This window comes from Malus domestica, chromosome 03 (assembly GCF_042453785.1).
Source record: "Malus domestica chromosome 03, GDT2T_hap1".
In the NCBI taxonomy this organism is placed as follows: domain Eukaryota; kingdom Viridiplantae; phylum Streptophyta; class Magnoliopsida; order Rosales; family Rosaceae; genus Malus; species Malus domestica.
This window is the reverse complement of record NC_091663.1, coordinates 13,010,314-13,076,946: the sequence shown is the minus strand read 5'-3', so window position 1 is coordinate 13,076,946 and position 66,633 is coordinate 13,010,314. Positions and strand designations below refer to the sequence as shown.

The following is a 66,633-nucleotide window of genomic DNA, read 5'->3' as shown; positions in this document are numbered from 1 at the left end:
ATTTATTGGGTTTGAGCTTGAATTTGAGTAGAACGAAACCCATGGGTTCCGTGGGTGCCATGGCGAAATCCGACGATTATGAAGGTAGCTCAGTAAATTACCACTACCAAAACACTCCCCTAGAACCCAGGAACAAAGCCCAAACAAGTTTTGGAGCGTTGAGTTCGATTGGAGGACGATTTGGAGAACACCCAATTTAAGGGTTTTCGTACGGTTTGAGCTAAATTGGGGCTTTTCTCGGCCAAATTGGCCTTAGTCACATGTATAAATTTTGCTCTACTCTTTGAGATCTTCATTTCTGTAATTTTTGGTAATTTTTAAAAATAGTTGAATTTTCCGGCGAGTCGGGACGGCTGACTGCCACCCACGGTGGCGCGTGGCTAGGGGACCGTCAATGTCATTCTTAGGCTAATTAGATGCCTTGAGTTCAGTTTTGGTAATTGTATGACGTAGGTTGATTGTTAGAATCTAAATTCTCTATGTTACGTTAATACGTCATTGTATGAATCGACATCCGACAGTTGGATCATCACCAAACTTTAATACGTTATAGTACGTAATATTTGAGGATCATAGGAACTTACGGATCAGGAATCTGATATACGGATCTTCCCAAATTGGATTTGTAAGTTCATAAAATAAAAGGTTAACCGCCACTTGGTTTTGGCAATTGGCGGAGATCCGACCGTTGGATTGTAATAAGACTTTAGGATGTTGTTCTAGAAGTATAATGTGGAACTTTGGAGGCAACGGATCGGAAATCCGTGATGTAGATTTTCTAAATTGAATTACGTAAGGATGTGTTTTATATAAATTATGTATTTTATCGGTCAGAACTCTAAGATGTGATTTGATAATTGGTCATAGGCGACGATGGTTCGTGATGTCTCGATATGCTTGCTAGGGAGTCGTAGCACAGACCTCGGGTCAGTGGGTCTTTTCTTTTCTATCGTATATTATATATATATATATATATATATATATATATATATATATATGATTGACAATTCCACAAACGTTTATAAATTGTTTATTGCATATAACTATTGTGAATGCTTTGAAGTACTAATGTGAACTACGAATGGCTTGATCCCTGTTTAGGGTACGTAGGTAGTCTAATGAGACGTTAGATGCAGCCATACAAGTGAAACTAAATAATTGAGGCAATAGTCTTGTTTAGGGAATTGAGTAATGTGAGGGACATTGGTGGAAAATGTGAGAGTTAACCTTATGACTTGGTGATTAATTGTTGGTCATAAATCAATGTGTGAAGAATCAAGAATTTGAAGTAAGGAAACATAAGTAATGATAGTTAATTTAATTAGTGTCTAGTTCGGCTTATCACCGATAATTATTTCCGAAAATAAATAGTTCGAGAGTAGTGCGTTACAGCTTATGCATTTTTAAGCCATATTATATATATATATATATATGTGTGTGTGTGTGTGTGTGTGTGTGTGTGTGTGTAATTGATAATGCTATGTCATGGTTGAGTATTAGATTGCATCATGGTATATCCATATGTATGTTACCTACTCATAATTATTGTGAACGTTTTGAAGTGCAAAGGTGATCACAGGACACCCAGGTAAGTTCAGATGAGTTTATAGTATTATTTGAAATGATGGAGTTATGGCATGACTACATGTATGTTTTAGGCAACTCCGACCTTGTCGTACATGTTGCAACGATAGGCAACTCCGACACTGTCATACAGGTTGCCCATGAGTCGTACATATTATAATAGATGCAATTAAAGCTCATAAACCTACACTCCGGTGTTAGTGCTCCCGCCCATGGCCAAGGCACAGTCCTTCACGTGATGTTCACCTCCCGTACTTTACGCTCACCTTGGATCCAAGGTAGGTGCACAGTCATGTTGTACAAAAAACTAGAGGTGGTTTCGACTCGTAGGTGACCCACGTTTATTCGCACAGTCTTCACGTGATCGTAGCACTTGAGCGTACTTATTTACACCCAGTCCTGTTGTACAAACCACTATAGGTGGTTCCGACTCGTGTGCAGGGATATGTGATGAGTTATGGGTTCAGCCGTACAGGCCACAAGAGATGGATCCGGCTGACATATTACTGAGATATTGATTGATGAGATATGGATAAATCGTACAGGTCACTATAGGTGACTCCGACTTATATGCTAGTGTTGATTAATGAGATATGAATAAGTCGTACAGGTCACTATAAGTGACTCCGACTTATATGCTAGCGTTGATTGATGAGATATGGATAAGTCGTACATGTCACTATAGGTGACTCTGGCTTATGTACTAGCGTTGATTGATGAGATATGGGTGCTGTCGGTGACTCTGACTTGCATGCTAGTATGGGTTATTAATCACATGATTATTGATATTGCTGATGAGATTCTGTGTTGTTGTATTTTATGATTTTATTGTTGATATATTTTTTATTTCACATTGATATGTGGTATGATTTTTCTGGAAACTATACAGGTGTTGTAGCAAAGGGTTATAATGTTTTATATGGTTCTATTAAAATTTTATTTCTAGGGCCACTTACCTTTGTTTTGTTTTCACCCTCCAAGTTTTATTAATTGAGCTTTCTTATCTTCGAAGATTCGTGGCGATTCTTAGTATTAGAGATTATTTCAAGGGTACGATTCTCAATTTACTCTACTGTACTTACTTATGCTCTAACGTCAAGTGTAAAGTGGGTTCATTCCTGCTCACCAGCGCACTCTGGTTTTTAGGCACTCTTAGGTTTAAATTTATTCACATTCTTCCACATCATCATACTTTATGGCTTCGTCACCTTCCAGGTGTCGGCTAGCACAGCTCGATTTGGAGTCCTAGTGGACATCTCAGGTCGGGGTGTGTCAAAGTATCATACAGTTTAGATCCAATGGGAGCAAAACTTTTTTATTTTTTATGTTGATATTTAATGGGAAGAAAATAGCACCACCAGTAACTAGTAGCACACAATAAGCAGATATTTTTCAGTGTTTCAGGCACACAACTTAGTACACCAATTGTAATAATACAACTGATTGAAAACTTAAAAAGAAATTTCAACTAATTGTATTATGTGTATCGTGCCATGTTCTCGGCTCACTGAAAAATTTATCCATGATAAGATGACTAAAAGCATTATTAGTGCCTAATAATTAACAGGCTTCCAACAATAGTTTACCAAGATTGGTTTCACTTAGTACTATAGTCTAGTAGTATTCATTTCTTTTTGTAAGTGGGAGGTCATAGGTTCGACTCATGTTGATGGTGAGTTTGATATCAAATTATAATAATTAGTTTATTGTGTGCGGCTTAACTCAATCTCTCATGTCTTGCTATAAATATATCATTGTATTAAAAAAATAGTTGAACACAAACCCAAAAATTCCATTTCGTTCAATTTTAAGAACCGAACTGCCAAACGAAGGTTTAATGGTTGGTTAAAATGAGACAAACTTTTTAAATTCCTTCAATTTGTTGTAGATTGGGCTTGACAACATCTATGAAAGTCTAGCTGTATTTAATTAAGATTTTAAATGAGTTTTAACATTCCAGATGTATTCAATTAGAAATTGATTTTTAAGGATTTTAAAAAGTTAGTGAATTTAAGGGAATTGGGATATTTCACTGCTGATTCAAGTGTAGGGTATGGTACAAAAGGTCTTTGGACTTCTAGACGGTTTTGTGTATTTTAAGCATTTCAAATCTCACCGCTCCCCTTGAGAATTTGAGGAATCGACTCAAAATTTTACATAGAATCTCTAGAAATCAATTAAACTCCATCAAAATCCATACATCTATAAATCCTTTAACATCCCTCAAAATCCAAATTGAATACACCCCCTTAAATAATCAGACAAGTTCCTTGTTGCCTAATAGAGTTTGTACCAAGCACAAAAATGGTATGACATAGAAGATACATCTAGAAACTCTCAAATAATATAAAATTTGTTAAATCTTCGACGAGAAGGAGTCGGACATCATAGATCTGCTTATTTCCTTGATGCTAAACACAGATCGAGCCTAACAAAATAAAAATAAAAAAACTAAAACTAAAAAAGAAAAAGAAAATCAAACATTGACATTAAAATAGATCTTCTAAACACAAATAACAAAACAACAAGGATAAATAAAACATGCAATTAAATTCAACCAATAAAATAAATGTATATTATTAACATACCTTCTAATCAACGATGAATGAAACTGCATTTGAAATTTTAATGCAGATACTAATCAAATAGTAGAATGACTTTAAGATCTCAAGGGAACATATGGTTAGGGTTTACAAGACAAAGAAGAGTTGGTGGAAGAGATATTGGTAGGGGCTTCTTGGGAAGAGAACAGTTTTGGCTTGGTAAGTATTTAAACTAGCAAATCAAGGGTAATTGGGGAATAACAGGGATTGTGAAGATAAGGTTGATACTTTGTTCTTCAAAATTATGGAGAGCGGGAAAAATGTGGTTGGTGGGGTTAATGAGGGATGTATGTACATGGGTTGCGGTAGCGCAATTCTTAACAATTCAGGAATCTTTTAATATTAAAATTTTATTACGCTTTCGCTTTTAATTTTAATTATTTCCATTTCTAATACTATTAATTAGTAATAAAAAATAAATAAATTCAGGGTATATAATTAAACGTATGTTGTAAATATAGGGTAAATAACATTTTACCTCCTTAGGTTTGGATGCAATTGCAAAACATTTCTATCTCATACATTTACTTATATTTCATTTCAATATCATACATCCATTAAGTTTTTTGTCAATTTAGTTGTTAAATTATAGCGTGGCAACTGCAAGTCCCATTTTTTGTTGATATGACTGTCAAATTTCTGCCACTTGGACACAGCTAATAAAAAAATTCTAATTAATCGTTTATTGGACGAATAATGAAAAGGGTCCACCTTATCTCGAGCAACCTTGCCATCTTCTTCTCCAACTCGATGATAGAATGGGCTACTCCGGTGGTTGGATAGAAGCTCAACGATGGGTTTGGAAGAAGGGGTTGGTGGTAGAAGTTGTTGGGCAGGTAATTAAGTTACCAGGATAGGCAAATAGCAGGGAATTTCAGATGCGATTATGAATGAAGGTGTGGCTGGGAATATAACGGTGTGGGTGTGGCTAGTGGGGTAGCCTTTGATCGACTCCTTGTTTGATCAGGCACAAGCTTGTGCTAAGGCTGGGCACGGTAGGATACGGTTCAGGATGGGATATGGTATGTGTGCTTTCTATTTTTTCTCGATTCGTAAGACTTTGGCAATTTCTAAGTTTAGTTAAACAAATTGTATCTTAAAGTGTCTTTGTTTTTACTAATTCATTTCGTTTGATGGAGTGAAATTTTGGTATATAATATAAACTAGAAGAATGTCTATCAAGATTGCAACATTAAAAGACTTCTTCTATGAGAATTTTCTTTTTTCATTTGATTAAGCATTTCTCTCTAATGTTTTTGGGAGCGTTAGATTGCTAGAATGAAAGACGAATTAGATTTTTGGTTTCTTCATTGTACTACTTTCAACTTGCTACTGTTCATTTTAGGTTGATTTCGGCTTTGCCGCCTACAACTTCAAACACCGTATCCACTGTGCAGAGGAGAGATAAGGTATGGAAACACTTTAGAGAAAGGCAAATACAAGATGTAAGTTGATGCCACCCAACTAATCTCTACCGCTTAATGCAACCCACGCACCCAATCCACCGACTCAACATATGCCACCTTTTCATCGTTCGAATAGCCTTCCACCCTAAACACCCATAGTGGCGATCGCTACACCTCCACCACGAGTTACAAGCTCTTCTCTTTCACCTCCCTCTCCAACCTTAAAGACACCCTCCCCGTCCCCAAAAATCCGATCTTCTACAAATTTTCCAAACTTTGTGCTACCACCAACAACTTCCTCTCTAAATGCCTCGTCGCCACCTCTTCACCATCTAGTGTTGCACTTTCCATGGAAAAACGTTGTCCTTTTCCAGCATAAGTTTCGAGTTAATCTCTGCGTCGATCTGACTTAGAATCAAATTTTTTATTCGTAATGTCCATGTGGCACAAATTTGATAACCACATCAACAACAAATGGGACCCGATGTCGCCATGTCATCATTTAATGGCTAAATTGATAGAAAACTTAACAAATGTATGACATTGAAATGAAATATAAGTAAACATATGAGATTGAAATTGTTAAAGAAGTTGTATGAGATTGCAGTTGCATCCAAACCTGAGGGGGTAAATTGTAATTTACCCTTTTATATAATAATATGATTGTGTAAATCTGTAATAGATTTTGTATAGAATCATATGAGATCTAGAAGATCTTTTCTTGTACAAGTTGTATTACTTCGTGACTAGAGCCAAAACTTCAAATGATGGAAAAATTATTTTGTGACTATTTGAATTGTTGACCTACTACTTGAACAGTTTCATTTTTTTTTTTTTTTTGTTTTCTTGTTTAACCTATAATTGCAACTATATTGCACTAGCATAAGTGTCTCTACCATAAAAATATCAAGTTTTTACCACTTTAGGAATTAAGGATTAGAACTTAGTTAGAATTTATGACTTACAAACATTCAATATTAATCTTATGTGATAAATGAAAAAAAAGGCTTCTATTGGAACCCGACAAATGCTCATACATACCCGGAAATTCTTTCACAAGTATGGAAGTTGTTGTAGTTCTAAACTAATTAGGAATGTGATTGTATAAATCTTAGTATATTATGTATAGGATTCTATAATATCTTTTGGATAGTTTTCTAGTTGTAGTATTAATTGAAAGACAAAGATTCTCTCTTCCTTAGTACTATAAATAAAGGCACAATTGAGTGAAAAAATACTAACAAAATATCACCAAATTATACTTTTGATTCCAGTCTTACCCTTTCATAAATTATAATTTAATATTTTATTATTTTTCCTTGAACAGTTGACACCCTTTCGTAGTCCCCAAACTACTCAACTGGGTCCCCGAAGCAACCCTAATTCTCAACACTAGTTGTATATTGTATTTTGTGTTCTTGCACGTACCTATTTTTTGAACCTGAAGTTTAACTAAAATTGAACATGTAGTTTCAAATTCAATGCTTTTAAACTTGAAGTTTTCATACAAAACATACACTCATGAAACCTGAAGTTTTCATGAAAATTAAACCAAACCATGTCAATAGAACTCAAAATGTTCTACTTTATGTCTATAGATCTTTATTTCTTCCCTCCATTGTAGCGTCATGTCAAACCTAAATAAACTCGACTTTACCGCCCTTGAAGTCTCTAAAAATCTACCTAAAATGGGTCCTAGATGTGAAGCTCCATCTCACCACCAAAATCCTCAGAGTTACTATTGCAAAGGCTGTGGATGAACCGGTTGATGAAACTGTCAAAGCCACAACCATGATCTTCATCTGAACGTATATGCACGACACATTACAAACCGAATACCTTACCAAAAGGATTTACACAATATTTGGCTTGTTTGGCAGAGTGCTCTGATCGCCAGAAAGATATCTTTTTGCCTAAAGTAAGACAAGACTGGCGGCATTTACGCTTCCAAGACTTCAAGTTTATGAATGAGTATAACTTTGAAGTTTGTCGAATTCAACCACTTCTAAAGTTCTGTAATGCGGATTTGACTGAATAAAATATTCTGGAGAAAACCTATTCAACTTTTTATCCACTAATTTTTTCATGCAGTAACACTATAAGGCAAAGAAATTCACTATGTTTTCACATTTGATCTCTAACTTACTACTTACTAAAAAGGAAAACTAAATTTTGATGAAGAATCATCATGAAGGAAAAATTTTGTCCTAGCTAAGAACAAGTAAGAACATTTGAATACATATGCAAACTATTAACATATTAAAGTAGGCATGCATTCAAAAACAATTCATAAAACCCATGACTTTCAAAGCCTAGTATATGGTGAACCATTAAACTCTTTAACAACATTAAAGAGAAGGAAAGATTTAGAGTTTCTTTACCCTTGAAGCTCATCCTTGATTACACAAGAGATTCACCCAAGTGGAGGGCCTTCAAGTCACCTCCTTGCTTCTTGGATCTTCCTTGTGATTTTCCTCCTTTTAGTACTCCTTTGCTTCTTTGAGGATTTGAGGATTTGTTCTCCAAAACATCAAAAGCTTGATGTCTCTAAGTCTCTTCACCAAGGATGTGATGTGAAGATGAAATGGATGACTTAGGGAAGAAGAGATTGCTAGCTATTCCTTCCCTAGGTGGCCGGCCTCTTTTGAGAAAATGAGAGAAAATGTTTCACCTCATTTCACCAAGAAAAACCCTAAATGAAAATAAAGCTATAAAGTTGAATTTATACTTCATCACATGTGAGTGGCAAACTTGTAATTAATCCAAGTTTGACACTTCTCACCCTAATGGCCGGCCATATCAAATTGATTGGGCTAATAGCCCATTTTGTTTTAGTTGTCATACAACTTAAACATAATGGGCCTTGTGGACCAAAACGCTTTTGGGCCCCGAAACCCAAAACCAACATATAAGCCCAATACAAACATTTCGTATAATTAATTAACTAATTAATTAACCTTGACCATTCTTCAATTAAACCTTTAATTGCTTATCCATTTCATTTAATTTCTTCACCAACATCCTTACTCGGTGTACGATCCATTAGGTTCCATTTAGCGAGGTAGTGGGCGATTGTTACTCTTAACGATCAATTGTGAATTGAAACCACATTTCAATTCTCCCTTAAAATTAGTGTTTGCTAATCTTTAGGGTTTCCACAAACCATGAGTGACACCTAGCAGCATATCATGGTTACCCAAGCTAAGTAGAAGTGGTTGGAGAACCTATCCAGTTATAACTACAATGCAATACGGTACTTCTCTAATACAATACTCTTAATCACATTGTTTCAGGTGATAGTTTGTTTCATGTCTACTATCCAATGTGATACTTATCTATATGATTCAATTGAATATGATTTGGAACAAACTTCCTAAGTCATATTCATATGCTTTGGCCAAAGACTCTCGAATCATATCTTAGAGTATTCTCCTTCCACCATGGAAGGTTAGAGATTCCTTGTTGTGCATTCATATGCCTACATGACTAGGTAGCTTGACCATAACAATGTCGTGGACACTCCAATGGAATGCCTTTGACATGATCAAAGATCAAGGACCTAACCATTAGACATCAATGATGCCTCAAGTCAAAGGACTACTTTGCATATTGCAACTTTCGAGTTCTTACATGACATGTATGTTCGAACTCTCTTTTGATCGTTGTTCAGTGTACTCGATCACTCTTTCGAACACCTATGTGTTTGCCTTAGTGTCCAACACTAAATGACATGAGACTAGTCATACTCACGCTTGAGTCGACATAACACATACTAACCTTAGCGGATTGTCAATGCCCAATTGGCAATCCTATGGCTAGGAACGTTTTAGGAATGAACATAAGAGAAAGGTCTCGATAATCTAACTTACTTAAATCACTTATCTCTTAGATCAAATACATTCCTTGGATTCCCTTATTGCTTAAACACATGATACAATAAATAGTGATTAACAATAAGCTTTGCCCTTCATTAAACATATAAAAGTTTAATACAATAAGTATTCCAAAAGCTATTACATCAAATGAGTGGCTTTGTGGGCATACTTCCAACACATCAAGCTAGACCTACTGGCTTCAACGTTGGGCCTAAAAAGCATGCCACCACTTCTCAAGGCCATAAGGGATGCAAGAAGCGTTATGGCTGTGGAAAAAAAAAGTCGAACCTTTAACCAGGCCCAAGGTCAACAAAGCAAAGTCCTACTAAAAGATGCCTAACCTTCCAAATACAAGAATAAGGCAAAATTCAAACCTATCAACCTTTTACTGATATTGATATATGTTACCGGTGTGGTTGCAAAGAACTTTGATCCTGCGTTTGTCAAGTTTCCCCTCAAGCTATTGCTAAGTATCATTTATATCGTTACAAGATTGAGACAAACTTTCCACAAGTGGATAATCTCGTAGACCATCGTAGAGGATTTTGATTTTCATGAGACATCTGCTATGATGGAAGATTAGGTTAGTTTTTTTAGATATGTTGGATGAGGTTCCCCTAGTGGCTGAACCCACTAATGGTCAGACCCCTTATTTTTCAAGGTTTAGTTTTTTCGAACAATTTTCTATAGATTTGGATTAATTTTTTTTATTAGTGTTTTGTTTTAAACATTTGGATAATTAATTGATTGGATGGACTTTGAATTTTTCCTTAAAAATGTGACCTATTCAATTAATTTATTTTTTGGTATATCTTGCAAATAAGATAGTTGTCTAGAAGATGGTGAAACCACGCACACCATCTTGCGTGGCCGCCACTATTTTATTAACTTCATACATAAAAAAATCACCTTTGACAATATTTTTAGGTCCATTCAACCCAATTGAGGGGTATAGCACTGCCTATATCCTGTTGTCGATTAGTATTGAATTAACCATTAAAAAGGCACTTTCTCACTCTGTTTTGGAAGAATGTTGTTGAACTTTTAAGGATATTTGAGAGAATAACTATCATGTTAAAATCACTGAAAAGAATGGGTCGGGATACATTTGTATCACTTCATATAAATATAACTATAAATGTATTCCTGAGAAGATGGAATGCATCCCAAATGGATTGTATATCACAAACATACGAGTTGTGGAGGCCCACCATGTGGTTGGCCAAGAGTCTGGGTTCCGGAGTACTTGCTTGCTTTGGCATAATCATTTGGGGCATATAGGAAGATATATGACACGTCATATCCTCAAAACATCTCACAGACAACCTCAACCAAAAGTTTGAAACTCATTCTTGAGAATATGCCATGTAAAGCTTGCTATTTGAGAAAATTGTTAACTCAATCCTCAAATACAAAGATTACCCATGACCCCCCTCCAGAGTTACTTCAGGGGATGCAAGTGGATATTTGCAAACAATTTAAATATTTTATGGTGTTGGTTGATGCAATAACATGTTGTTCACATGTTTGCTTATTGTCCACACTCAATGCTGCATGAAACTCCTAGCATAAATTATAAAGCTTAGGTGTCACCACCCTTATTATCTGGTTAAGTCAATTTGACTGGATAATGATAGGGAGTTTATGTTGCAAACCTTCGACAATTATTGTATGTCAATTGGGATTAAAGTTGAACATCATATACCTCGTTTTCAAACCCAAAATGGCCTAGCAGAAGTGTTTATAAAGCACCTTCAATTGATCTTTCGGACTGAGTCATGCACATAAGCTTCTAGTCTCTGCTTGGAGCTATGCGATTATACACACAGCCATGTTGATCAATCCAAGGCTCACCGCTACCTAAAGCTTTTTCATCGTTACAGTTGGTTACTGGGTACGAGCCTGAAATCTCGCACTTACGTGTATTTAAGTGCACCATTTATGTGCCCACAATGCTGCCACTATGTATCAAAATGAGTCATCAGATAATAATGAGAATCTATGTTGATTATGATTCACCATCAATTATTCGCTATATAAAACCCTTGACAAGGGATTTCTTTACCGCACATTTTGCAAATTGTCAGTTCGATGAGACAATCTTCTTGTCGTTAGGGGTAGATAAGAATGTTAACGTTTCTGAAGAACGCCATGAATTATCGTGGATTTACCTTACTATTTCTCATATAGATCCACACACTACACAATCTGAAACTGAAGAGTGACGTATTTTAATCTACAAATCGTTGCTGAAAACATGCCGGATGCTTTTACTAACCTAGAAAAAGTGATGAGATCACATATACCTGCTGCAACTTGGCTACAAGAAAACATCTCGCATGAAGGACGAGCCACCCCTGAACAACAGTTAGTTGCACCTGCTACTAGCCCAGTACGTTGGTGGCTAACCCATCATCTACTCCTACCCTAAAGCATGGCAAACCCATTAGTTTAAAGGATTCACAACTCGAAAGAGGATGCCCACGACACAACCTAATGAAACTAGTTTGAATCTGACCATAGCCTACTCAACTGCTTCAATGCATGAGGTTATTCTAGATTATGGAAGCATCCTTGAAGAGACAAATCCACTTCCCTAGAATTGTGAGACTTCAGTCCATTATGCTAGTTTAAAATCAGAATGAGATCATAGTCGATGATGCTTTGCATACATAGTTCATATCAACATATATATATATATATATATATATAACTATTATCTTCTTAAAATTATGAGAGTTCAGTATTTGTTCTAGTCATTCTTAAATTCATTGTTACACAAATATTCTTATAGGAGACAAATATATGAATAACAATATTCAATTATATAGTCCTTGAAGAAAAGAAAAAGTATCATATTATTTTTCTTTAGGTGCATTCATACAGGTACCATGATTTAGGTGCATTTATATAGGTACCATGATTTAGGTGCATTCATATAAGTACCATGGTTAAGGTGCATTTGACTTGGTACTATGATTTATGTGCATTCGACTAGGTTATATGATTTAAGCACATTAGGACATGGTTTAAGTGTATTCGATTATGTAAAATATATGATTTGGCTATTTATATTTCCTCTATGCTTTGAATGGTGATAATGAATAATTTGAATTAGGTATTTGTTAATTCTTGTAACGTATCACTAATATTTTTTTGAATTATGTTTATCATTTTAGAAAGTCAAACAATAATCAATGCCAAAAAATATGGAGCAAATTAAAATCAAATATTTAATAGGGGCATTATAGGAACCCAAAAAACGCATTAAATATTTCAAAACAAGAAAATATAAATTTTAATATTTATACTGACATGGAAATTTAGTCAAAGGACTATAATGAATATATAATCTAACATAAGGTTTTAATTGAATTTCAATCTTTATCAAGGATTAAAATGGAGAAACCCCTTTTTATTTTATGAAGATTAGTATGTCTATTTTGATCAGTATAAATTTGGTAGCAATCAAGCTTATAAATTAATTATGATTAATTCTAAAGTAAGTGTAACTCGTTGCTGAAAATTCTGTTTGACAACTTTATGTTGATTGTAATGTCTATTTTATTATGTCTAAAATATAAGGCAATTTTATTTAGGTACATACTTGAAAGAGTGTTTGCCCAAGTGGGATAATTAGTGAACAAAAATTGGGCTTCACACTCGTTTATAAACTTTGAAAACTTAGTGGGAGTTGTTCTAAAATTTTGAGCATTAAGTGGACTTGCATGAATCTATTAAAGCGTTATTCTATCTTCCATGAATTTGTGTTACTCGAATGTCTATAATATGTTTAAATTGCATGAATGGATACTTAGTATATGCGTACATTTTTCTGTTACTTGCAATCATTTAGATTTCTTGGTTGATCATTTGTTTTGAGGCTCATAAGGACTTAGCATAAATGTGGACTTATTAATACATATAAGATGGTTGTTGGATGCATGTAACAGCAGTGATTGCTTCCATGCTTAGTTGTACCTTTCATTGAGTTAATATGCATTCATTGACCAAGCAAGGCTATTCCCAAAGGCATATTTTCAAAAATATGATTTAAGTATTGACTTGCAAATTAAGTAATGATGTTGTAGATTAGTGGGAGCTTGAGTTTTGTGTTAGTAATGTCTTACATTTGCGAATGACCTATAAGGTATGTACAAAATCCATGTATTCAATTTAATCTTCAGTTGGATTCATTAAGTCACATTTTTGTGTGCTAGTCATTTATCTAATGAAACATATGTCGGATATCAAGTTGTTATCAAACTGCATACTAAATGGCATGGCATGGTCTATGCATCAATTGTGAGGATTTCCATCTGCCCGCAGGTGTTGGAAATCACCATTAAAGTAACTGGTAAAGTGCATAGATTAGTGTCAAAAAAATTTTAATTCATCTGCTTATAAGTGTTGGATTAGTTTGTTTTACGAAGCTTCTGGGTATTTTACTTGGACATATGCCTATTTGGTACTTTCAGTTGTGTCTGTTGGCTTCAAACATTGTCTGTGTGCTTGTTATTGGTCTAATGAAAGTGATGCGTGATTGTTTTGAGATGTATTCACGCCTGCAAGTTATGGTGGTTTCATTAGATGAAGGATATCTGCATTGGCAGATTTAAGGTTTCAAAGAAGCATAAAAGTGTAACTTATGTGTTACAATAAGGTGAACCTGAAATGATATAAAGTAAGACATTTTGGTTAACTTAAAGTTTATTTAAAGTTTCATCTCTTGATCATAATTTGTGTTTCATGTGAATAAGGATCTTAGCATGTGTGATTATGAAGGTTCTGGATTATGTCAACCCTACAACCTTGTTAGTTCCATGTTGAGAAATGCATTTGACAGAAACTGCATTAAGGACGAGGTGTAATCATTGTTACATGGCCACTAAAGAGACATAGTCTCCAATTTCAAGTATAAACATGAATATATCATTGTATTAAAAATAGAGTTGAACACAACTCCAAACATTCCATTTTGTTCGGTTTTAAGAACCGAATTGCCAAACAAAGTTTAATGGTTGGTTAAAAGGAGACAAACTTTTTAAATTCCTTCAATTTGTTGTAGACTGGGCTTGACACAAAATGGTAGCCTAACATTTAAAGAAAAAAACACTCACTTGAGTATACATCTCCAAAAGTCTAATTGTACTCAATTAAGATTTTAAAGGAGTTTATTTAATTAGAAATTGATTTTTAAGGATTTTAAAAAGTTAGTGAATTTAAGGGAATTGGAGATATTTCACTACGGATTCGGGGGTAGGGTATGGTACTAAAGGTCCTCAGACTTCCAGGCAGTTTTGTGTAGTTTAGGCATTTCAAATCTCACCGCTCCCCTTGAGAATTTCAGGAATTGACTCAAAATTTTACATAAAATCTCTAGAAATCAATAAAACTCCATCAAAATCCATAAATCCCTCAAAATCCAAATTGAATACACCCCCTTAAGTAATCGAACAAGTTCCTCGTTGCCTAATAGAGTTTGTACTAGGCACAAATATGGTATGACATAGAAGATACATCTAGAAACTCTCATATAATATAAAAATTTGTTAAATATTCGAATAGAAGGAGTCGGACATCATAGATCTGCTTATTTCCTTGATGCTAACACAGATCGAGCCTAACAAAATAAAAAAATACTAAAAAACGAAAAAGAAAATCAAACATTGACACTAGAATAGATCTTCTAAACACAAATAACAAAACAACAAAACAACAAAACAACAAAACAACAAAACAACAAAGATAAATAGAACATGCAATTAAATTCAACCAACAAAATAAATTTATATTATTAACATACCTTCTAACTAACGATGAAAGAAACTGCATTTGAAATTTTAATGCAGATACTAAGCAAATAATAGAATGACCTTAAGATCTCAAGGGAACATATGGTTAGGGTTTACAAGAGAAAGAAAAGTTGGTGGAAGAGAGATTGGTAGGGGTTTCTTGGGAAGTGAGAACAATGTTTGGCTCGGTAAGTATTTAAACTAGTGAATCAAGGGTATTTGAGGAATAACGGGGATTGTGAAGATAAGGTTGATACTTTGTTCTTCAAAATTATCGAGAGCAGGAAAATGGCGGTTGCTGGGGTTGGTGGGGTTAATGAAGGATGTATGTACATGGGTTGCAGTAGAGCAATTCTTAACAATTCAGGAATCTTTTAGGGAATTGTTATTAGCACTTCAAAAATCTTATTTGGCACTCCAAACTTTCTATAATTAGAAAGAATAATACACATGTGAGGAGTGTAGAATGAGATTTTTTGAGTGCTAATAACAATTCTCATCTTTTAATATTAAAATTTTATTACACTTTCGCTTTTAATTTTAATTATTTCCATTTCTAATACTATTAATTAGTAATAAAATAAAATAAATTCAAGGTATATAATTAAACGTCTGTTGTAAATATAAGGTAAATAACATTTTACCTCCTTAGGTTTGGGTGCAATTGCAAAACATTTCTTTCTCATATATTTACTTATATGTCATTTCAATATCATACATCCATTAAGTTTTCGGTCAATTTAGCTGTTAAATGATAGCGTGGCAACTCCAAGTCCCACTTTTTGTTGATATGGCTGTCAAATTTGTGCCACATGGACACAGCTAATAAAAAAAATTCTAATTAACCGTTTATTAGATGAATAATGAAAAGGGTCCAGCCTACTTATCAAGCAACCTCGCCATCTTTTTCTCTAACTCGACGATAGAATGGGCTGCTCCGGTGGTCGAAAAGAAGCTCGACAATGAAGTTTGGCCGGTTTGGAAGAAAGGGTTAACAATAAAAGTTGTTGAGCAGGTAATTAGGTCGCCATGATAGGCAAACAGCGCGGAATTTCATATGCGATTGTGAATAAAGGTGTGGCTGGGAATATAACGGTGTGGGTGTGGCTGGTAGGGTGGCCTTCGACGACTCCTCGTTCAATCAGGCACAAGTTTATGCTAAGACTTGGCATGTTATGATACAATTTAGGATGGATATGGTATGTGTGCTTTCTATTTTTTTTCTCGATTCGGCAGACTTTGGCAATTTCTGAGTTTAGTAACAAATTGTATCTTATAGGTTGTTGGTACCATACTCGACCAATCCCGAAACTACCGAGCACCGGTCAACGTTATACTGTCAAGGACCCAGAAGAGTTTCCCTCCAACCAGGAGGCCAATCACAACCCGACACGTATCGACATCAGAAGCCAATCATAACACGACATGTGTCGACATCGGAAGCCAATCACAACACGGCACGTGTCAATGTCAGAACAAGGCTAGAAACTCTCTTCAATAAAAGGAGATCATTCTTCCACAATATTTACTAATGTCATTTGTACTAAATCATTCACTAGTACTCACAAAAGGAGAGCTTGAACCTATGTACTTGTGTAAACCCTTCATAATTAATGAGAACTCATCTACTCCGTGGACGTAGCCAATCTGGGTGAACCATATACATCTTGTGTTTGCTTCCCTATCTCTATCCATTTACATACTTATCCACACTAGTGACCGAAGCAATCTAGCGAAGGTCACAAACTTAACACTTTCTGTTGTACCAAAGTCCTCACTGATTTTGTGCATCAACATTTGGCGCCGTCTGTGGGAACGACACTTATTCCCACTCTCTTCAGCTTTGTTAAGGTGGTTTCCACCATTCGTACTCTCTTTTGAACAGGCATCCCTCTCCAACATGGGGAACGAATGAAGCCACAACATGCAGAATGACACCCATCTTGCACTTGGTGCGAGGCAACGAAAGAATGAATGAAAGAGGGTTACTCTTCAAGCTAAAGTCGATAAGCTAGAAGCTCAGAACAACAAGATAGCAATGAAGAATGAGGTCCTCCAGAAGCAGTATGAGAAGCTCTTTGAGACGCTCCACGAAACTAGGCGTACTCAAACACGTGAGCTCGTTACCCCTGTGGACATCAACCATCATCTGGGTGCCCCTCAACACGGAGGGTCACCTTCCTTCGACATGGGTATCCCTAATGAGGAGCGAGCTAATCATCAGAACATTGATCAACATGAGACTTCTCTCAACCCAGCTACTTTAACCCGAAGCAGAAGAAGTGGAGGAAGACACCTCTTTACAGAAGGAGTGGAAGGATCGAAAGTCGTCTTTCACGACTGTCGAGATTTCCTAAAGCAATGTCGAGACAATCTCATCCATGTAAGCTCGAAGATCAATGATCCAAGGGTCTCTGAAAGATTCGGTCTCCTTCCATGTCCCAGGCTGGCTACCAATTTAAGGAAGGGGCAACAAGTCCTAGAGAAACACGAAGGTGTAGAGAACTCAGAGATGTTCCGACAGACATACCTTGGAAGTCAGTACGGCAAGTCCAAGGAAAAATTACATGCTCTTGATCAAACCTTTATACTTCTAAGAGGAGATGGAGATTTACGAAAGAAAGCTCCAGTGGTACATGACTCCATTCAGGACCCTCTTGTCCTACAATTTCTTAAGGAAGTAAATAAGTTGAAGGCCGAACGACAAGCTGAGATATCTGATTGGAACCAACCTAGGCATGGCCCTCTTACAAAGAGGATCCTCGACACCCGCCTCCAAGCAAAGACAAAACAAAAGCTTGGCTTGCAACTCTATACTGGAAAGGAGGACCCGATTGAACACCTTAACCTTTTTTAGTCTACCATGGCATACCGGATGCACACCGACGAAGAGCGATGTCTTCCCTTCCCTTCTACCCTCTCTGGTGGAGCTTTAAACTGGTATTGCCGTCTTCCACCTGAGACGGTAGACTCATTTAAGGAATTAAGGAAACCGTTTATTTCTCAACACATTTTCCAGACATATCGCTTACACTCTGTAGATGACTTGTACACTATTTGCCAGAAGCCAGACGAGTCATTACGTATGTATGCTGGCCGCTTCAGCCATGAGTATTCCCGTTGTGCCGAGGTAGACGACAAGACTGCCTTCAAAGCCTTCACGGCAGGCTTACGTGACTGTTTCTTTAAGTACATGATCAATGCCAACACTTGGAAGACTTACTCTGAGGTGATGGCCCAGACTTATAACCATGCATCCGCCGAGGCAAGGACATATCAAGGGAAACCCCCCACAACCACCCCTTATCAGCAAGTAGAGAATGGAAGCCAGATCCAACAAAATGAGAAGTAAGGGACACTATCACGATAACCAAGGGTATCGCCATGATAATGCCCGCCCTCAGGCAGTCAACACAGTGGTCCAAACACGTGTTAGGACAAGCCCTAACCCGAGGTATGAGACATACACACCTTTGAACGCCACATGCATGGCTATTTACCCCAGCATAGCACACCTGATACCGAAGCCAATGCCGAGGTAGTTGTGTTACAAGCCCACGAAGAACACGGGCACGTTTTGCTGCTACCATGAGCATAACGGCCATGACGGCGAGAAGTGTATCACCCTTCGTGATCATATTGAAGCTTTGGCATATGAATGAAAAATTGATCAATTCCTCCTTCACCCTCCAAGGGGTAACCATAACCAACACCAGGTGAATGTGATATATTCCATAAGCGGTGGTACACCCATATCTGAATCTTCCAATAGGGCCATGAAAAACAGCGAACGAGCTTTAAGGCCTGGCCACCAAGTGTTTCATGTGGAAGACATCAGGGGAGGTAAGTATCAAAAGCCTAACTGGGATCCAATATGTTTCTACCCTGAGGAAGAAAAAGGTATCATCTACCCTCACAACGACCCACTGATCGTGGAGGCTCACATGGCCAACTTTGAAGTAAGACGAATCCTGGTAGACACGGGGGCTTCGGTCAATATCATGTTTGCTGAAGCTTTCAGGGCACTTAATGTAGTTGAACAGTTGCTCGATCGCTCAATTTCTCCTCTGATAAGCTTCTTCGGTGATATCATGCAACATATAGAGAGCATACACTTACTTTTCACCATTGGTACAGACCCTTACACAGCTACCATTACCACTAACTTCCTGGTGGTTGATTGCTCAATGGCATACAATGTCATCTTTGGACGCACATGCATCAATGATCTCAAGGCCATAGTATCCACACATATGTTGTTGATGAAATTTCCAACCCCCTATGGCATTGGTTACATCAGAGGAGATCAACTTAGTGCACGGTCATGTTACAAAACTTCGATCAAGCAACAACACCTACCTATGCCCAAGGAAACCTTTTCTATACATGACCAAGTCATAAAGATGACTCTTTCACCCAGCAAGCATAACCCGCCGACGATCCTTGAGATGACTCTTTCACCCAGCAAGCATAACCCGCTGAAGAGCTGGAGAAGGTTTCTATCTCAAAAGATTATCCAGATCGCATGGTGAAGATTGTCACCACCTATTCGGTTGGCATGGATCTCTTTTTTACAAGAGAACACTGAGGTCTTCGCCTGGTCATACGAGGACATGCCAGGCTTCTCGCCAGATATCATCTGTCATCGCTTAAGTATTGACCCCAACACCAAGCCAGTGAGACAGAAGTGAAGATCTTATGACGCTAAACGGTACGGGACAATGAAGGCAGAAGTTGAAAAACTCAAAGGCATAGGTTTCGTCCGCGAAGTTAATTATCCAACGTGGGAAGCAAATGTTGTCCTTGTTAAGAAGAATCCGACCAAGGAAAGTCTCCTGCTCCAAAAGGTCTTGTGGAGAATGTGTGTCGATTACACCGACCTAAATAAAGGATGCCCGAAGGATAGCTTTCCTATTCCTCTCATAGACAGACCTATAGACTTTACGGCAGGATGTGAACTCCTTAGCTTCATGGATGCTTACTCAGGATACAACCAAATCCTCATGAACCCTCCGGACCAAGAACACACAACCTTCACAACTAATAGGGGACTATATTGCTAGGGCCTAAAGAATATAGGAGCAACTTATCAGAGACTGGTCAATTCAATGTTCACCGAACGGATTGGGAAGAGCATGGAAGTTTACGTTGATGATATGCTAGTCAAGAGCAAACATGAGGCTGAATCCCAACAAATGTGCCTTCGGCGTAGGCTCTTGCAAATTCTTAGGCTTCATGATAAGCCAACGAGGCTTGAGGCTAATCCTGAAAAGATCAAAGCAATCCTTGACATGAAGGAACCGGTAACTTCAAAAGACATCCAAAGCCTTACTGGCAAGGTGGCAGCCTTAACTAGGTTCATCTCTAAGGCCACAGACAGATGTGCTCATTTCTTCAAAGCACTTAAGGGAAGTAAGAAGTATATTACATGGACTGATGAATGTGCCGAGGCATTCAAGAACCTCAAAGACTACATGAGTAAAGCCCATCTGCTCTCCAAACCTGAGGTTGGTGACACTCTCATTATCTATCTGTCGGTATCAGCTTCAGCAGTAAGTTTCGTTCTCATTCGAAAGAATGGTAATGTCGAACGGCATGTCTACTACGCTAACAAGGCCTTACAAGATGCAGAGACACGATACTCCAACATTGATAAATTGGCTTTAGCATTGGTCATGTTTGCTCGAAAACTTTACCCTTACTTCCAAGCACAATCCATCATCGTGCTTACCAATCATCATTTTTGAAAGATACTTCAAAGTCCTGACACTTCGGGGTGAATGATAAAATGGGCGATAGCATTAGGTGAGTTTGACATCTTCTACCAACCAAAGCCATCTGGGAAGGGCCAAGCAGTGGCAGACTTCATCGTCGATTTCACATATCCAGTTGACATTGTTTCTAAGCCTAAAAAAGTGGTTTCATTACCCTCGAAAGCTCAGAAAATAGAACCAATAGCCCCAGCATGGAGTCTATATAGTGATGGCTCGTCCAACCAACAGGGTTGTGGAGCAGGACTAGTCCTTATGACCCCTGACAAAGTGGCGATAGAGTATGCTCTTCATTTCAAATTCAAGGCGTCAAACAATGAGGCCAAATATGAAGCCCTCTTAGCAGGCTTACGTTTGGCTAAACACCTTGGGGTTAAACAAATTGATATCTACAGTGACTCCCAATTGGTGGTTAACCAGGTCACCAACAACTTTGACGCTAAGGATAGCTTCATGGCAGCATATTTGGCACAAATACAATTGTTGCTTAAGCACTTCCACTACCAGATCACCCAAATTCCTTGTGCGGCAAACAGTCATGCAGATGCTTTGGCTCGCCTTGCCTCAGCGGTGGAAGACAAGATTAGGAGAAAAATTCAAGTCAAATTGTTGGCAACACCAAACACCATGGCTGCGGAAGTGTGCAACTTACAACAGGGGGATAGTTGGTTACCCCGATTTATAGATTCCTTGCTTATGGCACCCTTCCAAATGACAAAGTCCAAGCTAAGCAGATTCGATACAAAGCTACCCGTTACTTGATCATTAATGACTAACTCTACAAGCGGGGTTTTAACCTACCATACCTAAGATGCCTTACCCCAGCAGAGGCGAAAACTGTCCTTTAGGAAATACATGAAGGAGTCTACGAAGATGCCATCAGATTATCCTGCTCATGTGATAAGTGGCAACGCTATGCAACTATTCCTCACTCCCCTCCCGAGCCGCTCACTCCTATGATCAGCCATTGGCCCTCCGCCCAATGAGGACTTGATTTGATTGGCCTAATGCTTGCAGGGAAAGGCAAGGTTTGCTATGCAATCATTGCAGTTGACTACTTCACAAAGTGGCCCGAAGTAGAACCCTTGGCAACCATTACTAAGGCAAAAATAGAAAACTTCATATGGAAGAACATCCTTTTGCAGATTCAGCATTCCCAATGCGATAGTCACTGACAACGGGCGACAGTTCGACAATAATAAGTTCAAGATGTTCTGCTCTAAGTTCAACATCAACTTATATTTTGCCTCCCTAGCTCATCCCCAGTCTAATGGACAAGTTGAAGCCATCAACAAAATAATCAATCGAACTTTGAAAACCAGCTTGGACAAGGCTAAAGGTTGTTGGCCAAAATTTGTACCCCAAGTTCTTTGGTCATACCGCACTTCGTATCGGACATCAACAGGAAAAACCCCATCCTCACTTGCCTTTGGTACAAAGGCAGTTATCTCAGTTGAGCTTAAGCAAGCAACGTTCCGAGTCCAGAACTATGTGCAAAGCGAAAATGACAACCAACTTACCCTCAACTTAGATCTAGTCGAGGAACACAAAAACCAGGCTCACTTAAGGAATGTCGCCTACAAGCAACGCATCTCCAACTACTATGACTCAAGGGTTAAACCTCGTTCTTTCAAAGTGGGGGACTGGGTATTGAAGAAAAGATTACTCTGCGACAGAGTCTCGAGTGAAGGAACACTTAGTCCAAACTAGGATGGACCGTTTGAAGTTGTTGTCATCAGTCGCCTTGGCTCCTACAAGCTTAGAAGCTCTGATGGCAAGACCCTTGGCCATCCATGGAACGCTAATCACTTGAAGTACTATTACAAGTAAACTCACATTGTACAAGTGTTAAGCTTCAGCCGTTCGGCATCCTATGTAACGAAGACTATTTGGCATGAATTCAATAAAGAGGTGATTTAGACAACTTAGTCATAATCCTCTTACATTCTTAGCAATGAAACACTCGGGTTCAAAGCTTCAACATGAATGCTTCCAACATGAATCAAAGTCTAAGTATATGTCAACAAGACTATACAAATAAACGAACAGCTTCACAGTATATTCGTTCAATCATACATTCTAACACATTCATATATAAGCCAACTGTGCTTCGAAAGGGTTCAACATACTTTGTGTCATTCGACACTTGCTACAATATCCCTTGACACCTTGCCTTTATTCTCACCAACCAGGTGATGAAATGTATGACCCGTACTCCAATATCATTTGGCAACTTGCCACTCACGCCACCAACCAGGTGAAGAAGGAACTCATCTTCATGCCACCAACCAAGTGATGAAATGTACAACCCATACTCTCCTTCATGCCACCAACCAGGTGAAGAAAGAACTCATCTTCATGCCACCAACCAGGTGATGAAATGTACAACCCGTACTCTCATTTATGCCACCAACCAGGTGATAAAATGTGATGAAAGGTGATGAAGGAACTCACATTCGTACCACTAACCAAGTGAGGAAAGTAACTCACCATTCATTCCACCTACCAGAAGATGAGTGGTACAACTTGTACATGTGAATTCTTAACATTCACAAATAATTAAAAACCTTCAAGCTTGACAACTCAACTAGGGGAGCACTTATGCCCAACAAAAGTTATAGTCACCAACAAAGTCTTTTTGCAAGCCAACAAAAACTTCAGTGTATGGCATATGAAGATCAAGTTATTCAACCCTCTTACATCTACTTCAGACATTTCTCCTCTGTAACAATGCAAACACTACAACTCGTAGAAAGCTTCACACACTCTTGATCAAGACAGTATGAAGCAAAACCAATTTATGGTGCCAACAAGAGCTTCATCAATAGAGTTCAACCACAATTCTCAAAAGCTTCACACGCTCTTGATCAAGACAGTGTGAAGCAAAACCAATTTATGGTGCCAACAAGAGCTTCATCAATGAAGGGCAACCACAATTCTCAAAAGCTTTACACACTCTTGATCAAGACAGTGTGAAACAAAACCAATTTATGGTGCCAACTAGAGCTTCATCAATGGAGGGCAACCACAATTCTCAAAAGCTTCACACACTCTTGATCAAGACAATGTGAAGCAAAACCAATTTATGTTGCCAACAAGAGCTTCATCAATAGAGGGCAACCACAATTCTCAAAAGCTTCACACACTCTTGATCAAGACAATGTGAAGCAAAACCAATTTATGGTGCCAACAAGAGCTTCATCAAAGGAGTTCAACCACAATTCTCAAAAGCTTCACACACTATTGATCAAGACAGTGTGAAGCAAAACCAATTTATGGTGCCAACAAAAGCCTCATCAAAGGAGTTCAACCACAATTCTCAAAAGCTTCATAGACTTTTGATTAAGACAATGTGAAGCAAAACCAATTTATAATGCCAACAAAAGCTTCATCAATGAAGGGCAAGCTTCACACACCCTTGATCAAGACTGTTCGAAGCAAATTCAATTTATATGGTTCATCCAAACCTTCGACCACTAAAAGGTGTGGCTTGTATCACAATCTCTTACTCAACAGTGTGGAAGCAAAATTTGTATATGTTGTCTCTTCCACATTTTCAAATTTCTAATTTTCCCAAAAAAAATTGGGGGGGGGGGGGGAATTGGGAAATTCAACAAATTTCTAGTTTTCCAAAAAAAAAAAAAAGGAAATTGGGAAATTCAACAAAGCTTTATCAATAGAGGACAACTACAAATTCTCAAAAGCTTCACACTATCTTGATCAAGATAGTGTGAAGCAAAATCAATTCATGGTACCCAACAAAAGCTTCAACTCCAAAGCTTCACTTACAAAGCTTCAACACAAAAGCTTCACCTACAAAGCTTCAACTTCAAAGTTTCACCACAAAAGCTTCACCAACAAAAGCTTCACACTATCTTGATCAAGATAGTGTGAAGCAAAATCAATTCATGGTACCCAACAAAAGCTTCAACTCCAAAGTTTCACCTACAAAAACTTCAACACAAAAGCTTCACCTACAAAGTTTCAACACAAAGGCTTCACCTACAAAGCTTTAACTCCAAAGCTTCACCTACAAAGCTCCAACACAAAAGCTTCACCCACAAAAGCTTCAACACAAAAGCTTCACCTACAAAAGCTTCACCCACAATAGCTTCACCCATAGAAGCTTCACCAACGAAAGCTTCACCCATCACAAAAGTTTCACCCATAAAAGCTTCACCAACAAAAGCTTCACCCACCACAAAAGCATCACCTACAAAAGCTTCACCCATAAAAGCTTCACCAACAAAAACTTCACCTACAAAAGCTTCACCCACCACAAAAGCTTCACCAACAAAAGCTTCACCAACCACAAAAGCTTCACTCACAAAAGCTTCGCCTACAAAGCTTCAACACAAAAGCTTCACACTATCTTGATCAAGATAGTGTGAAGCAAAATCAATTCATGGTACCCAACAAAGCTTCAACCTCAAAGCTTCACCTATAAAGCTTATATATATATATTTAGAAATTCAAATATTCGAAAATTCAAAAATTCAAAAAAAAAATTAGAAAAAAAAAATTGCCTAGGCCTCCTCTTCTTTGGGCCTAACAACTTTCATAACAAATATATATGAATGAGGAGTTTTGGGGTATCACGTAGAAAGGAAATGTCTCATTCGTCAACTCCCTCGACCGAAGACTTGGGGGACTCCTACCATATGCTACTGCACCTTGATACTTGGAAGTCTCACGACCACTTAGTGACTTGGATTTTTCAAGTCTCCAACCAAGAAGTTTTCCTCACTCGGGAAATTAAGGGAGCACTACCTCAACATACATGCTTCACTCACAAAGCTTCAACATACAAGCTTCAACAAAAGAAAATATTCAAAGAACTTAGTGAAGAAAGCCTTGGTGTATTTAACACAATACGTTGAAATGAAGCAAAGCTTGTTTATTGATATCTCTGATAAGTTACAAATATGTACATATACATGAATCAAAATAAACAAACAAGAGGGAGCCTTCACAAAGGTTGATCAGAAGAAGTCTCAGCAGTCAGCAGAGCCTTAAAAAGATAAGGCACTTGAGGGTGATTATTCGGAGCCTCAGTACTAGGCAGAACCCCAGAAGGAGGAGGCACCGAAGGTTGATCATTTGGAGCTTCATTACGCGGTATATCCCCAGAAGACGAAGGCAATAAATGCCCTTGAAACAAACCCACAAACCTCTGATGATCAAGTAAAATTTGACCATCAGATTCCTGCAACTGGTCGAGCTTCCTCTTCATGTCTGTAGCATAGTCATGTGCAAGCCTGTGCAACTGATTATTCTCATGCTTGAGCCATCTGATCTCCTGTTTGAGACTTATCACTTCATCCGCCAATGATTCAACTTGGCGGGTTCGAGTAAATAGGCGTTGGGCCATATTAGACACAGAACCTGCACACTAAACATTGAGAGCCAGAGAATCCTTAACAGCCAACTCATCAGACCGTTTGGAAAGTAGTATGTTATCTTTAGGAGTGAGAAGGTTCCTGGCCACCACCGCAGCGGTCATATCATTCTTCATCACAAAGACCCCAACAGTAAGAGGACCAGTAGGGGATAAGACGAATGGGCGCCATATGTTGTCTTGAGAAGGCATGGCTGCCTCTTCACCAAAGTTCAAGTCAAAACGATAGTCGAATGGGCCAGACATTCTCAAAACTGATGAAGGAGAAATGAGGTGCAATAAATCTCTGAAGTACAAAAATAAGGGGAAAATTCCTGCAAGCAATAACTCTCTGAACGTACTTCTTGCACACAATTGGTGCCCCTATAAAAGAAATGGCAACGGGGCCATTGATTCAAAAATCGAAAAAACACCATTCTCCGGATTTCGAGAAGCAGATTTTCCTAAGTAAAATATGTCGACAATCCCCACACGCAACATCAGCTCCTCGGGTACCATAGATAACTTTGCCAAAGATCTCTAACAAAGTTTAAACACATAAATTTTGAGGGTCCAGCTACCCTACCATTACCCACAAGGGTAAAGGAATAACACCACTGCTTGATAACTAGAAAGTCCTTGTGTGTGTCAACCTCCGTGCTCCATGGCAAGGCAGACTGGCAAAAATGCCTAACCTTTACTCACATTCGAGAAAACACTCCCAACAAGATTGCTTGCTCAAAAATCAAAGAGGCACTGCTCTCCGAATCTCGAGAGCCAGACTCCCAACAGGATTACTTGCTCAAAAATCGAAGAGGCCGCCCTCCAAATCTCGAGAGCCAGACTCCCAACAAGATTACTTTCTCAAAAATCGAAAAGGCACCACTCTCCGAATCTCAAGAGCCAGACTCCCAACAGGATTACTTTCATAAAAATCGAAGAGGTGCCGCTCTCCGAATCTCAAGAGCCAGACTCCCAACAAGATTGCTTTCTCAAAAATTGAAGAGGCACTGTTCTCCGAATCTCAAGAGCTAAATCTCCGACAGGATTGCTTGTTCGAAAACTGAAGAGGTACTGCTCTCCAAACTTCGAGAGCCAGATTTCCTTGGATAAAGCTTGTCTGCAATCTTCACATGCAACATCAGCTTTCCAGATACCACAGACCACTTTTTGAAAGTGCTCTGACAAAGTTAAAACACGTGAATCTTGCAGCTCCCACTACATTACTATGACCGAAAAGGGTAAAAGAACAGCGTTATTTCTCGCTATTAGGACAATTCCTATATATGTCGACCTTCATCCTCCACAGCCAGGCATAAAAATGCTCAACTTTTATTCACATCCGAAAGGGCACTCCCAGCAAAGTCTCTCGAAATACTCAACTTCTTCCCCCCCCCCCCCCCCGATAATACTTATGCAAAGAAGCCACACCAAAGCAAGAGTATCTCATATCATCAGGGTTAAAAGCAAGAGTATCCTATATCATGTTTTTTCCCTGTCTTTTCCTTTGCCCTTGCTCTTACCTACAGGACAAGGAGAAAAAACGCAATCAGTCGAAACCTGAAATCAAACTTTCGATCTGGAACTGATTGCTCAGAATCTTTGCATGGTTGTTTACCTAACATTGCTCTCAAGTATTCATCCTCAACTATTGTCAAGGTCATGAAGTCCTTCGGCAAATACCTCAGAACAGTTGATATGATATTGATGCTTTACACTGAAGCTGCCACGCATGGATGAGTCGCTGAGAAATAGTTCTCTGAATGACCATTTAAATGCAAATGTTGCATTCCACTCCTGCATTGGGGACAAATCCTGTAAGAGATTGAAGCAGAAGATCAATGGTGAGCTGGAACAGATCACTACAGCACGATGCCCTTCCTATAGAACCACACAACCCAGACAAATGAGTCTAAATCAAATCTAAACCCAGCATCGTTGCCCTATCTAAAGAACTCGAAAAGCTTCAACAACCTTTTGCTGACACCATCGCCAAAGAGCAAAGCTTTGCCATACCACACCCACTACTTTGTCAACAGCAAAAGTATCCCATATCATTAGGGTCAAATGTACTCTAGATTTGATGGACTTGTTTTGACCTTCAAATTCTTGAGTCGGCCTTATACTCTGGAGGAAACCAGAAAACCCTCCAACCCAATTCAAGAATAAGCCTGTGGAAAGTTACTTCTTCAAAAGCAAAAGTATCTCATATCATCTTTTTTCCATTTGCTTCTCCTTATCCTTGTTGTTGTTTACGACACAAGGAAAAGGAGAACAATCAACCGGAAGCCAAAGTCGAACCTCCGATCCAGGTTGCTTGCTTGGAAGTCTGCTTGCTTACCTTGTCTGTTACCTCCTTCGGCAAATCTCCTAACTCAGCGACTTGGGGGACTCCTACTACATGGTTTGTATCGCTCTTAACCAAGCCTGAAACTACAATTAAGCTTCAAGTGAATTTGATACATTACCTTGTGCATCTCTACCAGTTAAAGATACCACCCATGGATGGATGAAGAGTACTTCTAGAGAAGATGTCACATCTACCTATGAGACAAATAAGGCAAGTGAAGACAATACCACACTTCGATACTTAGAAGTTTTGTGATTACTCAGCAGCTTGGATCTTGCAAGTCCCCAACCAAGGAGCTTCCCTTACTCGGGAACTTAGAAGAGCACTGTTGGTACCGTACTCAACCAATCCTGAAACTACCGAGCACCGGTCAACATTATACCGTCAAGGACCCAGAAAAGTTTCCCTCCAACCAGGAGGCCAATCACAACACAACACGTGTTGACATCAAAAGCCAATCATAAAGTGACACGTGTCGACATCGGAAGTCAATCACAACACGACACGTGTCAATGTCAGAACAAAGCTAGAAACTCTCTTCTATAAAAGGAGATCATTCTCCCACAATATTTCATAGTGTCATTTGTACTAAATCATTCACTAGTACTCACAAAAGGAGAGCTTGAACCTATGTACTTGTGTAAACCCTTCACAATTAATGAGAACTCTTCTACTCCGTGGACGTAGCCAATCTGGGTGAACCACATACATCTTGTGTTTGCTTCCCTGTCTCTATCCATTTACATAATGACCGGAGCAATCTAGCGAATGTCACAAACTTAACAATTTCTGTTGTACCAAAGTCCTCACTGATTTTGTGCATCAACATAAGTGTCTTTGTTTTTAATAATTCATTTCATTTAATGGAACGGGATTTTGGTATATACTAGGAACTAGAAGAATGTCTATCAAGATTGCAAGATTAAAAGACTTCTTCTATGAGATTTTTTTTTTTTTTTTTTTTTTATCATTTGATTAAGCTTTCACTCTAATGTTTTTAGGAGTGTCAGATTGCTAGAATGAAAGATGAATTGGATTTTGGGTTACTTCATTGTACTACTTTCAACTTCCTACCGTTCATTTTTGCCGCCTACAATTTCAAACACTGCATCCACTATGTAGATGAGAGATAAGGTATGGCAACCCTTCAGAGAGAGGTAAATACAATGTAAGTCGATTCCATCCAACCAATCTCTACCCCTTGATGCAACCCACACACCCAGTCCATTCAATCCACCCATTCAAACATATGCCGCCTCTTCATCCTTCGAATAGCCATCCACCTCAAGCACCCATAGTGGCGCTCACTACACATCCACCACAAGCTACAAGCTCTTCTCCTTCACCTCTCTCTCCAACCTCAAAGACTCCCTCCCCGTCCCCAAAAACCCGATCTTCTACGAATTTTCTAAACTTTGTGCTACCACCAACAACTTCCTCTCCAAATGCCTCTTCGCCACCTCTTCACCATCTGGCGTTGCACTTTCCATGGAAAAATGTTGTCATTTTCCAGTGTAAATTCTGAGTTAAGCTCTGCGTCGATCTGACTCAAAATCAATTTTTTTATTGGTAGTGTCCACGTGGCACAAATTTGATAACCACATCAACAAAAAGGGGGAACTGATGTCGTCATGTCATCATTTAATACCTAAATTGACATAAAACTTAACAGATGCATGACATTGAAATGAAATATAAGTAAATGTATGAGATTGAAATTTTTAAAGAAGTTGTATGAGATTGTAGTTGCATCCAAACCTAATAGAGCAAACTGTAATTTACCCTTTTACATAATATGATTGTGTAAATCTGTAATAGATTTTGTATAGAATCATATGAGATCTAGAAGATCTTTCCTTATACAAGTTATATTACTTCGAAAGCAAGTTTCTCTATCCTTATCTTTTACTATAAGTAAAGGCACATGATGTGAGGAATAGCACACAAAATTGCTCAAGCCAATTTACATCTCTCCCTTTCTCTCTTTGCCACACCCCTTTATTAAAATAGGCCACAACAACTTCGCTTTATTTTATTTTTTTAAGTTTTTGCCAAATAAAAATGAGACATTTCTAGTCTAGAGCCAAAAGTTCAAATGATGCAAAAAATTATTTTGTGACTATTTGAATTGTTGACCTTCCACTCGAACAATTTCAAAAAAAAATTGTTTTCTTGTTTAACCTATAATTGCAACTATATTTGCACTCGCATAAGTGTCTCTACCACAAAAATATCAAGTTTTTCCGGCTTTAGGGATTAAGGATTAAAACGTAGAATTTATGATTTACAAACATTCAATATTAATCTTATGTGATAAATGAAAGAAGGCATCTATTGGAACCTGACATATGTCCATACATACCCGAAAATTCTTTCACAAGTATGGAAGTTGTTGCAGTTCTAAACTCTTCAGGAATGTGATTGTGTAAATCCTAGTATAAGGGCACAATTGAGAGAGAAAATACCACCAAAAAATCACCAAATTCCACTTTTTCTTCTAGTCTTACACTTTTATAAAGTACAATTCAATATTTTATTATTTTTCCTTGAACCGTTGACATCCTTTCGTAGTCCCAAAACTACTCAATTGGGTCCTCGAAGGAACCCTAATTCACAACACTAGTTGTATATTGTATCTTGTGTTCTAGCACGTACCTATTTTTTGAACCTGAAGTTTAACTAAAATTGAACATGTAGTTTCGAATTCAATGCTTTTAAACTCAAAGTTTTCATGAAAATTAAACCAAACCATGTCTATAGAACTCAAAATGTTCTACTTTGTGTCTGTAGATCTTTATTTCTTTCGTCCATTGCAGCATCATGTCAAACCTAAACAAACTCGACTTTACCGCCCTTGAAGTCTCTAAAAAACTATCAGAAGTGGGTCCAAGATGTGAAGCTCCATCTCACCGCCAAAATCCTCAAAGTTACTATTGCAGAGGCTATAGATGAACAGGTTGATAAAACTGACAAAGCCACAACCACGATCTTCATCTGAACGTATATGCACGACGCATTACAAACTGAATACCTTGCCAAAGAGGATCTACACACTATTTGGCTTGTTTGGCACTGCACTCTGATCACCAGAAAGATATCTTTTTGCCCAAAGTAAGACAAGACTGGCAGCATTTACGCTTCTAAGACTTCAAGTTTATGGATGAGTATAACTTTGAAATTTGTCGAATTCAACCACTTCTGAAGTTCTGTAATGAGGATTTGACAGAACAAAATATTATGGAGAAAACCTATTCAACTTTTTATGCCACGAATAAAACTATAAGCATATTCCTAAGAATATGGAATGCCTCCCAGATGGATTGTATATCAAAACCATACGAGTTATGGAAGCAAACCATGTGGCTGGCCAAGTCCGGGTTCCTAAGTACTTGCTTGCTTTGGCACAATCATTTGGGACATCTAGGAAGACATATGACACATCGTATCCTCAAAACATCTCACGGACAAGCTCTACCAAAAGTGTGAAACTCATTCCTGAGAATATGCCATGTAAAGCTTGCTCTTTGAGAAAACTGTTAACTCAATCCTCAAATACAAAGATTACTCATGTCCTCCCTCTGAAGCTTCAGAGGATGCAAGGGGATATTTGCAGACAATTTAAACATTTTATGGTGTTAGTTGATGCAATAACATGTTGTTCACATGTTTGCTTACTGTCCACACGCAATGCTGCTTTTATGAAACTCCTAGCATAAATTGTAAAGCTTAGGTGTCACTTTGACTGGATAATGATAAAGAGTTTATGTTGCAGACCTTCGACAATTATCGCATGTCAATTGAGATTGAAGTTGAACATCATGCATCCTGTTTTCACACCCAAAATGGCTTAGCAGAAGTGTTTATAAAGCACCTTCAATTGATCTCTCAAATCTTAGTCATGCACACAAGCTTCTAGTCTCTGCTTAGGGCTATGCAATTCTGCACGCAGCTATGTTGATTAATCTAAGGCCCACTGTTACCTAATCTTTTTCATCAGTTACAATTGGTTACTAGGTACAAGCCTGAAATCTTGCACTTACGTGTGTTTGAGTGCACCATCTATGTGCCCATAATGTCGCCACTACGTTATCAAAATGAGTCATCAGATAATAATGAGAATATATGTCGGTTATGATTCACCATCAATTATTTGCTATATAGAGCCCTTGACAAGGGATCTCTTTATAGCACGTTTTGCAAATTGTTACTTCGATGAGACAATCTTCTTGTTGTTAGAGGGAGATAAGAATGTTAACGTTCCTGAAGAACGCCATGAATTGTCGTGGATTAACCTTACTATTTCTCATCTAGATCCACACATTACACAGTCTGAAACTGAAGCGCAACGTATTTTAATCTACAGATCGTTGCTGAAAACATGCTGGATGCTTTTAGTGACCTAGGAAAAGTGACGAGGTCATATATACCTACTACAACTTGGCTGCAAGAATATATGTACCACACGTCCGTCAAAACATCTTGCATGAAGGACGAGCCACCCCTGAACAACAGTTAGTTGCACCTGCTACAGGTCCAATACATTGGTGGCTAACCAATCATCTACTCCTATCCTAAAGCATGGCAAACATGTTGGTTTAAAGGATTAACAACTCGGAAGAGGAAGCCCACGACACAACCTAATGAAACTAGTTTGAATCTGACCATAGCCTACTTAACTGCTTCAATGCATGAGGTTATTCTAGATTACGGAAGCGTCCTTGAAGAGACAAATCCACTTTCCTAGAATTGTGAGACTTCAGTCCATTTTGCTAGTTTAAAATTAGAACTAGATCATAGTCGATGATGCTTTGCACACATAGTAGTTACTAATATCATGTTGAGTGATAACATTGAACTGCTTTTCGTTGAAGAATGTTAACATAGAATTGATTTGTCAAACTGAAAACAAACAATTTAGTTCGAACTTGATTCACTTGCGAAAACGTAAGGTGTTTGGGCCCGTAGTTCGAACACCTCCACATATAAAGCCCTTTGGCTGCAAGTGAGTTTTGTTAAGGAATCATAATGAGAAGAATGAGATAGTGTGATATAAGCCATACATCGTGCCACAAGACTTCTCGAGACCCTAGGATTGAGTACAAAGAGACGTATTCCCCCGTAATGGACGTTATACGCTCTGGTACTTTATCTATGAGAATCTTGATACAGAAATCTATACGAAAGCTCCCAAAGGACTTACATTGACTAAATCAAATATTTCTAAACTACGTAATGTCCTCTCAATTAGATTGAGGACTTCACTCAACGGTTGAAATAATCCAAGTTGTAGTGTAACTATTTGAGTGAGTATTTGATTAGTTAGGGATATGTCAATAATACCTTATGCCCATGCGTTTTTTGCTAAAAATTGAAGTACTAAATAAACTTGAAAATAAAGCGAAGAACAATAAACAATTAAAAAGATAAATTCTAACTACTGTAGAATGGAAAGCTAGCTAGATCGATAGAATGCAAAAGTGTGGTTGATGCTTGACGTTTAACAAATGACCTAGAGGGTCCTATTCATACTATTCAAAAATACAATCAACACCGGTTACAATTTCTCCGCTTTGATTGCCTCCATTAGCCTTTGATACAATCTCTATATTTCACTCTGAAGATTTGAACTTGGAAAATTTGTTCCAAAACTCAAAAATAGGCCCAAAACATTAAATGGAAAGAGGATTTAAAAGGCCAACACATTGAACGGGCCAAGGCTAAACCGAAAAACTAACTAAAATCAAACAAAATTCTCCTAATAAAATTGAACTGACTTGACTTTCGCTCAAAATTCATAGTTTTAAAACTGAACTGAATCGAGTAAAACTCTTCGATTCGGTTCTTGGTCATACGGTCAAAGTGAGCCGAACCGGGCTGATCCGAACCTCCTATTACATTCACAAGAATTAGGGGTGGGTGAGCATAAAAATCGAGAAACCAAAAAAACCAAGATGAACCGCATTAAAGAAAAAGGGTAAAAAACCAAGTTGACTAAAAAGAGACAAAACCGCATCATGTGAGCAATACTCATCATCGGGAACGCATGCACTGATTTGCATGATTTGCAAGCGTAACAGGAAATTCCAGTCAACTTGATCAGATAATATGATATCTTTGGCATTACTCTCTTTCTACGTACTGAAAAAATATTTGATATTATTGCTACCAAAGATCAAAAATGTTTATCTGCGTCCCGTTTGTGTCTTCAAATTAACCATTTGAGTTTCCTGACAAAAATAAACAGAATTCTACAGGAACGCGCAGATCTCTCGCCGATTGTGGGGAAAAAGTTCGACGAATGCTGGACTGAATCTCAGTCATTCCACTTCATCTAAATCTCCAAATTGTTCTTTCCAGTTAACTGATGCTTCTTCTGGAGTTCGAAAAGTCCAGACGTGAGACTTGCCTTTCTCCCGAGTTTCCAAAATTTCCTGCATTAAAAAAAAGGCCAGTTTCTAATTGCCTGAAAGAAATATATATCATCGATTGACAAGCGAGACTAAATTTCAGTCATATCCCTCGGTGGCAAATAGATGTAAATTTCTTAAAAGAAAATTTTGCAGATCCTCGAACGGATGGAGGAGAGCCAACCATCTGTTTGCTTCATATTTCACTTAATGGAGGACATGGGCATGGCAAAAATGTTAACAAGCTGATCAGTGCTGGAAATGTACTTTATTGAAAACTTATGTGAAGTGATCAACTATAAACGTTGTGGACCAGTTATCCACCCTTAACGTACAAGAAGCAGGCTAGACAACAATCCACAAGCAGGTACTTAAAACTAATTTGAGTATTAAAAAACAGCTCCTCTTAATCAGTTCATATAGCCGAAAAAGATAATCCCAAAATTTAGAAAACACTGAAGCCCAAAGGAAAGGACTGCAACTTTATCCCATCACTCCATCTCAACTACCCCAATATAGTTTCCAAATATCCTTTTGACACAGCAAACCAAGAATTTTTGCTTTCTAACCACCACCCAACAAGGAAGGAACACTTTAGGGGGGGGGGGGGGGGGGGGGGGGGTCTCTACTTGAAACCAATTCACAAACAAGAATTACAATTAGCTGGAACCATCCAACTCACATTTCCTTCTCTAAACAGTAGGACTCCAGTGCACCAAATAGCCAAATCCTTTTGGTGAAACACCGTCCAGAACAAAGTGATGGTAAATTTCAATTGGCATGGGGAGAAAAATATGCAATCACTCAATAGCTGAAAATTCTGGGGTGAGTTCAGCTGTTGTGATAGTCTAGGGTCAATATTCGACTTCTATGGAGGACCAAGCCACAGTGGCTCGTTTCTTGGCCCCTATTAATTGGTTTAGGTCCACAACACACAAGGAAACTAGTAGTGGTGATTTACTGGCATTGGATTGAATGTTCCTCAGACAGATGGAAATGTTATTTTCATAATCTTTTCAATGAAGGACATGAAAGGAGTGCTTCTTTAGGGGAGTTGAGTAACTCAGAAGAGTGTAGAAACTACTCTTTTTATCGTAGAATCCGGAAGGAAGAAGTGGGTGTAGCTTTGAAGAAGATGAAGCTTAGAAAAGCAGTAGGCCCAGACGATATACCAATCGAAGTGTGGAAAGTTTTGGGAGAGACAGGTATAACATGGCTCACTGACCTTTTCAATAGGATTTTGAAAACGAAGAAGATGCCGAATGAGTGGCGAATGAGCACTTTGGTGCCTATCTACAAGAATAAGGGCGATGTACAAAATTGCATGAACTATAGGGGAATTAAGCTAATGAGTCATACAATGAAGCTCTGGGAGAGAGTCATTGAGCATAGATTGAGGCAAGAGACACGGGTTTCGGACAACCAATTCGGGTTCATGCCAGGGCGCTCAACCATGGAGGCAATCTATCTCTTACGAAGATTGATGGAAAGATATAGAGATGGGAAAAAGGATTTACACATGGTCTTTATAGATTTGGAAAAAGCATATGATAGGGTCCCAAGAGACATTCTTTGGAGGATTTTAGAGAAGAAAGGAGTACGAGTAGCATATATCCAAGCTATACAGGATATGTATGAAGGAGCAAAGACTGCCGTAAGAACTCATGAAGGACAAACCGAAAGCTTTCCCATAACTGTAGGATTACATCAAGGCTCATCCTTAAGTCCTTACCTTTTTGCGTTGGTAATGGATGAGTTAACAGGACATATTCAAGGTGATATTCCTTGGTGTATGCTTTTCGCAGACGATATAGTGTTGATAGATGAAACTCAGGAAGGGGTAAATGCAAAGCTTAACCTTTGGAGAGAAGTGTTGGAATCTAAAGGTCTTCGCCTAAGCCGATCAAAGACAGAATATATGGAGTGCAAGTTCAGTGCAAATGGAGGCCAAAACGAGTTAGGGGTGAGGATCGGAGATCAAGAAATACCAAAGAGCGACCGTTTTCGTTACCTAGGATCTATCTTGCAAAAGAACGGAGAATTAGATGGAGATCTCAACCATAGAATACAAGCTGGATGGATGAAGTGGAAGAGTGCATCCGGCGTATTGTGTGACCGCCGTATGCCACTGAAGCTCAAGGGAAAATTTTATAGGACGGCAATAAGGCCGGCGATGCTGTATGGCACAGAATGTTGGGCGGTGAAGCATCAACACGTACACAAAATGGGTGTAGCGGAGATGAGGATGCTTCGTTGGATGTGTGGGCACACGAGAAAGGATAAGATTAGGAATGAGGATATCCGGGGTAAAGTAGGAGTAGCCGAAATTGAAGGAAAGATGAGAGAAAATCGGTTACGGTGGTTTGGACATGTGCAAAGAAGGCCTACTGACGCTCCGATTAGAAGATGCGACTATGGGACAGAGGTTCAGGGCCGAAGGGGCAGAGGAAGACCTAGGAAAACTTTGGAAGAGACCCTAAGAAAAGACTTAGAGTACTTGGATCTAACGGAGGACATGACACAGGACAGAACACAATGGCGTTCTAAGATTCATATAGCCGATCCCACTCAGTGACTTGGATTTTCCAAGTCTCCAACCGAGAAGTTTTCCTCACTCGGGAAATTAAGGGAACACTACCTCAACCTATATGCTCCACTCACAAAGCTTCAACATACAAGCTTCAACAAAAGAAAATTCAAAGAACTTAGCGAAGAAGGCTTTGGTGTATTTAACACAATACGTTGAAATGAAGGAAAGCTTATTTATTGATATTCCCGATAAGTTACAAATATGTACATATACTTGAGTCAAAATAAACAAACAAGAGGGAGCCTTCACAAAGGTTGCTTAGGAGAAGTCTCAGCAGTCGGTAGAGCCCCAGAAAGAGAAGGCACCGGAGGGGGATCATTCGGAGCCTCGGTACTGGACAAAACCCTAGAAGGAGGAGGCATCAGATATTGATCATTTGGAGCCTCATTACGCGGTACAGCCCCAGAAGACGAAGGCAATAAATGCCTTTGGAACAAACCCACAAATCTCTGATGATCAAGTAAAACCTGACCATCAGATTCCTTCATCTGGTCAAGCTTCCTCTTCATGTTTGTAGCATAGTCATGCGCGAGCCGGTGCAACTGTTTATTCTCATGCTTGAGCCCTCTAATCTCCTGTTTGAGACTCATCACTTCAGCCGCCAATGATTCAACTTGGCGGGTTCGAGCAAATAGGCGTTGGGCCATATTAGACACAGAACCTGCACACTGAACACTGAGAGCCAGAGAATCCTTAACAGACAACTCATCAGACCGTTTGGAAAGTAGTCTGTTATCTTTGGGAGTGAGAAGGTTCCTGGCCACTACCGCAGCGGTCATATCATTCTTCATCACGGAATCCCCAACGGTAAGAGGACCAGTAGGGGAGACGAAGGATGGGCGCCATATGTTGTCTGGAGAAGGCGGGGCTGCCTCTTCAACAAGGTTCAAGTCAAAACGACGGTCGGAGGGGCCAGACATTTTCAAAGGTGTTGAAGAGAGAAGAGGTCGGACAAATCAAGATCTTAGAAGTGCAAGAATGGAGCTTCTACTGGTGGATATTCAAGTGTGCTTTGGAACTTAATGTCAGCCCCTATAAAAATCTGCACTCGACGAAGCTTCAGAAATCGAAGAGGCGCCTGCTCAGAAATCGAAGAGGCGTTTGCTTTCTCAAAAGCTGGGCTGCTCAGAGACCACGAGGGTCGATCTCAGAAATCGAAGAGGTGTTTGCTTTCTCAAAAGCTGGTCTGCTCAAAGACCACAAAGGCCGATCTCAGAAATCGAAGAGGCTTGCTTTCTCAAAAGCTGGGCTGCTCAGAGACCACGAGGGCCGATTTCAGAAATCGAAGAGGCACCTACTTTTCCAGCCTTGTCAGCACCTGTCACACGCACTCAGCTTTGCGGAAATTATGGGCATTCTGTTGAAGATTTCTGGCGAAGTAGAAAGCACATGAATCATACTGTTCAATCACCCACTTCCCACACGCAACAGTAGCTCATGGGTACCACAGATAACTTTGCCAAAGTTCTCTGACAAAGTCGAGACACGTGAAGCTTGCAGCTCCCACTACATCGCTCTGACCAAGAAGGGTAAAAGAATTGCAAAGAAACAACACTAACAAAGTTTAGACACATAAATTTTGAAGGTCTAGCTACCATATTATTACCCACAAGGGTAAAGGAACAGTACCACTGCTGGATAATTGGAAAGTCCCGGTGTGTCAACCTCTGTGCTTCGTGGCAAGGTAGACTAGCAAACATGCCCAACCTTTACTCACATTCGAGAAAACACTCCTAACAAGATTGCTTGCTCCAAATTCGAAGAGGCACCGCCCTCCGAATCTCGAGAGCCAGACTCCCAATATGATTACTTTCTCAAAAATCGAAGAGAGGGTAAAGGAACAGTACCACTGCTGGATAATTGGAAAGTCCCTGTGTGTCAACCTTTGTGCTTCGTGGCAAGGTAGACTAGCAAACATGCCCAACCTTTACTCACATTCGAGAAAACACTCCCAACAAGATTGCTTGCTCCAAAATCGAAGAGGCACCGCCCTCTGAATCTCGAGAGCCAGACTCCCAACATGATTACTTTCTCAAAATCGAAGAGAGGGTAAAGGAACAGTACCACTGCTGGATAATTGGAAAGTCCCTGTGTGTCAACCTCTGTGCTTCGTGGCAAGGTAGACTAGCAAACATGCCCAACCTTTACTCACATTCGAGAAAACACTCCCAACAAGATTGCTTGCTCCAAAATCGAAGAGGCACGGCCCTCCGAATCTCGAGAGCCAGACTCCCAACATGATTACTTTCTCAAAAATTGAAGAGACACCACTCTCCGAATCTCGAAGCCAGACCCCCAGCAGGATTGCTTTCTCAAAAATCGAAGAGGCATCGTTCTCCGAATCTCGAGAGCCAGACCCCCGACAGGTCTGTAATCTTCACACGCAACATCAGCTTTCCAGATACCACAAACCACTTTTTCAAAGTGCTATGACAGAGTTAAAACATGTGAAGCTGGCAGCTCCCACTACCGTGCTATAACCAAGCAGGGTAAAGGAATAGCATTATTACTTGATGTTAGGGAGACTCCTATATATGTCGACTTCCATCCCTAACGGACAGGCAGACCTGCAAAAATGCTCAACCCTTTCTCTTATCTGAGAGGGCACTCCCAACAAAGCCTTTCGAAATATTCAGCTTTCTTTCCCCCCGATAATACCTCTGTAAACAAGCTATAGTAGAGCAAGAATATCTCATATCATCAGGGTTAAAAGCAAGAGTATCCCATATCATGCTTTTTCCCTGTCTTTTCCTTTGGCCTTGTTCTTACCTGCAAGACAAGGAGAAAGAGAGCAATCAGTCAGCACTTGGAATCAAGCTTCCAGCCAGGAACTGACTGCCTGGAACCCCTTACCTGATTACTTACCTGGCATTGCTCTCGAGTACTCATCTTCAACATCTTATGCTTCCAGGGAAGATACCGCATCTGCCTGAGGAACAGATAGGGCAAGTGAGAAGGATACAAGGAAGCATGTGGAGACAAGCGTAACAGCACACGTGCCGATACATCCACTACTCTATCAAAAGCAAAAGTATCCCATATCAGCAGGGTCGAACGTACTCTAGATTTGATGGACTTGTTTTGACCCTCAAATTCTTCAGTCGGCCTTATACTCTGGAGGAAACCAGAAAACCCTCCAGCCCAGTTCAAGAATAAGCCTGTGGAAAGTTACTTCTTCAAAAGCAAAAGTATCCCATATCATCTCTCCTCATTTTTCTTCTCTTTATCCTTCATGCTGCCTGCAAGATAGGGAGAATGTGAACAATCAGCCGGAGCTCTGATTGCTTACCTTGTCTGTCACCTCTTTCAGCAGATCCCCCAGCTCGGCGACTTGGGGGACTCCTACTACATGGTTTGTATCTCGCTTGACCAAGCATGAAACTACAAGTAAGCTTCAAGTGAAATTGATACATTACCTTGTGCATCTCCACCAGTTACAGATACCACCCCTGGATGGAGGAAGAGTACTTCCAGAGAAGATGCCACATCTACCTATGAGACAGATAAGGCAAGTCAAGACGATACCACACTCCGGTACTTAGAAGTTTCGTGGCTACGAGATCATTCTCCCACAATATTTCCTAATGTCATTTGTACTAAATCATTCACTTGTACTCACTCAAGGAGAGCTTGAACCTATGTACTTGTGTAAACCCTTCACAATTAATGAGAACTCCTCTATTCCGTGGACGTAGCCAATCTGGGTGAACCACGTACATCTTGTGTTTGCTTTCCTATCTCTATCCATTTATATACTTATCCACACTAATGACCGGAGCAATCTAGCGAATATCACAAAAAGTGACCGTTTTCGCTACCTAGGATCTATCTTGCAAGAGAACGGAGAATTAGATGGAGATCTCAACCATAGAATACAAGCTGGATGGATGAAGTGTAAGAGTGCATCCGGCGTGTTGTGTGACCGTCGTAGGCCACTGAAGCTCAAGGAAAATTTTATAGGACGGCAATAAGGCCAGCGATGTTGTATGGCACAGAATGTTGGGCGGTGAAGCATCAACGTACACAAAATGGGTGTAGCGGAGATGAGGATGCTTCGTGGGATGTATGGGCACACGAGAAAGGATAAGATTGGGAATTAGGATATCCGAGGTAAAGTAGGAGTAGACAAAATTGAAGGAAATATGAGAGAAAATCGGTTCCGGTGGTTTGGACATGTGCAAAGAAGGTCTACTGACGCTCCGGTTCGAAAATGTGACTACGGGACAGAGGTTCGGGGCCGAAGGAGTAGAGGAAGACCTAGGAAAACTTTGGAAGAGACTCTAAGAAAAGACTTGAGTACTTGGATCTAACGGAGGACATGACACAAATGAGCGCAATGGCGTTCTAGGATTCATATAGCCGACCCCACTTAGTGGGAAAAGGCTTTGTTGTTGTTGTTGTTGTTGTTGTGGATTGAATGTTCCTCGTAGTCTAACCAACTTCAAGAACCCACAAGTCCTGCTTCATACCTTGCAATACTCGAATCTATAAAACGCTTAATTTAAAGAGTGTAATAGCCAATGTCAAGTGCTATTAAGAGCTGATTCATTTGTCTAAGAAGGACTTAATTCTATCAGTCTTCTATTATTTAATGAGTCTTTCAGTTTAAGGTATTCTTTATAAAGAGACTGTACAAAATAAGATGAACAAGTCCCACTCAACCCAAACCGAGATCAAATATCAAAGAGAAGAACAGTCTAGAAGAATCACACTAAGGGTAATATCATTCAATGTTTTAGACCTAGAAGCCCACAAGGAAGAAAAAAAAAATGATTGTCCTAAGGTGAAGCCACAGTGTCTTCTTTATTCTAAAACATTCCCTATTTATACTTCACCAAACCACCAAAAAGAAAAGCCAAAAAAGCACCAAAAAAGCACAGTTTCACAAGGTGATCAATATCTTGTTAAAACCATTAACCAAAAAGAAATTGCAGAGCAAAGAGTAAAAGTTTCTTGGAATCACCCTATCCACCCCAAAGGAAGAAGCACAATGTACCAAATTTGAGTCGCAATGGAAAAAATGTAAGATGTGATCCGAATATTCACCATTAAAGCTGTATTGTATACACCAATGAAGAAACAATGAAGTGCAGGGCTTTATTTTTTTGAAACAAATCCAAGGTTTTAAGTTTTTCATGAAATCAACCAAGCAAGAATGTGAACTTTGGTAATCTTATAAGGACAAAGGGCATGAAGGAAAGGAATATCAAGGTAAGAAAGACAACATTGCTAATGCACAACACACTGATGAGAAAACTCATTAAACTCCCTCTTACTTATTTTGTTTACTTTCCGATAAGTCTTTTAGGATTTTAATGAGCCATTTAAAATTTCTAGCCGCCATTGAGAATTCTATTTCCCTGTAACTAAGGCTATTCCTTATAAAGCAAAATCAATATGGTTTAATGAAAAAGTATGTCATGTTAAAGGCTAGCTACACCTCCTCCTTTACTTTCTTCTCTCTGTCCTCCCTATTATTTTCTATTTTTTCAATTTCTTTAAAATCACATTGACCCTAAACTTTCTTGCTTTAAATCATATCTATTACTTAGTCCACCATAATTATCGGCAACACCCACCTTACATTGTCCTACATCATCTAGACAAACAAACACTTAGTAATCCAATGAGTATGCTAGAAGTGTATTGTTTAGTTTTAGATAGTAACTTATGCAGATGGTAAGGCTTTATATGAGGATAGCAAACACCTCAAAAATCCTTGAAACTACAACCTGGGATGAATGTATAGCTACATGCACAGAGATTTAGCAGCAGTTACCTACTAGTCAGATGATCAATTAAAACTACTATAGTGGCATTGGCATGAAGCCAAAATTGAAGGGAAAGAACAATTTATACAATAAAGTGAGACCAGTTTCAACAATGTGTCCATGTCTATGTTCTCCTACTCCATTTTGTTGTTGTGAGTGCTTGAGATTTTCTACGCAGGATGTCACACCATCAGTCCTAAGTATTTAGATTTTGGTAGACATCAACTTCTCAAAATAGGCCTTAAATTAGGGGAAACCCCAATAAAGCAATCTGATTTATAAGCCAAAGGAAAATATCGAAGTGCATGTTGTACAATTACCAATGGAAAGACACAGAAATGAAGCGGAATACATTAACGCACGGAAAAAGGATGGAAATATATAGCCAAACTCAAAGTCAAACCTGCACTTCAGATGACCGCTTCGTCTTCAAAACCAAGCAATCAACCAGAGAAGTCCATTTCCCAGAACAGTTATCAAGTGACCCAAGTCTATAATACTGCTGCATCTGATGCACCGGAGCTGCCAAACACGAGTACCCATCAGATTAAATGCAAGAGATAAAAATAAACAAAACAACCCCAAAATAGGATGAGTAATACAGCAAACATCTAGAACAAACAAAATGTTGATATCAGAAACAATTAGCAATAAGATTTAAAGATGTTTGAAGCTTCACTGACACAAAGAATCATCCACAAAATTTAATTGTCAAAAATAAAAAAAAAACAATAGACCCACCAAGAATTTGCTTTTATAAGCTTGTAAGACTATCAAGTTTGAAGCTTTTTTAAGTGGGCAGCAATGAAATTGCCAGAAATTACCAAACTTCATTTGTGGGCAGGAATTAAATTGGCAGTAAAACCATTTCACCAGAAATTCAATAAAACCAAGTTGAAATCGACCATATATAAAACATTTTATGAACAATTATGCAAAATCCATGTTTCTGTTGAATTAAAATTAAGTTACAAGAGCCGAAAAGTACACAAATTTGAAGGAAATCGTAGCAAAAGCGAGCCGTACAATTGTGAAATTAATTCGACCGAAATGAAAGAGGAAGAGAATGCAAAGGAGGAGGAGGAGCGTACAATAGCAAAACCAGAGGGCGTCGAAGTAGGTGGCGCACGACAATCGACGCTTTGGCGGGGAAGGTGTTTCTTCCATTGAAGACATAACTGGCTGTCTCGATTGAGGGATTACGAGGGCGCGCTCAACTGATCCCGACGCTCTCACACTTAAACAAGACAACGACCAGATCGGCCTCTTGTTTTTGCAGTTTTGTTCTTTTTATCCCGGGGAAACATTTCTGAGTGGCTTTGAATAAGTGAACAAAGCGGCCAACTTTGTCGCGACGTATTACGGATCGGAGATGAGCGAATCAGTATAATAGATCAATAGACCTTTACATTCGTTAGCGATTTTGAATAAGGAAGGACTATCATGTCCTCCTCCTTTACCCAAATGATTTAGCCTCAACTAAACATGTTGATATACTACTTGCTTCCCTAATTGATTACGAATGTGCAGCGATAATAATTCTATGAAAGTCAACTACATTTTACACCTACCAGGTTTAGAGTGATTTTTAAAATAGACCACGTAATTTCCTACTCTCCCAAAAACCCCCCAAAGGGGTGAGGACCATTACACCCAAAAACTTCTCTCATGTCCCTCATCCACCAAATTTATTGATAACAAATAAAAATAAATGAAAAAGATATCAGCAAGGGGACTATGCTAATACCCACAAAGACAAAAAAAAGGATCAACGAAAACGATAATAAAGACAAAACAAAATGTCACGAGTATGAGCAGAGGCTACAAAATCTGGAATCATAAACCATAGTAATTTGCACAACTAATTGCCCCAAACGAATCTAAAGCATCTACAACCTGATTTCCTTCTCTATAAAATGTGTGTACACATAAATCGCATTTGACGAAGTTGCCAAAGACAATTATTCCAATCCACCGTAACAAACCACGAACCACTTTAGGAGCCTTAAAAAAGATAGTGAATAACCAACTTGGAGTCTATTTCAATCCATAAATGTTTCCAATCTCCGACCTAAGCTATACGCATAGCCTCAATGAAAGTAGGAATTTATGTAGCAACTGAACTTTTGAATTTTTTTGTTTGATACAAAAGCACCAAGTACCCTACCTTTCAATGAGCGAAAAAATCCCCCAAAATCCAACACGTTCATTGGCACAAGATCCATTGATGTTAACCTTGAGCCACCCAACCATTAGCAACCTCCAGATGACTAGAATAAAGGATGGAGCCACAATAGAAACAGCGAGATACCCATATTGAGAAAATAGGCAACACTAAAGAGGATGAGCTACCACTTGAAAAACACACTAGAGCCAAGTCACGAAACCGAGTAGCTAGCCACGCATAATCCAAGAAAGCAGACTTGCCCTCAAACCGAATTTGATTGCAAAGAAACCAAAGTCCCCAATAAAAGTACAAGCCACTATAATCCAAAGTTTTCAAGTAGAACTAGGAAAATATGTAAGAAAAAGTTTCAGAAATGATATTGATTGAACCACTAAAGCTATAACAACCAAGACCAAATACCAACAGTTTAAGAACGTTCCAAAAAAAATGTGAGATAGAGACTCAACAGTTGAATTACAAAATGAGCAACGAGAAACTATCGAAACTCCCATAAGTTGAGGCACTGTATTAGTAAGGAGCCAACCATGTAAAAACTTTCCAAAATAGTTAGGCTTTACCTTGGTTGAATATGATGAGACCTTTTTCCCAAAGGCACTTGGATATTAAAGTTAAGCAAGTGAGAATAAGCCTTTTTAGCTATAAGAATACCAGAGAGAGATTCACACCAACATAAAGAATCGGAAGATGTCTGAAACGTTATAGGAGTAGCTATAATTAAAGCAACAACTTTAGGAAAAAAATTAATGAAATCTGGCGGCAATTCAATGAGAACCACATATAAAGTCTCTCACTCGTGCTTTGATTGTATAAGCAAGAGCATGAGAGGTGTTAAGATAGGAAATCAAAAGACTGCCTAACCAATTATTAGATCAAAAAGAAACTTGAGAACCATCACCTACAATCCAAATTGAATGTGAAGAAATTATAGGGAGAACCTTTTTAAAACCCAGCCACACCAATCCAGTTCGAATATGTCACGATGTGATCTTGTATAGAGACCGGATCATCCAATACATGAAACCCACACAAACTGATGCCAAAGATTGATGAAACTTTTTGAATTTCACAATAGAGTGAAAAATTTTAGTATTCCTATTCCCTAGAGATAACCAAAGAACTCAAGATTTATCCTTCAAATGCGTTTTTTGTAACCGAAGAACCTCATGTACAAGCCCTCGGGCTTGCATTTCTCGTGCAACTCTTGTTGACATGTGGCTCGATATAAATCTTGGTCAATTACTTTGTATTGGTTATCCTTGTTTTTCTCTCCATCACAAACTTGTTTATGGCTTTACGTATTAGAAGGCAAACCATTTGTTTTGTAATAAAAGGAGCTCATGTAGAAATAATTTGTGTGAGCCAATTTGTGAGATTCTTCTTTGTACAATTGTTATCTCAATCAATTAATAAATTGAGAGTTATTTCTTTCATTTTATTTGTTCCATTTGGTGCTCAAGCACAACAATTGGTATCAGAGCCACTAAGCTCATCCATATCAAAGTTTGTATTTGAAATCTACTTAACAAAGATGGATGATCAATCGGGATCCGGAGGCGCACATCCTTTGCCAGAAACACACGCTTCGCGTTTGGCAAAAACGACAATCCAAAATGCAAAGTTTGAAGTTGAAACGTTCAATGGAACAAATAACTTTGGTATGTGGAATGTGAGGTTAAAGATGTGTTGGCTCAACAAGATTTGGATCTGACGTTAGAAGATAAGTTGGAGGATATGGAAGAAGTTGAGTGGAACAAGTTAAATCGAATGGCTTTGCTCTACAATTCACTGTTGGAACTTGTGATTTTGTGGGACTCCCAGTCCCACATCACCCATTTCCCTAATTTAAGTCCTCTTTATACGTGTGTTCTCACACTTATGGTTTGAAAAGAATTGGGCCAAAACCATGGACCTTAGGCCTTAGACTTGAAGGGTGTGGGTGTATATATTAAATGTCAAATATGGGTCTTGGGCATTGGGGCTCTTGGGCTCGGATGGACGAAAAACAAAAGTTACGTTTTTTATTTTTGGGATTCAATTTTTCTAAAATGATAAAACTGATTGAACAATTATGTCCATTTTATAACTGATAAGAATGAACGGTTACATTTGTTCAAGTTATGTCATTATATATATGGCAATAAGATCAGAAACTTAACAATTAATTTCCAACGTTTCCTTTTTCATCTTACACAGAGAAACGCACAACCAATTCACCAAGAATCCAAGTTCGAGTGCAAGAACTTGGATTAGATAGTTGTATCCTGCAAGATAGACGTCCATTGAACTATTGCATGGGTGTAGGGGCGAATTTCTGTCTTAGGTGATTGCATTTGCAAGCCTCTATCTTCAAAAAACAAGTCAGTGATTTGTGATTTTATATGCAATTTACTTAAGTGTTTATATTTTGATATTTATTGTATCTGTTGTTAAATTTTTCATTCGAAATAAACTGTGCAAATTATATATATTGTATAAGTGACATTTGATTGGTTTCTAACATTCGCTTATGTCTTGCAAAACCTCAAAAGTATTTTGTCATGCGAGAAACGTCAGCTAAGTCGCTATGGCAAAAATTGGAGGACAAGTACATGACAAAGAGCAACGAAAATCGCCTCCATTTGAAAAAGCAGTTATACCAATTCCAATACCAAGAAGGTATGAAAATGATTACACACCTCGATTCATTTAACAAATTAATCGTTGATTTGTTAAATTTAGATGAAGATGTCAAGGATGAAGATAAAGCCTTGATTTTGTTAAATTCATTACCTGAGGCGTATGATCATTTAGCTACTACTTTAATTTATGGTAAAGACACCATAAATTTTGAAGATGTGTCTAATGCATTGATGAACCATGAAGTTAGACATAAAGATAAGCAAGTCCAGAATACAACATCAGATGCTTTGTTTGTTAGAGGCAAAATGAATGAAAGATGGAGATTCAATAACAAAAGAAGATCTCAGTCTCGACCATGAGGTAATTCACAAAATAGAAAATTATTAGACAAAGATGAATGTGCATTTTGTCATACAAAGGGACATTGGATAAAGGATTGCTTTAAGTTGCAGAAGAATAACAGAAACACCAATGCTAATATTACACTTAGTGATGATGAATCTGATTATGCTTTGGCTGTTACTTCTACTTGTGATTCTGATGTGTGGATTTTGGATTCTGGTTGTTTTCATCATATGTGTCCAAATCGAGATTGGTTTACCAATCTAGAAGTTGTAAAAGCGGGAACTGTTATTATGCATGTGATAAAAAGGGAGTAGGAACAATTTAAGTTGAAACACCATGATGGCATCGTTAGAGAATTGTCTAATGTGTGGTGGAAAGTAATGGGCTTAATGTAAATATGTCAGATGGTGTTCTAAAAGTTATTAAAGGTGCTTTGGTTATGATGAAGGGAATCCGAAAGCAGAATATATATTTCATGCAGGGGAAAACAGTTTTAGGTGGTGCAGCCACAATTTCTGAAAAACTAGATACTGACACACCAAGTTATGGCATATGAGACTTGGACATGTTGGTGAAAAAGCTTTTCAAGCCCTTGTGAAACAGGTACTGCTGAAAGGAGCCAAAACTTGCAAACTCGACTTCTACGAGCATTGTGTCTTGGGTAAGCAAACCAAAGTTAAATTTGGTACTGTTGTGCATCAAACTAAAGGAATCCTAGATTATGTGCATTCAGATGTTTAGGTTCCTACCAAGATTGCATCATTGAGTGGTAAGCATTGGTTTGTAACTTTTGTTGATAACTACTCTAGAAGAGCTTGGGTTTATACAATGAAACACAAAGATGAGGTGTTAAATATTTTCTTAAACTGGAAGAAAATGGTTGAAAACCAAACTGGTAAGAAAATTAAAGTTTTGAGGTCAGATAATGGTGGTGAATACACCTCTAATCCATTTTTCAAAGTTTGTACAGAAAAATGTATAATAAGGTATTTCACTGTTCGTGGTACTTCTCAACAAAATGGAGTTGCTGAAAGGTTGAACAGAACGTTACTCGAAAATGTTAGATGTATGTTGGCTCAATTTGGTTTAAGTAAGGCATTTTGGGCATAGGCAATTACATATGCTTGTCACATTATCAATCGTTTACCTTCGTCTGCAATTGAAGGTAAAACACCTATTGAGAGGTGGACTGGAAAACAAGCTTCTGATTATGATTTTCTTCATATTTTTGGTTGTCCAGTTTATTTCCATGTGACTCAAAGTAAGCTTGATCCAAGAGCCAAGAAGGCTATTTTTGTGGGCTTTAACAACGGTGTCAAAGGTTACCGTTTGTGGTGTCCAGATTTGAAGAAACTTGTAATCAGCAGAGATATGACTTTTGACGAAACTTCTATGTTACAAAGCAACTCAAAGACAAGCATTGATACAACTCAAGTTCCTATGAGAAGTTTTCAAGAGGTGGAGTTTGAAAAGATTGCTACCAATACTCCATTACATGTTTTGACTGAACAAGAAGTAAATGAAGGTTAAGAAGATGAAGACGCCTTTTCCCAGGATGAAGAAGAGGCTCATACCCAACAGCCTCCAGTTATAGAGTGCATTGCTACAAGCAAAGGCAAGAGAAACACAAAGAAACCAGCAAGATATAGTGATTATGTTACTTATGCTCTTCTTATTATTAATACAGAAATCCCAGAAAGTTACAAGGAAGCTATGAACAGCTCTGAAAATACAGAGGGGTAAGGCTATGGATGAAGAAATGAATTCTCTTGTGAAGAACAACATTTAGGAGTTAGTTCAATTGCCTTCCAGCAAGAGAGCTATTGGCTGCAAATAGGTGTATACTAAAAAAGAAGGTCATCCAGAAGAAAACAATGTAAGATTCAAAGCACGAGTTGTAGCAAAAGGATATGCACAAAAGGAAGGTATTGATTATAATGAAGTACTTTCTCCTGTTGTGAATCATTCATCTATTCGTATTATGTTAGCCTTTGTTGCACAATTTGATCCTAAACTAGTGCAACTTGATGTTAAGACAGCTTTCTTACATGGAGATCTTGATGAAGAAATTTACATGTCTCAACCTGATGGGTATCAGGTAACTAGAAAAGAGAAATGGGTTTGTAAATGATGCGAAAATAACTTAACACACAAATTAAACCCTCTTGTTGTCAATTGTAGTAAAGAATGTAAGTAGGGATCGTTCTAGGCCAGGGATTAGGAAGGATTGCTAAAACACTTGAAACTGACTTAAATATGTGAAAACAAACTTAAAAGTATGAAATTAAACTTACAAGACTCAAAACAAAGTCACAAGACTCAAAACAGAATATAAAGACTCAAAACTGCCTAAAAACAACTCTAAGGCAGTTTCTGCCACTAACACAAAGTTTGGACGAAAATTGATTTTATCTTAACTCAAAACACTTAAAAACACAACTAGGACAGATTCTAACTAATTAGACACTCTAAAGTAAAGGGGAATTTGGTTTTGGATGAATTTAAGTAAAAACAAGTAACTAAAGACTTAAAACAAATTTTGGACGAATTTGGTGATTTTAATGGATGATGGGCAAGCTAGAAGGTCTTTCTCAACACATGACACACTTGCATATAAAACGATTTCCAGTTGCTTTTCAATAAATCGTGAACCTCAACACCCCAAATTAATTAGGTACGCTTAAATTAATCCTCAGATTTTCCTAATTTCATTGAATTGGATGATTGCATACAACAACCCAAAGCATTCCCCACAAGTTCCCTACATGAATTGCATAATAGAGATACAAGCAAGAATCATTAAGTTCTATGAAAATCATAAGCATTGACGAAACACTTGTAACTATGAATTGCATGAAACTTATGCCAAGAATTTACTTAACATGGTTGTGACGAACAACCTTTACTACTTGTGAATATAAGTTCATAACGATTAGGTGAAACTCCCTTATATCCTAGCATCATATTTATGCATGGAAATTAAGTGTGCACTCTCAACCAACATACATAAATCAGTTTTAATTCAAATGGATAAGTAAATTGAATTCACAACTTATGAATCACAACTGAAAGTAATCAAATCATATTGCAAGCATGAACAAAGTTTCAAATTCCCCCCTAGCTAAGGGGGGTTTAGTTTCTCATACTTACAAAGCAAAGATAAACAAATTTAGACATTGAAAACAAAAGAAAGAAAACACCTAAATGCTCCAACGATCCAAGTTGGACAGCAAGCACATCCAAGCACTTTCCTTTCCTTCCTTTGCTACAGCACAAGGTGTTGGTGAGTGTTTGAAGGTTTGTTTGTATGGAGGAATGGATGTGAGGATGAATGGAAGTGTTTGGATGAAAGTTGTATCGAAATAGGGATGAATTCTCTAGCAAAAACTGAATGTAATGGCTGCCACATACACTTCCTTTTATAGAGGAAGTGCATGGCATGGAGGGATAGATGGTTGTGTTAGCAATGATTCAAAGGTGAAAGTGAAGTAATGATGCAAAGCATGGGGGGGTGAAATGGAGTGGTGTTGCAGCTATGAATGCAAGTGGGGAACATGAATGATTGTGCACATGGTAGATAAAGGAAATGGAGGTGGAATGGTGCAGAAATGAGTCATAGGTGCAGGTGGATTCATGATGCATGGCATGGGCAAGGAAAGTGGAGGAGTGGTGCATCAATGAGTGCATGTAGTAGAGGTGAAAGTAAATGAAATCTGATGGGTGAAGGGGACAAGGGATGCGCACCACTTGAGTGTAATGATTAAATGTAATGGTGCATGAAAACAGAAATAATGAAGGGGACAAGGGTGAGTGTTGTGGTAATGAGTGAATGTAGTGGTGTATTTTTTGCCCATGCCATGCCTTTCCTTTGCCCATGTGTGTGTGTTTCCTTTGCCCATTTGCACACACATGTTCCTCATCATTTCAACCACAAAACAAACACATTTTCTGCCCTCCAACCTGTCCATGCCAAGTTGTCCATGTGTGCTTTTCTCTTTGCCCATGTGTGTGTGTTTCCTTTGCCCATTTGCACACACATATGCTGAATTCTAATCTTCCCAAAACGTCCATCCTCATGTCTCCAAGTGCATGCAATCCATTTCAGCCCAAAATTGCTCCAAATTGCACTTTTCTTGCCAACTTTGTTATTAGGACCTACAAACATACGAAAATGATTTAAAACACTCTTATAAGCAATAACTAACTAAGTAAGTGCAAGAAAACATGTTAACTAAGTCACATAAATATGCTCCTATCAGTAAATTGAATAAGTCTTTGTGTGGATTGAAGCAATCTCCAAGACGGTGGTATTTGAAGTTTGACGAATTCATGAGAGGTCAACACTATTTAAGAAGTCAATATGATCATTGCGTTTATTTCAAAAAGTTGCAAGATGGGTCTTTCATTTATTTATTATTGTATGTTGATGATATATTAATTACATCGAAGAATGTTAAGGATATTGAAAAGTTGAAAGCACAAATGAAGAACAAGTTTGAGATGAAACATCTTGGTGAAGTGAAAAAGGTACTCGGTATGGAAATTACTCGTAACCGAGAAAAATGCTTGGTGTATCTTACACAAAAGCAATATTTGTGTAAATTGCTTCAATGTTTTGGTATTAATGATGCCACCAATCCTATATTGCTCATGCCGTTGGTTTGGTTAGTCGCTACATGCCCAATCCAAGAAAAGAACATTGGCAAGTAGCTAAGTGGATTCTAAGATACCTACATGGGACTAGAGATGTCAGCTTATGTTTTCAGCGAAGTGATAATAGTTTTGAGAATTTTGTGGTTGGATATGTTGATTCTGACTATGATGGAGATTTGGATAAAAGAAGATCGACTACTGGCTACTTATTTACCATGGCCAAAGGGCCAGTTAGTTAAAGGTCCACACTACAATCCACAGTCGCTTTGTCAACAACGGAGGCCGAATATATGGCTATTGCAGAAGCTGTAAATGAGACCATTTGGATACATGGACTGATAAAGAATCTAGGAATTTATTAAAAGCAGCTACATTGTGATAGTCAAAGTGCTATTCACTTGTCAAAATACCAAGTTTATCATTCGAGGACAAAGCATATCAATGTTCAGTTTCATTTTATTAGTGAGATTTTGTCCAAAAGAAAGATTATTCTTCAGAAAGTTCCAACTGCGGACAACCCAGCTGATATATTAACTAAAGCGCTCGGACCTGCCAAGTTTGAGCATTGTTTGAACATAGCTCATATATGTGCCTGAATATGTTTGTGATTACGAATCTCGCCAAGGTAGAGATTGTAGACATGTGGCTCGATATAAATCTTGGTCAATTACTTTGTATTGGTTATCCTTGTTTTTCTCTCCATCACAAACTTGTTTATGGCTTTACGTATTAGAAGGCAAACCATTTGTTTTGTAATAAAAGGAGCTCACGTAGAAATAATTTGTGTGAGCCAATATGTGAGATTCTTCTTTGTACATTTGTTATCTCAATCAATTAATAAATTGAGAGTTATTTCTTTCATTTTATTTGTTCAATTTGGTGCTCAAGCACAACAAATCTATCATCAAATGACCAAGATAAGCAATTTCCTCCTGTATTACTTCCAAATCATGCAAAGAATTATCGACAACAGAGATAACATCTCTAAAAAAAAGACTAGTTCCATGCCCGAAGCTTACCTTTAAGAACTCGCAACTTAGCTACTAAGGATGACATTAGATCACCCAAAAAGTGAAGCCCAACTTATGTGTTAGAAACCAACAGAATAACATTTGAGCTTTCTAACCACATTATCTGAAAGGGAAAATGAACTCTTGGCACCACAGATACCCGACTAAAAGACATAAGAAGCGGGCAATGATATGAAGATATACGAGACAAAGTAGTGCACTCAGAAGAACCCCAAGAATCAACCCAATTAAATAACCAAATTCAACAACCAACACATCTATTCAAACTCATTTCAACACTCCCTCATAGGCCTCGTTGTACCCAAGTGAAAGGGAGACCTTTTTGTTGGAAAGTGAAGCAAACCACATTCAGTAAAACATAGTTTGAAATTTCAAGCAAGGGTTAGGGAGAACACATCCTCTTTTTTTCATGGGCACCCAAAACACAATTAAAATCTCCAAGCACAATCCAAGGTGTGTGACCATGAGAATTAAAGATGGCCCTGAGTTCCTCCAATAAAACATGTCGCTTAATATAGGTGATCTTGGCATATATATATACCCATGAAAATACACAAGAAATGGAATCTAAGTCACAAGAGATGGTCAGCTGTTATGAAGAAATCGAAATAACCTGTACTGACAAATTATGAACACGTAAAAGCCAAAGATTGGGCTCCAAAGGACCCGATTGTTAGTAGCCACATGGAATAAACAAAAAGAATGCCAAAAAGAATGATAAAGAGCTGACAGAGCAATAAAAGGTTCTGAAATACACACCATCATTGAAGCATGAGACCACACCAGTTGGTCTTGGCATATGACCAACTAATCTTCCTCCTCCACCCCATGAACCTTTAAACAACATATATGAAATAAAAAAACTTCTTGCCCTTGGATTCCATACAGGCATAACATAAATGCGTCATTTTTTTTTAACAAACAATATATCTACACTAAGGAGAAGGGCTAAGCTAAACCTTACAATGGGCTATTAGTTTCTTAAAAATCACCATTGCATAATGATAGGAAATTATTATTAACCATTCTTGCTTAGTTTTCACTAGGAATTAAGTGCATGGTTACTTTTTTGAAGTGTTAATAACATCTCCCTAATTATTATACTAATGAGATTCTAATGACTTCGAGCTCGTTTGGAAACGCTTTTAAAATGATAGAACGCTTATAGTGCAAATGTTTTTGAGTTCCAAAAACCCTTGAAATACATTTTGGAAGAAACACCAATTATGTCCTTTTTGCAAAAAAACACTTAAAGTGATATTTCAGGATTCACTTGTACTTTGACTAAGGATTAGTTTCAAGAGCACTTTCATTAAAATTTAAAAGCGCTTTCAGTCATTTTAAAAACACACACAAACATACCCTTCATCTTGGTTCCGATTAAAAGTCTAACAACATTCCATGCCAACCTTTTAAACAAGAGAGAAAAAAAAACATTTGTAATATGTACTTTTATTTGGATATTATGTTTGTATAGTAACAACTACCAACTACATTTGAACTATGCATTCAGTTATTTGAAGCCTTGAAGAATTTGGTAGGGAATTCCACCAAGGGAAATTGTTCCCGCCATTTTGCTCAACAATGTGCTCCTCAGCAGTGAAAAGAAAATGACGAAATGTGTGCCATTAAGCTTCTATTGCATGGATCGGATTAACTTACTGAGTTAACTCACCACGGCTCTGAGTCAACTCTGCGTCTCTCGTGTACACGGGTATTGGGGTTTTGAACTTATTTATATTTATTACGTCTAAGTTAGTTATGTGGGGATGGATTGCGTATCAATACAAACGTTTCTTTGTTGTGCAATTGTTTTAATCAACTGACAATTGGAAAAAAAATCAACCAATACCAAACCTCATGGGATACTTAAGTTCGTGGGTGGTGGGGACAATGTAGAAAATATAAGTTTTGGTTTTTTTTTTATAAACAGTAATCTCCATGTGGTCGAATATCTTAGTAGATATGGTCTTGAGTTTTCACTTATGGGTCTCTAGTTCGAAACTCTCAATCTCCTAAATTAATTATAATAGTTTCGAGCTTTTCATTCCCCTTTCCTTAATAATAATATTTGTTTTAAAATGAAGATAATAATTTGCAAAGTCTCTACATAGATTTGAATATTTCACTTCATATACTTGAACATGTTTTTATAGTTTTATTTATCTATTTATTGTGATAAAAGAACATGATTTTATTTATTGATTTTTATTTTGTTTGTTATAAGTGATGGTTGGAGGTGAGAGATGCAATGGTGATTATTTACAAATAATATCTTACAAGGTTCATATTATGATAAAGTTTACAACGTTGAATTTGACATCTGACACTAAAATTAATAATAATAACTTTACTCATGCTTACAAAAAAAATTCTTTGAATTGCTTGATAGTCAAGAATTTTTTTTTTTTTTTTTTACAAATGTATATCAGTTTGAATGTTTTCTCTTCTCGTATTAATGAGAACATCGTATTTTCTTTCAAAAAGTAACATTTGTTAAAATGTTAACTATATGTTTTATTTTCTTTCTCTTTAAAGCTTATACTCAATTGAGATTTTAAAAGATCTTATTATAATTTGATGAAAGTTGCTTTTTTTTTTCTTTGTTGGTGAAGATGCATGATTTGTTAATACCTAAAGTATATTGTGATATAGCTCCAAATTTATCAAAATCCTTCACTTTTTATAATTATTTAAAATCAAATTCTGATTAAATATACTACACCTTTTATAATTCTGTTTAAATTATGATATCCTTCATTTTTTTAAATTACTTAAAATCAAATTTTGATTAAATATACTACACCTTTTATAATTCTGTTTAAATTGTGGAGTAAATTGTAGCAATGGTCCTTCAACTTTAATCAAATTGAAGCAATGATCCCTCAACTAAAAATCCATTACCATTGGTCTCTCAACTTATCAAAATGTGTAGCTATAGTACTTTTCATCAATTTCGTCAAAATTTTGTCAAAATAAGTTATGTTGGAATAACCATTTATATAATTAGGGTTCCCCAACTCATCAAAGTGTAATTATGGTCATTTTCGTCAACTACGTCAAAACATTTGTCAAAACAAGTTATGTTGGAAAAACTATTACTACAATTGGGTTAAAGTTAATGGACCATTTCTCCAGTTGAATTAAAGTTGAGGGACCAATGATAATGAATTTTTAGTTAAGGGATCATAGCTGCAAGTTTTGATGAGTTGAGGGACCAATGGTAATGGATTTTTAATTGAGAGATCATTGCTCCAATTAGGCTAAAGTTAAGGGACCATAACTACAATTTACTCTAAATTGTGATTGAATACTCACCCTTCAATTTACCAAAATGGGGAAGTGAGGGATTACAATTGTTACATAAAGCCGCCCCACAGGGTATCACAGAGCCGCAGCACACGAAATACCACACTACGGAATTATTTCAATTTTTGGTAAACATTGCCACGCAATAATCTGCGCCACAAAAAAAAATTGTATAAAACCAACTCGTCCGAGTTCAAACTGGCGACTCGTGAAAAAAACTAATTTGTCATCGGATAATACTGACTATTTAGTTGAGTGTACTGACTATTTAATCGGGTGTTTGGTGCAGTACCGGATTAAAAACTCAATTCATCAAAGATTATCATGTTCATTTACTTCCTCAAAAGGAGATTAAAGAACATTTGGCACTGAGTTTCACAATTTAAAACTAGCAAGAGAGATGGAAAAAGAGCCAGCTTGATTTTGTTTTCAGCGACCCGACTAATTAATACCGACAATTTGGAGTGTATAAGTTATTCGGCGTACGTCCTATAAAATAGGGCGGACCGCATAAAAAATCCGGTGATAATTTAATATGGAATGGCACCAAACACCGGATAGTATTAGATAGTACTATCTGTGTTATCCGGCATGCCAAACACGCCCTTAGTTCCGAGTTGGTTTGTCCCAATAGGGCTTCTCTCTCTCTCTCTTCCCCCTCTCTGTGTGGCTCTCTATCTCTCTCCCGAAGCTCCCAGAGGCATCTCCAATGGTGGTTATCAAACCCTAACCAGGTATCGTCGTTGCACATATATATTTATTCCACTTCTCAATCAGCAGAAAAAGCACAATTTTCGAATCTGAATGCTTCTTTTTTTATTGGAACTAAGTTCAAACAATTTTATATTCACTCCTCGATTGTTTTTGTTTTTTGTTTCGATAGGATCTGCCTGAACACACCTGGAAGCATTTTGGATGAATTGTTATCCAAATCTTACTACTTAGCGATAGTCTAAGACGCTTTAATTTTGGGGAAAAGCTTAGGGCTTTTGCGGCGGTTTGATTTCGGGTTGGGATCCGATCCGATTGGCTATATGGACAATCCGGTGGTCAAAAAGAGGGGTCGCCCTAGGAAGCGTAAAGCGGAGGATGAAAAGGACCTGAAATTTGGTCCGGAAGCTAAGAAACGGGCTGTGGAGACAAGGTTGATTGTGTTGGTGGGTAGATATGTGTTGAAAGACTTCGGAAGGAGTGGGATTTTTCTTGGGAAAGTTGTGTATTATGGTGCCGGGTTGTATAGAGTTAATTACGAAGATGGCGATTGTGAGGACTTGGAGAGTCGCGAGATTCGTGGCATCCTTGTTGGTGATGATGATTTTGACACTGGTTTGAATGTTAGGAGGAAGAAATTAGATGATTTAGTGTCGAAATTGAATAGGGAAACTGCAGCTGGGTTGGATAAGAATGTTGTAAACTCAGTCCAGGAGGTGGATAGGATCGACTCACCAGCATTGAGTGATTTGGGCGGTGGAGTAAAGATCGAGAGTGATGAGACTCAAATTGAAGGTGACGATGATTCGTCTAGTGATTCAAGTGAGTATGCACGGGATAGAGATATGGGTTTTGATGATAAGCCACCCCCTGTCCCACCACCACAATTGCCGCCTTCTTCAGGTACCATAGGCGTGCCAGAGCAGTATGTTTCACATCTTTTCTCCGTATATGGTTTCTTGCGATCATTTAGCATCTCCCTGTTCTTGAACCCCTTCACACTGGATGATTTTGTGGGATCGCTTAATTGCTGTGCTCCAAACACACTGTTGGATGCAATTCATGTTGTTTTGCTGCGTGCTTTGAGGCGTCATCTTGACACACTCTCATCTGATGGCTCAGAGGTAGCACCAAAGTGTTTGAGGTATACATACAACTCTCAGTGCATTAGTTGATTGGATCTTTTACAATATCAGTATATTGCAGGAGCCATATTAGCTTCAAGTGCGTATGGTAGTAACCTAGCTACCCTTCTACAACCAGAAAAATGATTGCAGTAAAATATTACTATATACACATATCTGATGTTTTTGTTTATAGTTCCATTACTAAACTTTCAGGATTATGTTTATAATTTATTTGCAGGTGCATTGATTGGAACTTGATTGATACATTGACTTGGCCAGTTTACTTGGTCCAGTATTTGACAATTATGGGATATACAAAAGGACCTGATTGGAGAGGCTTTTATAATGATGTTTTAGGCAAGGAGTATTATCTACTATCAGTTGGTAGAAAGTTAATTATTTTGCAAATCCTTTGCGACGATGTCTTAGATGCTAAAGATCTGAGAGATGAATTAGACATGCGTGAAGAATCAGAAGTCGGAATAGATTATGATGCAGAAGTAACGAATCCTCTTGTAAGTGGGCCAAGAAGGGTCCACCCGAGATATTCTAAAACTTCCGCCTGGAAGGACAGAGAAGAGGTGGAAACTAATCACACATCTGGTAATGCTAATTCAATCAGTTCCAAAGGTGTAAAAGAGGACATGGATGATGTAGATCACAACTCTGATGAATGTCGGCTTTGTGGCATGGATGGAACCTTGCTTTGCTGTGATGGGTGTCCTTCTGCTTACCACACAAGGTGTATTGGTGTTATGAAATTGTCTATACCAGAAGGGTCCTGGTATTGTCCTGATTGCACAATTGATAAGATTGGGCCAACAATTACAATGGGAACATCTGTTAAAGGAGCACAAATATTTGGCATTGATTCCTACGAGCACATCTTCATGGGTACTTGCAACCACTTACTGGTGTATGTTTTCAACATCTTTGGTTTTTAGTTCCCCCTTCTTGTGTTTGCTATGTATTTTAATTACTGACGAACCTTTTTCCTAAAAAAAATTCATTATTATTGGTTCGTGGAGATACCTCTGTCTCTGCCTTGGACTTTGATTTTTTTCTCCAGTTCTGTCTATATGTCTTGCTCTTAATGTCTTCTCATTCATTTGGAATGTCATTCAACCTATCCGCTTGCTTGTTTTAATCTCCTGGCATGATTTTTGCAGGCTCAAGGAAACTATCAATACAGAACCATGTGTTAGATATTACAATCAGAATGATATTCCAAAAGTCCTTAAAGTTTTACATTCATCTGGCCAACATACAGCTTTATACTCGGATGTGTGCAAGGCAATTTTACAATATTGGAGTATCCCAGAAAGTATCTTATCTTTTCCAGAAGCGACTGAAACAGAAATTCCATTGGAATATACAAAGGAAGGTGCAAAATCTTCTACTCGGTCACTTCCTTTGCCTGGCAAGGAAAATCCTACAGTTACAGATCCGATCAAGGCTGAGAATTATGTGACTAGTGTAAGTGATACCAATTTAGGTTACACGGCAGCTTCATCTCTCAATGCCTCTGATAAGATCCAAGCTGACCTTCCTAATTTTCAGAGCAATGGTGGCAGTGAACCACAGGAGCGCCGGCCTTTGATTATCAAGATACGTACAAGGCAGAAAATGGAATTTTCTGATCCTAATGGTACTGGTAGCCAGCAGGCTGATCCATCTCATCTGACCCACCAAAGTTCAGTTGAGAGACCGCTTGCAGTAGCCCGTAGTACATGCACCTCAGGGAACATCAACAGTTCTTACAGTGAGCATGCATGCATGGGGGCTTTTTATAAACCTCAGGCATACATAAATTACTATATGCATGGAGAGTTTGCTGCATCTGCTGCTTCCAAACTTGCTGCAATATCATCAGAAGAAACTCGGGTCTCAGATAGTCAGGCTTTAGGCAATCCCAGGAAAGTTGCGTCTGCAAACATTTCATTGCAAACAAAAGCCTTCTCATTAACAGCCTCACGATTCTTCTGGCCAAGTTCTGAAAAGAAGCTTGTGGAGGTTCCAAGGGAGAGGTGTGGTTGGTGTCTTTCTTGTAAGGCTTCAGTGTCAAGCAAGAGAGGATGTATGCTAAATCATGCTGCTTTGAGTGCCACCAAAGGTACTATGAAGACCCTTGCCAGCCTGCATCCAATAAAGAATGGGGAGGGGAATCTTGTAAGCATTGCAACATATGTTTTATACATGGAGGAGAGTTTAGGTGGCCTAGTAACTGGACCCTTTGTAAATGAAAATTATAGAAACCAGTGGCGCAAACAAATTTATCAAGGATCAAGTTTCCGTGCAATAAAAGCGCTATTGCTTGAAGTAAGTTTTTAATATCCTGACGTCTGTTTTTTTTGTGAAGATATTAGTTGGTCAGTATGTTTAGTGAAAGGGGCCTTAGTTTCTATCTTCCATGAGCTCCACCACATGAAACTTAATGGCACTGTTTATGATCTGGCCTTCATCATTAAACTTCCTATGTCAACTACTGACAAGTGATGCCTAAAATGATTTTGGTTAGATTAAATGGACTACTGAAATCAGAGGACCAATTTCAAACCACTCATTAGGACAGTTGCAGGATTATAGGGACATTTATTGCCATTTATGTCTTAACTTTTGCGATCTGATTTGAGTTTCAATTTGAATTTTTGAGTTCAGTAGATATATTGAAAGCATGAGATTTGAAATTTCTACTAATTGGCAATTATGCAATTTTCTTTGAAGTTGAAGTTTGCCAATTAAAATTTTAATTTCATTGATCAGTTTCATTTTGCTCGTCTTTTGGTAATATATATGCTATTTTTTTTCTTTTTAAGTTTCACATGACTTGTAAAGATTAGTGAGAAAGACCAATGCCAGCCAAGTTATACAAATTTACTAATTTAGTAGGAATGAGTGCAATATAAGTGCAATCACTTCATTATTCTAGCATAGTGAAAACTTTTTAGTTATTCTGTTGAATCTGTACTGGAATATTTTAGTGAAATAATCCTCTTGTATTTTATGACTACTTTGGTTGCAGCATAGTGCTTACTTCTCTGCTTTTCGTTAGTTTTTAAACAATATTTATAGCAGCAGTGTGTGCATATGTGTGACTCAAAAATGCATAAGATGCCTGGGTAGGTTCCTTGAAACGAGTTATGCATCTCATATTATTTTCTTCCCTAAATTTTGACCTGCGGTTTATTTAATTCCCTTGTATATCCTATATATGGGTGTATTATTTTGTGATATATATTTTCATGCTTATGCATTTGTTCTGATGGATGATGTGTCTCTTATCTGCAGCTTGAGGCAAATATCCGAACCATTGCTCTATCTGGGGAGTGGATTAAGCTGGTGGATGATTGGTTGGTTGAATCTTTGATGATTCAAAGTGCAACTTGCTCTGTTGGCCCTACACAAAAACGTGGACCAAACAGCAGGAGGGGTAGGAAGCAGAATGCGATTCATGACGATAAAGATGATGATTGCCGTGACCAGAGTTTTGTCTGGTGGCAAGGTGGGAAGCTATCAAAGCTTATATTCCAGAGAGCAATTTTATCATTTTCACTGGTTAAAAAAGCAGCTCGCCAGGGTAACTTCTGTCTTTGCCTTTCCACAAAACTAGCTGTTTTCCTCCCCTATGATATCTTTGAATTATTGAAGGTTTTCCTTCCAGGGATCTGTACTAAAGGCTTTTTTGGTGGTCCGTTAGGTGGTTGGAAGAAAATACCTGGTATATCTTATGCTGATGGTTCTGAGATTCCTAAAAGAAGCAGGCAGTCAGTATGGAGGGCTGCAGTTGAAATGAGTAAGAACGCATCACAGCTTGCGCTTCAGGTTTGTTATTATCTTGCAAATACCTAAATTCCTTGCTCTGTTCACCCCTATATCTCTTGGCCTGGCAACATATTAAGTTACCTGGTGATGTATGTAGTTGATAACTTAAGAAACTTCAACTGTAATATTTCACCAGGTCAGATATTTGGACTATCATCTGAGATGGAGTGATCTTGTTCGTCCTGAGCAGAACCTCCCTGATGGGAAGGGTGTGGAGACAGATGCATCTGTTTTTAGAAATGCAAATATATGTGATAAAAAATCTGTGAAGAACAGTACCATATATGGGGTTGATTTTGGTAGTCAAAAGCATCTGCCTAACCGTGTAATAAAGAGTATCATTGAAACAGAGGAAAGTCAAGATGGATATAACAAGTTTTGGTTTCCTGAACTGCGCATTCCTTTATATTTGATTAAAGAATATGAAGAAAGGGTGGGCAAAGCTCTTTTGCCATCAGCTGAGGAGCCTTTGAATATGTTTCGCAAGTTACAGAAACAGCAGTGGAAGGTTCCCCGCAGGGACATATTTTTCTATCTTGTGTGCAAGAGAGAGAATCTGGACTTGTGTTCCTGCTCTTCATGTCAACTGAATGTTTTAATGCGGTAACTACAAGATATGATTTATTCTTTTTAATTGTTAAGTTCTCTATACTGCTATGTCAAAAACTGAGTCATTATTTCTCTGTTGTAAATTCAGGAATGCATTCAAGTGCAGCATCTGTCAAGGTACATTGACACAACCTTCTTTTAGTCTTTACGAATGCAGTGTTTTAATTAGGAATCTCTTAAAAAATGTGATTTAAGCAAGAGTTGCCAAGTAACTACCTTCTTTTTTAAAATGCAGGATTTTGCTAATTATATGATCAAATACCAACTTCTTAAACGTATTTAAAGTTTTTTTTACCAATGTTTGCAATTTCTTCTGTATTGTTGTCAGGTTATTGTCATGAGGACTGTACTATGAGTTCAACAGTTTCTACAAATGAAGAGGTTGAGTTCTTGATCACTTGCAAGCAGTGCTACCATGCAAAGGCTTTCACTAAAAATGCAAACTTGAAGGAGTCTCCAACTAGTCCTTTGCACTTGCAAATGCAAGAATATCAAACTCCCATGACAGTCACCAGTGTTGCACGGACCAAAAATTACAATCAACCAGTAACACATGTCAAAGGACAAGAGACGCGTTCCGAGAAGAAAGCAACTTCAGAGTCTGCTTTGGCAGCAAAAAGACGTCGCGGCATTTGTTCTTGGGGTATTATATGGAAAAAGAAGAACGGCCAGGAAACTGACACTGATTTCCTGCTTAATAACATACTTCTTGCGGATGGTTCAGAAGTGCATGGGTTGTATCCTGTTTGCCACTTGTGCCATATGCCATATCAGTCAGATCTGATGTATATATGCTGCGAAACTTGCAAAAGTAAGTGTGCTCCCATAAGTGGTATTTTTGGCAATCTCTCTCTCTCTCTCTTTCTCTCTCTCTCTCTCTGAGTGTGCGTGTGTCTAAGGTGGATTATGTTTGTGGTGATGCAGATTGGTACCATGCTGAAGCTGTTGAGCTCAACGAGTCAAAGATTTCTGAAGTGGCTGGTTTCAAGTGCTGCAAGTGTCGGAGGATAAAATCACCCGTGTGTCCTTACACTGATTCTAAAAACATAAAGATGCTTGAGAACAAGAAGGTTCACACTAGGCGTTCAAAGCAAGAAACAGTTGGAGAGGACTCTGATTCTGCAACCATTTCCATATCTGATTCTAAATTGTACGAACCTGCTACTCCAATATTTCCCATGGAGGAAGTGCCCATGCAGGATGGTGATCCTCTTCTCTTTTCTCTCGCTAAAGTTGAGTTAGTTACAGAGTACGATTCAGAAGTTAATGCTCAATGGAATACTGCTGAGCCAGGGCCTAGGAAATTACCAGTGAGAAGGGGTATTAAGCGTGAAGAGGATGTAGATGGCTTTCATGAGAGTAACATATCTCATCCTGGAATATCGACACATGGTGAAATGAATTACCTGTCAAATTCCATGGACTTTGCACCATCCCATGTTGAATGGGATGCCTCCATGAATGGATTCGAAGGTGAGATGGTGCATGACTATGAAGATCTGAACTATGAGAATATGGAACCGCAAACTGTCTTCACTATCAATGAGTTGCTTGCACCTGATGATGGTGACCAGTTGGATGGATTCGAAGCATTTGCAGATGAATCAGGAAATCTGGAAAACCAATATACAGTTTTCCAGGATGGAGGCCCTGATCAATATAACATAGCTACTTTCACTGATGAAGTAAAGTCTGCTGTTGATATGATGCAATGTCAGGTATGTTCACTTCAAGAACCATCCCCCGATCTTTCCTGCCAGAACTGTGGGCTATTGATACACAATGAGTGTTCTCCTTGGACTGAATCATCACCGATGAATGGAAGCTGGAAGTGTGGCCAGTGCAGAGAGTGGCGGTAGCTGTTTTGCCATCCTAAGGCTTCAGGCTTTGTTCTGTAAACAATTTTTAGAGGGAGATCTCCTGGACGAGATTTTGCAAGGTAACGACTCTTGATGGTTAAATTTTTTGATTTATGAGAAGGGCAAGATATCAAATATGGAAATTTCAGTTCTCTAACCCCGGAGGTAATTTGTTAATGGTACTGCTTGTGACGGACTGATGACACGGTTATTACCTTCCCCCGGCATTTCTCAGTCAGATTCAGTTACATTGAGAAGTTCGGGAAGCTGAATTATGACTTCCCAGTTAAATAGTGAGGCACCACAATGTTGTAGTAGGGGGTTTGGAGCTCTAACGTAAAGTGGCCGATTTTTCCGTAACCGGAAAATGGGGTGTTATTGTTTCACTGCTGTCATATATTTTTTTTGGGTCTGAATAGAGAGTTCAGACGATAAGCAGGTTTTTTGTGCTTATCTGATTGAATTGCTTGTGTAAATGAAATCCCAACCACAGTTTTCTTGTTATGAAATCAGGTCGTACTGAGGAAGCTTTTTGGTATTGTGGAAAGTTGTTTGTGCTATTTAGTTACTTTTCTCGTTCAACAAGTTGTTTTTAAAGTATTTTCTCAATTATTTTAATTCCTCCAAGTCAGCAAGATGTACCTATCAGACATTTTTTTGTGCAAATAAAATAAATGAAAAATATATAGCACCAAATTATAATACGAAAAAGGAAAACAAAAATCAATTTCCAAATCAAAACCATGAAATTTTTGTGTCTAACGAAACAATCACACATTTATCCTGCAACATGAAAAATAAATGTTAAATATTAGGGAAATTTTATTTGAA

At 38.2% G+C, this 66,633-nt stretch overlaps 2 protein-coding genes and 1 long non-coding RNA gene across 7 annotated transcripts; 2 read left to right on the top strand and 1 right to left on the bottom strand.

Annotated features, from left to right (window-relative positions):
* Positions 1–34,897: 34,897 nt before the first annotated feature.
* LOC114823940 (uncharacterized) lies at positions 34,898–46,918 on the bottom strand. 4 transcript variants are annotated; one of them, XM_029099872.2, is made up of 4 exons: positions 46,275–46,304; positions 45,697–46,038; positions 43,933–44,051; positions 34,898–35,192 (listed from the first exon to the last, which is right to left on the bottom strand). In XM_029099872.2, exons 2-4 carry the CDS (start codon positions 45,752–45,754, stop codon positions 35,079–35,081), a joined length of 291 nt encoding a protein of 96 aa, XP_028955705.1. In that variant the 5' UTR covers positions 45,755–46,038; positions 46,275–46,304; the 3' UTR covers positions 34,898–35,078. The 4 variants fall into 4 exon arrangements, 2 of the variants coding, with proteins under 2 accessions (XP_028955705.1, XP_028955704.2); XR_011579265.1 differs by lacking the exons at positions 45,697–46,038; positions 46,275–46,304 and adding an exon at positions 46,653–46,918; XR_011579264.1 differs by lacking the exon at positions 45,697–46,038 and having other exon boundaries at positions 46,275–46,312.
* Positions 46,919–46,924: 6 nt separating this feature from the next.
* LOC139194437 (uncharacterized) lies at positions 46,925–53,066 on the top strand. The gene is made up of 2 exons (XR_011579266.1): positions 46,925–48,074; positions 48,246–53,066. It is a non-coding gene; the product is annotated as an uncharacterized lncRNA (long non-coding RNA).
* Positions 53,067–58,265: 5,199 nt separating this feature from the next.
* On the top strand, positions 58,266–66,349 carry LOC103427238 (DDT domain-containing protein PTM-like). 2 transcript variants are annotated; one of them, XM_070819003.1, is made up of 11 exons: positions 58,268–58,408; positions 58,558–59,529; positions 59,751–60,428; positions 60,682–60,988; positions 61,073–61,831; positions 62,801–63,089; positions 63,210–63,334; positions 63,471–63,937; positions 64,032–64,060; positions 64,272–64,754; positions 64,868–66,349. In XM_070819003.1, the coding sequence occupies exons 2-11, from the start codon at positions 58,709–58,711 to the stop codon at positions 65,800–65,802; spliced, it is 4,893 nt and encodes a 1,630-aa protein (XP_070675104.1). In that variant the 5' UTR covers positions 58,268–58,408; positions 58,558–58,708; the 3' UTR covers positions 65,803–66,349. The 2 variants fall into 2 exon arrangements, with proteins under 2 accessions (XP_008363525.3, XP_070675104.1); XM_008365303.4 differs by having other exon boundaries at positions 58,266–58,408; positions 60,682–61,831.
* The last annotated feature ends 284 nt before the right edge of the window (positions 66,350–66,633 follow it).

Bases quoted from the DNA above. Each gene is read 5' to 3' on its own strand.
- LOC114823940 (XM_029099871.2), bottom strand. From the start codon at position 44,705: ATGTCTTCAATGGAAGAAACACCTTCCCCGCCAAAGCGTCGATTGTCG. The intron at 44,052-44,620 runs GTACGCTCCTCC...CGTGTTTGGCAG, and splicing joins CGCCCTCTGGTTTTGCTATT to CTCCGGTGCATCAGATGCAG. The intron at 35,193-43,932 runs GTTTGACTTTGA...TTTTTAATGCAG, and splicing joins AGCGGTCATCTGAAGTGCAG to GAAATTTTGGAAACTCGGGA.
- LOC103427238 (XM_008365303.4), top strand. From the start codon at position 58,709: ATGGACAATCCGGTGGTCAAAAAGAGGGGTCGCCCTAGGAAGCGTAAA. The intron at 61,832-62,800 runs GTAAGTTTTTAA...TCTTATCTGCAG, and splicing joins TAAAAGCGCTATTGCTTGAA to CTTGAGGCAAATATCCGAAC. The intron at 64,061-64,271 runs GTACATTGACAC...TATTGTTGTCAG, and splicing joins CAAGTGCAGCATCTGTCAAG to GTTATTGTCATGAGGACTGT.